Raw genomic sequence first — 71,778 nt, 5'->3', positions numbered from 1 at the left:
GTCGTGCGCCTAACCAACCGCAGAGAAGCGGGCATTGCGGATTCCACATCGGTTACCGGAGCAGCCGTGCATCGGCTACGGGATACCTCGCCAAGGACGTCTTCTTCTTCCTCAAAGGCAGCGACGAAGGTGGTCTTGAGCAGCAGAGCATGGCCTTCGGCTGCGCCCACCGCACCGTGGAATTCAACACGCAGAACGCCCTCGCCGGTGTCCTTGGCCTGGGGATGGGGAAGTCCCTCATGAATCCGCCGACCGCTTTCACGGACCAGCTCAATCAAGGCCAAGGCATTCGCTTCTCCTACTGCCCGTTCACGCCAGGGATATATGAGCGAATATAGCTTCCTCCGGTTCGACGCCAACATCCCTAGCCAACCACCGCCGGGCGTGCACCGCCAGAGCACACACATCCTTACGCCGACTCAGAAGAGCGGTCATTCGTACTATGTCAACCTTGCCGGGGTCAGAGTGGGCAACAGCCGGGTGCCGAGTGTCACGGGGGAGATGTTCCGGCGTCGCAGGAGTGGGGTGGGCGGGTGCATGATCGACATCGGCACGAAGATGACGGCGTTCGTGCATGCAGCGTACACCCACGTCGAGCAGGCGGTGCGGCTCCACCTGCAGCACCGCAGGGCACACTTCGTCCAGCTACAGGGCCACCACTTGTGCGTCCACCAGCCGGCACCGCACCATGACGTCCTCCCGAGCATGACACTACACTTTGAAAATTGCGCGTGGCTCCGGGTCATGCCGGAGCATATGTTCATGAAGATCGTCGACGAGGCCGGCCACCAATACCAGTGCCTCGGCTTGGTCTCGGCTTGGGACATGACGGTCATTGGTGCCATGCAACAGATCAACCATCGCTTCATATTTGACCTCCAAGCCAGCAACCCCACTCTTAGCTTCAATCCGGAGGCCTGCCACCTCGACGCAGGGCCCCCAAGATAAATCTCATCATGTTGTAGTGTCGGTCGTTGCGAATAGATTTATATTGCAATAAACACTGAGGTTTGGACATGACAGTAGACAGTTTTACCTTTTTGGAGCTGATGGATATTGGACCACTCTTCCAACCGGAAGGGTAGGGTTAGGTTTCAGTTTTGGCTAGATGGAAGGGAAGAGGCTAATTCTGTATACCATGTAAGATTGATCTCGTGGAAGCGTTCCAACTCCTCCATAGAGGAGTCGCGTGAGGTTTTATTGATCAGAAGCCCTGTCGTGGCTTACAGCCTTACATGCAATACCAGATCGCTAACGATACAGGCAGTTACAGAAGACAGTACGAGAGGTTTGAAGGAGGAGATAGATCAGGAGTTGAGATTACATGCGTACAGGACTCTAATTCTAACAGAATCCAACTGCAGTTCTACCTACATAAGCAAAGGCCAAGCAGCGCACTGGGGAACTAGCTTGCAACGATCGGAATCAGTCGGATCGACGAGCAGCGCCATATATAGATCAATGGAGCCAGCCAGCAAGCGCTTGAACTCTGACGCCGGCGTAAGTGTCGAGCTGCCGCCGGACGTGGCGTGGGATGTCCTGCTGCGCTTCCCGGCCAGGGCACTCTGCCGCGGCCATGCTGTCTGCCGGTCGTGGCGCTCCTTCCTCTCCGACCGAGTGAATTGCAGAAAACCATCACATTTGGAGCTTCACTTGTAGAAAATCACAGGGTCATTGATTTTTTGCAAAAATCATCGCAGATTCGGTAAACTTGTTGCAAATAGCACTAATCGGACGATTTGCTGTGTTTGATCACTTTCTGACAAGTGGGGCCGGGTTGTAAGGAGCTGACTTGGCAAAAAAAATGCATACCCCCCCTGAATTTCACAAATGCACCCTTATTAGAAAATTTAAGAAGCAATCAGCCCCTCCCCCCCCCCCCCTCTTTCACCACCGTCCTCTGCCTCCTCCCAGGCGGCGGCGGCGAAGCCGGACACCAAATCCGGCGAGGAGCCCACTCCGGCGACCTCGTCGCCGCCACAACACGTCGGCGACCATTGCTGCCCCGCCTACCATCCCTTCCTACTCCCTTTTTCCTTCTCCTCCGGGACGACGCACACCTCGCCTCTACCTGGCCCAACCGCTTGCAACCACGACCATGTCTACAGCGCCGGATTCTGCGGCGGCCCGCAGCCCCGCCATGCACAGGCACACATACCCACACCGCCGCCAGCCAGTCCCCCACGCACACGCCTAGGCAACCTTGCCCCAGGTGGCTGGCCAGTCCCGCGCGCACCTCTCCGTCGAGCTCCTGCTCGCCGGCTGCGCGCTCACCTCAGCTCCGAGCTCCTGGTCGAGGTTGGGAGCGAGGCGATGAGCTGGGTGACGAGGGACCGTGCTCAGGTGCGGGCGACGCAACCAGGGCAGCGACGGGGCGCCGGCGCGGCGCAGGCGGAGGAGAGGGCGACTGGGCGGCAAAGGCGCGCGGCAGCGGCGAGCTGGGCCGAGGGTGAGGCCAAGGGGAAGACAGGGCAGTGCGGTGGCGGTTGGCGGTGGGCGCGCGCGTGGCGCAGGTGGCGCCTGCGGCGGCGAGGGGCAGAAGCCGGACACCAAATCCGGTGAGGAGCCACTCCGGCGAGGGGCCGAAGTCGAGGTCGGGCTGGTCAAGGTCGGGGACAGGTCTGGGAGGAGGGGCGAGGGAGTCGATTGCTTTTTGTTTTTAGATCTAAGGAGGTGTATGTAAATGTTTCGCCAAGTCAGCTCCTTACAGCCCAGCCTCACTTGTTAGAAAGTGATCAAACGCAGGAAATCGCCTGATTAGTGCTATTTGCAACAAATTTACCGAATCCGCGGTGATTTTTGCAAAAAATTAGTGACCCGGTGGTTTTGTGTAAGTGAAGCCCCAAATGTGGTGGTTTTTTGCAATTCACTCTCTCCGATCCGGTCTTCGTCAAGGCGTACGCTTCCAGGCGCCCGGGCCTCATCCTCGCCCTGGCCGTGGACGGCGACCGCTTCGACATGGTGGACCTGTTGTCCGGCGACGTCGTTCAGCGGATAGACGTCCCGGTGGAGGACGTCAGCGCGCCACACGGGTACCCTGGCCCGCCGTACCTTTTCCGGTCCAAGAATGGCGTCATCCGCGTGATCGATCCCGAGACCCGCGCCTTCTCCACCTTGCCCTCCGACGACCTCGATAAAAGCCCACGCTGGCGCCGCGACTACGAGACATGGGCCTGCCACACGGTCGGGGTCGCCGGCTCCGCCGGCAAGCGCAAGGTGCTCCGCGTGGTCACCCGCCGCGATTGCGAGAGCTGGCGCGTCAAGCAGGAGTGCCACGTGTTCACCCTCGGCGACGACCACTACGGGCGCTGGAGGCGGAGGCGGAGGCCGAGCCCGCCAGCCCGCGTCTGGTTCGACTCCGGCATACACGACGTTGTCATCCAGGGGGTCGTTTACTTCTTGGCGGACCAGTACAACCCCAACTCTCCCGATGATCCCGACATGAACCACGTCGCGTCGTTCGACCTGAACACGGAGGAGTGGAGGCCGGCGACGCTTCCAGGCCCGGTTTCGATCGACACCAGCGACGGAGATTGCATCATGATATTGGCGACGCTAAATGGCAGTTTGGTTGTAGCTCATAACGACGGCGATCATCCCGACGTGGACCTGTGGCTCGCGGAGGACCTGGAGAAAGGTGTTTGGGCCAAGCAACCCTCGACGGACTATGGGTATCCCCGAGCCTTTGTGGACGGACACTTGAAGCTCCTGAAGAAGTTGGAGGACGGCAGGGTAGTTTATTCCGCCCCGGTGAGTTGGGGCTGTGGGTGGCAGACAAGGATTTTTGATCCAAAAACAAATCAAAGTGAAGATGTGCCGCAGCTTGGAGCTTGTAATGTCATCGGTATATATGAATGACTATCAAAGTGTAATCATCATAAAGAAAAACTATCAAAGTGCAGAAAACACTGGACAGTATAAATTGTTACGAGAAGTTTATATTTTTAAAGTGTGATCTTTTTTCGAAAGAAGTCCACATCACCCCAGGGTTTCACAAACCGGCTAATTTACCCCCTAAAGTTTAAAACCGGGTACTTAACCCCCTGTCTTTCTCAAAACAATGTGAATTACCCCCTAAACCTGATTATAGTGGTTTTGTGAGGTGGTTTGCTGACGTAGCAACGTTGCGAGGGGCCAGGTCGGCAGAGTTCTTTCTTCCCTATCCCATCTGCCTGCAATCACGTGTATACGGCATCGTTCACATCCTCTCACCTAAACCATCCTTGGTGCCGGCGTGCCAGTTTCACCCCGACATCGAGGTCCCCCGCGAACAGCTCGACGTTGAGGTACTCCATACTCGCTGTACAACATCAAATAGTTTACAGCAGCCGACAAGGAGTCCTAGCATGATGGAGCTCGTCCGGCGTGGTTCACTAAGCACCGCACGCTTTGATTTTTCGTAGGATGTGGTATAGGTGCACCACATCCCTCCCATTCATCCTCTCCTCGAACCCCGGAGTCATGCACTTCTCGACCTTCACCTTGAAGTCTCTGCCCTTATGGAGTTGTGCAGGCGGCCGGGACACACATCTTGCTCCTGAAGGTGGAAAACATGACGGCGCTGTCCGGGATGGAGGAGAGTCACTCTGCCGAAATCTCCTCGACCTCGCTCTGCGGCAGCTCCGGCATGTTCGTGCCGGTGACGAGCACCAGCCTGCCGAGCTGGGAGACGAGTCTTGATCACGAGCGAGGGCCTGACTGGCCTCGAGCCCAGCGAGGAACCGAGGACGCCATGGTAACATGCATGACTCATATTTGTGAACACATAGGTGATTTTGGCAGCCTGGTGGTGAGGGAGGACAAAGGTGATGCTCACGTTTGACGTCCTTGAACTCGCTGATATACACAGGTACACACATCATGTGGAGGAATTCAGTTAGATGTGCTTGGACAGCGGCAAGCCGGATGAGTCAACGCTCCTGGGAGTCCTAGCAGTATTCTCAGATCGGCGATGGGTCAGAGCTGGAGCTTCGATGATGCACTCCGCGCCTGATTGAAGCGATGGCTTTCGATGTGTGACACTTCGTGTAGGCTGCACGGCAACCCGGAGATGATGCGGTTCACCATCAAGAAGCTGACAGAGTTGAAAGAATGGACCAGCAAGCTACATGGTGATGTCGGCATCCAGGCGCTGCACACGACGCCGGCGTGGTGTAGGCGTGCAGCTGAGGATGGACAAGGCCAGGTGCAGTTGGGTGCAGGTCCGAAAGGACAAAACCACCTGCCAAAACCACTCTAATCAGGTTTAGGGGATGATTCACATGGTTTTGAGAAAGGCAGGGGGTTAAATACCCGGTTTTGCACTTCAGGGGATAAATTAGTCGGTTTGTGAAACACTAGGGGGTTATGTGGACTAATTTCTCTTTTTTCGGATGTGAAATCCTTTTTCTGCAAAGTGTGATTGTCGGTGTTTACAATTAATTAGTGTCAATCTGTCTAGGTTAAGTTCTGAATGTTAGCTTCATAACATGTGACATCAGATTAACTTGAGCAAAGGATTAATCAACTATATATGGATGAACAAGAAGCATGCAATATATGATAAGTGTGATTTTATCCCCCTCCCCCTCCTGCATTGCTCCCGTGAGCAACCAGCAGGGCAACGCAAAGTAAAAAATGAAGCGCCAATCAGCTGGCTCTCCCTCCGCGCGTAGTTGTTTTTCGTGGCCTGGCCGTCCGTAAGTGTAGCATCGTTGCACTAAAAATCTAGAGCATGCATGAACTACCCGTGACTCTACTAATATGAGGTGGACAACGCAGTGCTAGGGGCCACTGTGAATCCTTGAATCGTGAGCCGTCGGATGGCTCTATCCAATGGCACCTATGTTGCAACGCAGCTCAATATTTGAAGGCACTAAACGTGGGCTGTCTGATGAGGATGATCTAACGATCTATATGTGTTGCTACTGGTATACTATATAGGAGTATAGATTCATAGTTCACTTTGGATGAGCAACACTGTTACTTTTTTTTTGGAAAAGGATCAGATATATTTATTATAAAAGTTCACCGAAAGTACAATATCTTAGAAATTATAAAAACTAGATGATATCCCGCGCGTTGCTGCGGGAATTTGTAGCATCTTATTTTATTACGTGAGTAGATTGTAAACCACGAAATAAATTAAGGAAATGTATAAATATATGTTTTTAACCTTTAATGGAATGATATGAAAGGTTACAAATTTAGTACATTGTGGTAGATAAATGCATTGGTAATGTGTTGGTCTGCTGCATATTGAAAAAAGAGGGTTGATCATATTAAGCTTAATTAATGACAAATATTCATAGCATTCTTACCTTAGTAGTTCTTTGTTGAGTAACAACCTCCACCAAGAATTTAAGATGCCACCCGTAAATATTTGTTGAATTGTTGTTGGAGAAGCTAATATCACTGGGTGCACTCTGTGGAAAAAAAATTCGGTAAACTTAATGAAGCTTCCACTCCCTCAGACCACTACACATGTGGACTGCAATCTATCCCCCAGTACACATGTAGAATATAACATATATAGATACCAATCATGATCTACATCATTAGGGGAAATAAAATTACCTGATCTAGAACTCTGATATGCATAAATAAAATAAAAAACACCATTAGGGAATGGCTTATAAACATTTGAAAAAACATGCATAAATCATGAACTATCGTTGATATTCGTACTAGGGGGAAACAACATAGATAGAGCAGCCTCTCAGATCTCAATATTGACACTGAGATCTCAATAGTTCCTTTATTTAGACACGTGACAACTTATACAATTAAGTATAGTTTGATCTTTTGTTTCAATGAATGAAAACTGAACACCTTTAGCATGGACTCAGCCTACCAGATACTACATGAAAATTATGCACGCTACTTCACACACGACATACGCTAGGCCGATGGTTACACGATGGCTAATCCAACAGCTTTCTGCAGTTTGGTCATATGCATAGACAGTGAGATATGCAGGATCGTGCGTGTATCGTGTGTGAAGTGTCGTCCATGTAGCAACGTTAAAAAATTATAGGATTTCAGTTCCGGTGGTTAAGTTCCCATTTTTGTTTTACTGTCTTTTGTAATCCTTCACATGTATACCAGAGGAAGGTTATCCTGTAATAGAGTAGGCTAACATAATAAGGGAGTAGCAACTGAGATTTATGCGGGGCAACAAAAGTAATTACCTATATCAACATGTCACTGGAAATCTCATCAAATGCAGTCAACCGGATATAAACTGAAGCAATGTGTCAGATATTGTGCAAATCCAAAGAATTAAATAAAATTGACAAACAACAATCCAATTATATTAACATGTATGGATCAGGTTTGTTTGTCTTTCTCCCCAGCTGCTGGAGCTTAGTTCCCAAAAAAGAAGGCAAGCATCACCTAACAGAGAGTCGCTCTTGGAGGTGTCTTCAACCTAAAGAAGCCGCCTCCCACTGAATCCAAAAGATCGACCACAAAGAAGCATGTCAACAATGGCTAAGCATGTCAATGGTGATCTCGTAAGCGCAACGATGCATGCTCACGTGATCTGCTAGCCCAGAAGGTGTATGGGGAAGACGTCCTCGAAACCGAGAGCGGCCGCTCCAACATCAGGATTTTGGGTGGTTGGCCATGGAACGAAGCCTATCTCACATCCCACTGCCGGAGATATTGGACGGGAGACGGGTGCTCAGAGGATTGCCGGAGGCGGCCCGGAGCACATGACGATTTGACTGCTGCTCGACGATCTGGTTGGGCGGCAACGAACAGCGGCCCTGCTCGCGTGCCAGCGCCCAGAGAGGTGTCAGAGGCGAGGAAGGCCGGCAGTCATGCGGGAGGAGCAGACTCAACGGCAAGATCGCCCGTCGGCCTTCGTACTGCAGGGAAATTGATCTTTCTTTCTTATTATGGGGAGAGAGGGGCGGCCGGATGGGCTTCCACGGCTGCGTGGAGAAGCCTCGCTCTGGGCTGTGTCGTGCGTGGTCTGTTCGATCGGGTTTGATCGAACAGCGAGCGCGAGTCCGGCGCAATCTTGGGCCGGCGTGTCGATCACCAACGTTTTCCTACTTTTTATGAGGGAATCGGTTCGGCTGCTGCTGTTATGAGTGAAACGGAATCATCGTATGAAATAGAGCGCCATGTTGTTTGGTTGTTACGATTAAGAAAAAGCATGAAACAATTGGGTGAAACTGAGCTGACGTGTCACCTGTGCTGACGTGGGATGGCTGCATGTCAAGAGGATTATAGTAGTGGGGGTGAACTATTTAGGTATTACAGATTACACTAGTAGAGTGTCCGTGCGTTGCCACGGGCTTCTGAAATAGTTTGTTAAAATCATATAAAGATAATGCATGCTAAATATCGCAGGTAGAGACAATATAACATGATCACAATTGCATAATAATTAAAGCCCAATTCACTTGTAATGTAAACTCATAACAAATATATCAAATTGAGAACGTATACGTATAAAATAATGATCCAAATAAAAAAATGTTACAGAATATTGAGATCTACTTGATGCGCTCAAGAAATTCTCGCACAATATCAGGCAAGTTGTCCTTAGCTTCATTCGCACGATGTTTGAGCAAGTATAATAAAAACCGCTTCCTCAACTCATACCCATCCTGCAAAAGCAATATACGTAGTTAGCACGAATACTTCACATGAAAGATTTAAAAACATGTGTAACGCACAATACGCACCGCACAAACCGGCTGCGCAAGGTCTTACCATTCCACCAAAGCATAAAATGAACGACATAAAAGCCTAACAAATCCTTGCAATTTACTAAATTGTTATTGTATTAAATATCGTGATAATAAAATTAAAGTTTGTATAATAAATTTATTACATGTCTACGCTCGTTGGAATACCATTAGGAAATAAACGTTGCCATTTTGATATATCAGAATGCCATCCTGGTTGCTTTATTTCGAGTGCTTTTTTGAATTCCCTCGCAAAACTTTTAAATTTCACGAAGTGCCTCAAAATTTTCATCTCCGTCGTTTGTGTATGAATAGGGTCCAGAATAGATACACGACATGCCTCGGACATCTAGTAGAATGCCCGTGCGTTGCTACGGGCTACAACGTATATAAATGAATCAAATAAATGATTAAGATATTTGACAAGCTCGAAGCTCATTTCTTCTTCCTACGTTTGAGCGTGTTCGAATATCAAATGGGCGCCAGTGGGCTCCTCAAAACTCAATAGTGTGGACAGTTCAGGCTTCCTCAAATCAAGCTGCACATCAAGATGCCCTTCACCAATCTTTTCATATAATACATATTATATTACTACAAATGCTTCCACCTCATGATGGCGCGAGTCGGTCTATTGCTTTGTTTAATATGTTCTATATAACACAAAACAAAGAATGAAAATAATACATTTTAATAGCATGATCAACATATTGCGCCATGAATCAAATGCAATCAGTGCATACAAATTGATCTGTTCTCTAGCAAAAATCTACCGGATTTTCAATATCCACCATAAATCTACATATCGACTATTTTTCACATTCTTCTCGGCTAATATTACAACCAGTACTATGGTGTATTGTCCTTCTTGAATCCTCGACAGCTACCATCGTGTCCTCCTCCATGAATTAAACAAATGATTAAGTGGCATGAATAAGTTGGTGGTAAAAGTAAATGGAGTCATTTGCTACATTCTCCCTCCTCTATCCCAAGGATCTCATAGAAGAAGATGAATGGAAGCACTTACACATGACGATGGCTGCATTCGAAACCATCGGCAACTAAAGAGGAGACATGTGTGTGTGGAAGGTGGTGACACATCCGGACCATCCTAGGCCCCGCCCTACATTCTACCTACTTTAGCCACCCAAATAGATCTCTAACATGGTTGCACATATTTCTTCCGTTTCTACAATTGTCCAGGATGAATTATGCAAATGAAATGTTGCAACATGAGGTTGCAATTACCACATAATACTAATGTCTTCCTCCCAATGTTTCCCTCTTCCTCCATTCCACCCTGGCCATCCCTCTATATCCACCACCACTTTTTATGCCGGTGATCTCGAGCACCCTTCGACCCGTCCACCTCCACCTGCCTAATCGTCTGTCGCCGCTGCCCCGTCCCAGCATCTGCCCATCGCCGATTCCTCTAAACCCTCCCACCATCTCTAATGCTGGTGATCACCTATACCTGCCTAATCGTCTCAACACCGCCCACCCAAGACGCCACAAACCCTGGCCATCCCTATAAGCCCCACCAGCATCTCCGATGTTTTGGTGACCTCTCGCGCCCCTCACTCGAACCCAATAACCCCCGCATCTCCACCGTGTGTTTCCAAACTCATCTTGATAAACGCCAATGGCCTCAAGCCTGCTAAGCTGCAACCAGATCTCTGTATATATCATGTTGAACATTGATGGTTTTATTTAGAGAGATGAAAATGATAAACTGAGACACACTTACTCGAGAAGTCTTGAACTGAGCATCGAGCATTCATGTAGCTTCATGAACGTATTGTACATGTATGTTATATAGAAATGCCAAAATCATCCTTGTCAACATTGAGAAGAATGAAACATATTTGATCCTCTTACAGATTGCAAAAGTATATTTCCAAATCTCTACAAATTATCAACCAACTTATGCTTGTACTCTTCCTCGACTACTATATGTTCTAAGCCGCTATAACAAACTGTCCTCCATCACCTCTTGCAAATCTCGCACCGTCCAATCCTTGATGCACTAAATTGACTTTCAGCACGACCATTTCTTTTCCCTCATCACCCCTGCTCGGATGAAGAGGTGACTGAAAAGAAAATGATTTAAGTACATCAAGCAATCAGATCAATGCCATGAGTCATACTGGTATAGATGAATAACTAAATGCCATTTACAATTATCCTGAAGGGGATAAATAGAAAGTTTAAACAAAGTAAATACTACAACATCATATTAGAGGTTAGATATCTTTCACTTCGTTTTACCAAAATGATGAACACTCTTACAGTAAAGGGAGTCAGTGGTGACAACGGGAGGCACATGTGTAGTTGGCGACAAGTGCGCATATGAGATGGGGGCGGGGGGAACTTAGTGTGTGCTCCTGTAGCTGCATGACGGAAGAAGTAAAAAACTCAGTGTGCTTGGTCCATGCAACATTAAAAGTGCATCCCCCCAAAAAAGCAAAAACTCAGCTTGTTCTCATGGTTCTTTACTCTAACACTTGCTTGGCCATGTTGCTCTTTCTCCTATGCCTTTTTGCTGGACATCACAAATACACATGCGAAAAGAAAATCTGGAATATAATGACTATAAAAATTTGGAATATAATGCCACAAGACTTGCGAATTTTCTTTTAACTATGCATCTCTACTCTCCCCCGTTCGCGAAAATATGTTGTACTCTAGCTAGCATATATAGATCATACACGTTCTATTGATTAAGGGGGTCACTAATCAGTGGAGAAATAGGTATAGAGAGAGTTATGGGCGAGAAAGGCGCAGGCACCATTGCATATGTAACGTATTAGTGTAACAAGCATCACTATTATATACCTTGAAATGTACAGGTACAACTCCACATTGCAGACCACCCAAACGTGTCACAATCGCTATATTGAGCTGATAAAGCAAAAGAACAACCAGTTAGAACTTGTAGCAGGGTGCGTTGCAACGGGCTTTTTAAAATTTGTAGTACAAATGTAGTTCTTCTAAAGAACTATATGATCTTGGTATCTATAGAGGTAGAATAAATAAATACAAATAATTAGAGGCATGGCTATCCTGTGTAAAGTTAATACAATAATCCTCATAATATTTTGCTTCTAATAAATTTGCAGTAGGCTTTTAAGCTACTGTTTAAGATCTCCGATAGGAAACACTGAATCTCACCAGCAAAGATCAAATCCATGCTTCCTTGTTGGAGGTATAAATAAGTGTAACTCTAAATTGATGCGCTTTTGAAATCTTCTACCTCATAACATCATAATTCCAGTGATTGTACCACGTATTTTTTAGAACTTATACATAAGCACTTATTCACCCAACAACATTTTGTAGGTGGTCAAATTTAAAATCGAAACATACTCTTACGACAAAAAATGTAAGGTGAATGAGAGTAAATGATGAACCTTTGCTAGGAATCTTCCACCGATCTACTTCAAAAGTTATGGTTTCAGCAACATAATAGTATATGATATACTTGCAGATACTCATGAGTTTTACTCTATATAATATAGCAACAAACACGGCGGAAATTCGATATGGCTCATATTAGCATATAGTACTATTATCTGCACCACTGGTCCACCTCGAGATCCTTGCACACAGGTGTATTCTCTCATGTATTGCGATCAGAGGCGTAAATATCAAACATCGACCGCGATGTTTGTCCGTTGCCATTTAATGCGATCAACAGCGCTGGTCTTATACGGTCTACTCGCAGGCTTGTTTTCCTGGACTGGAACCACAACACAGCTGGACCGCTCGACAGTCCTGGCGAGTCTTACGTCATAATGCACCGCCCCCTTTTATTTACTCCATACTCTCTACTCACCTGCAGGCCCATCTCCCCTCCCCCACACCCCCCGGATCCCCTTTTACTTCGCGTTGTTCTTGCATCTGCATCCATGGCGGAAGTGTTGGAACTAATCTTGTTAGTTAGTATTTTATCATGGTTATTTCTTTGTGTTATTGAGTTAGGCATGCAGATTAGATCAGAGTGTGTGGACGGCAGGTTAGGTCATGCCAAGTTGTGTGTCAGCATGGCGTCGTGCATGTGTTGTAGTGGCACGAATGTGTGTGTCGTTGCATTAGCAAGTAGTACTCTATCTGCATGGATACGTATTAGTCGGTCAGCTGGCTGCATGCGCCCATACACTGCGGAGGTGTGTGTGTATCCATCGATCTCCTGGGCCATGCCAACAGCTTCTGCTTCCTCCAATCCGCTCGCTGTCAACACCACTTCCCCACCTGATCCCCGGCCCTAATTTGCAGCCATGAAGTGCTGAGCGACATACATATCCAGTCCACCGGTGCAAAAAGGCCCGGAAACAGATACTACAAGTGCATCCTATGGAGCGTAACATCTCTGAAGCAGCTAACCCTCGACTTGATTGCGTGTTTGTCAATTTCTTTTGGCTCACCACGTTGCTGAGATTTTTAGTTTTTTATCCATATTTGCTCAGTCTATACGAAGCCACTTCTTCGAATGGTGGCAGGACACCTACCCTGCCATGCTCGATGCTGTTAGAGATCGACAGCTGCTTGAACCTCCTTCACCTGCGTGGTTGCGTCAGTTCGATCCCATTGTGACTACTCGAGCGAGAATGGACACCGCATCCTCCTGAATGACTCACACATCTCCACCTATGGATTCCAGCAAGCACCACAAGGAAGATCCATATCCAACGGCGAATTACACAGGATCTTTCTGATCTTGGCGGCACTCAACTTGGTGGCTCTTTTGTATATGATTGTATCGTCTTGATCCTGGGGTTGGTTTACATAAGGTGAGTCATTTGAGTGGTCTGTCGCACTGTTAGGATTTAGGTGATAAGTGTGTGTCCTAGCGCTAGTTCTGAAGTCCAATAGCACTATTTGTGTGCACTAAGATGAATGATCTTTAATACTACTGTTTTTTGACTGAAAATGTGTTGGAATTAATGGGCTTTATACAAAGATTGGGCCCAAATTAATTTTAGATTTAGAGAGAAGTCAAGGGAGTGGACAGCCATGTGGGAGTTTAGTCCCACATTGCTAAGGGAGCAAGAGTTTTACCTGCTTATAAAGGGGCCTCTCATGGTTTCATTGATTGGGATGACTAAAGATGTAAGTGTACACCACACGCGCACACACGCGCGCGCTCGCTCGTATTTCGCATTTATTCGCGTTTAATTACGCGTGACTTGTGACTGTGCTTTGGCAAGGCGAGCGCGACCGTGGCCTAATAAAATGCATTTTTTGTTATTTTTATCGCGTAGTTTTACTCTTATCCACCCGCGTCTGTCTCACGCACGAACCGAGGATAGACTCGCACGTTTGCATGTGGTTACAGGTTCGCTCGTGATGGAGATATCCCAGGGGGCGGATCCTAGGATATAGGCAGATCGTGCTGCGTGGGGTTTATCCATCCGAGTCTATAAGAGGGAGACATCCTTCTCGCCAGAGACACTCGAACAAAAACACAACCCTAACCCGTTCTCATCTGCGCCGCCGCTGTTGACCTTCGCCGATCCTCTCCCTGCCGTGCAGCAGGGCGAGGAGAGCAGTAGTTTCCGGACTTTTCCCGGCATCGGCGACCTGCATGGGTAGCCGGGCGATAAAGTTTCTGGGAAGTGCATCCGCACGGCTGCTCAATCTTCTTCGACTACGTCTGTCTGCACTGCGATCAGTTCATCATCAACTCTCCATCGACATCCCCGTTTTCACTGCGATCTCATCATCAACCCCGTTGTAAGATATCCTTTATGATCGGTTATATTTACGTGATCTTGTTATGGGACTTCAGTCCATGTCGATTTCATTTACCCTGCTAGATTTCATCTACGTGATTGCATGTATAAATCTGTTAGATCTGTCCTTGTCATCAGTCTCACATAAATTCGGAATTATATTAATTATAATACCTGCTATATTTCCAACAAAATGTCCTAAGATGCATTAGGAAAAAAATCCCGGTAGAAGCTCCGCGCAAGGTCACAGCATCCTCTGTCCATCGCATTTAGACGCTTTGGAGCGGGCATGCATGCCACGCGTAAATACATCAACACGCAGTGAATTTGCCATCAAATCCCGATCCGTTCCTCCTCTCATTTGCCATCCCTCCGCCCGCCTCAGTTGACGAACGGCTCGCTCACACACGGAGTCGCCACTGACTACATCATGTTAGCCCCTGATCCTTTCAGTTGTCCACCGCTATGCACCCCATTTGTGTTGTTTTGCTCCTCATGGATCGTTGATTTTCCTGCATTCTTTTAGCAGATGTCTTGATCCACTAGTTGCGAGGAGGATGAACAAGGGGCCAAGATCAGCCAGCCGGAAAGGAGTCATGAGACGACAACCATCCAGAAAAAAAATTCTGGACCGCGGTCCATGTACAGAGCGTTATCTGTACCAGCGGTCCATGTCGTCAACTGCAACCCAGTAGGCACAGGCCCCAACAGCGTGCCCCCTCCGTACGTCCTGTAGTCGGCCCGTGTATCTAGGCTAGCTGTACAACCCACGCAGAATACAGCATTTTCAGGAGCTCGCAGCTACAACATTGAATGTGCTAGCAGCATGTCAGATAAGGTTGATATGTGGTCTAGATAATAGGACCATATGATAGTATGACCCATACACGGGATAAATTTTCTTACCTTAATATGAATCAAATACTGATAATTTATCCAATATTTTTTAAAAAAATCCAAATTTTCTACATGCAATGTATAAACTAAATTGGTCATGTCAAATTCTGATCGGCAAGAAATATGGGACAAGTTTTCAAACAAGAAACATGGGTATACGCCACGCCGAGGGCACCATACGAATCAGTCGCAAAGCAAGGCGAGCGATAGGGGAGAGGGTGGGTGTGCCATAGGGTGAGGTCGAGTGGGGCAGTTGTGTATGACAAGCGGTAGATGTGGGTATGTTTCAGTCGGCTGGATATAAGAAACGAAAAAACGTTGTTGCTTCCACTGTCGGCTCCCCACCTTTCACTATGGCGAGCATTAGGGGGCGTGGAAGGTCGTCGAGTGGGCGATGCCGTCAGCTCCTCAGCACCCATGAGCTCGGTCTTATCCAAGGCCTTGCTAACGTGTGTTCTCATCCTTCTCTGCGGCCGCCACGCCTGCCTCCCGCACCATCATCTTCAACCCCACCCACGCCCAATCCATACTCTTCGACGTTGCAACCGATCCAATCCAACAACACTGGCGGCGCAGCCAATACCCGCCGTCCTGATTTACCATGCCAGGGGGGCGCCATCGAGATCGGTTGATGGAAGAGAGCATGCACACATAGCTCATTATGCAAGAAAGGGTCTATAGAAGTACAATCCGCAAGCCATTGACCTTAGAAGAGCAGTTACGTGAAAAGCTCAAAACAACATACTCACTTGTATGCCATCTCGCCTATGCCAAATCATAAATCTTGGTATTGAATCTCCCTGCATACAAAATAAAATGAAGTTAGATAAGAAAACTGGTGCAATTTAACATGAGGATTGCATAGCTCACCATGTGAGAACAATCAATTAAGCAAGGTTACATGTCATTTGCATTTCTTTATAAACTTAAGGTGATGGAAGCTTTGCGCACAATAGTAATTACTGTTGCTATGTGTATAATGGTTTTCTTATAAAGAAGCCGCAAATAACTACGATATCATAAATGTAGCGTATTTACTATTTACAGTGATTAGGCACACACACACACCTCCAAAAAGCAGTCACAAGGATCAATAAAAACACCTTATCTTCTTTTATTTCATCAAATTCCATTTCTTTTGGCACAAGCTAGCGAGTTCTTGCAGTTTGAATAACAAGCAGGTAGCTGAAACTCACATCAAACTACTGTTCCAACTATAGAAATAAGCAACTAAAAATGAAAAAATGGAGATGCATATGCTTGTTCAAATAAAAAAATCTCCTAAACTAAATTTTCCTAATAAAACCTCCTTGGATAGCTTATTCTAATTAAAATGTTGAATATCAAGTGAGCAACATGTTCCAGAATAATGATAATTAAATGAAAGCAATTTGCTAGTTAATACTCCCTCCGTAAAGAAATATAAGAGTGTTTAGATCACTACTTTAGTATTCTAAACGCTCTTATATTTCCTTAAAGAGGAAGTACGTACAGTTGCAGGAAGGTAAGTGTGCATCTACAGGACAAAAGAAGAAAATATTTAACGTCAGGGCTATGAGATTAACATACCAGCACCATTTCCTGTTATTTCTAATTCAATAAATTTGGTACAAAGCTTTTATGAAGCTGCCCTTAGGACCTCAAGGTTAATTATCCCTCTATTTATCACTATCCAGGTATTCAAATTCTCTAAAGCCCATCGTCTCTTCCTCTGACAAGTTTCTGAAAAATGTAACTATAACAGAAGAAATGAGAAGATGGGTTATGTAGTGCAGACTGTACTACCAAGCAAGCAAAGAAAACAAAGTTTGAAATTCAGATCGTTTCAGTACCTTCAGGCAAACCTCTTCAGCATGCATAATAAACCTTATTCAGCTTGGTACTCACAAATGCATTGATTTTGAAAGAGCAAACCTTTCTTGCATCGAACTTGAATTTCTTTAAGATGCGATTGGGAACACTTGCTCATGTCCAGCATAGCCTATGTCAGGTCTGCACAAGACACCTAGCCAGACATCGAACTTGAATTGGCAGAATCAGCCTTTTCTCGTCTGATGGGCTGTAGTTTATTCAGATTTTTCTTTTCAAAATGACATCGCTCAGTACAAATTTAGCCTGGCCAAACTGTTAATCTGTGCCATGCATGTCAATTTATCTATAAAAATCCTTTATAAAATCAATATTAACAAAGCACAAGGAAGCAACAATGTGCGCATCTTTGACATGCATGAATGGATAAGAAAGATATTACAGGATCACTAATAATAAAGAACGAGGAAGCATCCACATCATTTTCTTTAGATACATCGATATCAGCGTCAACCTATGTCTTGGGAGGGCAGTCCAAAATCATCCGAAGATGGCGAAAAACATATTTGGCCGCCAAAAATATTTCACAAATCATATTGCACTAAATATATAAAATACTCCCAAATACAAAAGAAGAAAAGGTGCATGACTGACAGCCCCTATTTCAATTACGAAGCATTTTCATCTGCCCCACAATTCAAGTTTCTAAACAGAATATTAACTTCCATATATAAAGTTTATAGCTCCCAAAGTATCTTGACTGTTGAGTAGATAACTCATTAATCACAACTACAGAGAAAAATGAATAATCATGTAATTAGTGTAATAATTATTGCTCCGAAGTGCCTTGACTTCTGAGTGTTAACTACTAAACAAATTTTCCACATGGCCAAAACAATATACAGGATAGAGATATGTGCATTCCTTAAGTATCATCAGATTAAACAAATAATACAAGAAGTGGTTTAGTTTGAAGAGGGGGCACTGGTACCTTACGCTGTTCCAAGAACCACAGAGGACTTGCAACGGCAGTGGAGCACGTTCCCGTCCCCAACTCAATCCAACGCAGTAAATTGTTGTTCCCGGAGGAAGGAACATACATGAGTCAAAGTAACCAGCCTGCTGTTAAAAAAACAGATTCTTACAGGAAAGGACATACAGGAAGGAACGTTCAAAACCTGAACCTGAAGGGCTCGACGATCGGCCTGGGTGCTGGCCTGAATTGTGCGAGACACGGCAGCGTCCAGCGGTGTTGGCGGCAACGCATGGGGAGAAGCCGCTTGCAGCAGGGTGCCGGTGGGGAGGCAGGGAGGCGACGTCTACGACGGCCGGTGATCGGACCATGGGTGGCGGCATGGATCGATGGGGAGGCTAACGAACGAAACTAACGACGACCTACGTACTAACGACCCCCTCGGACGACGGCTGCGGCGGCGGCAACGATCGATGGGAGTGGGCAGCGAAGGATGAGATCGATGGTGTTTTTTGTGGCAGCGGCGGGGAACCCTAGGCAGAAGATCTAGAGGCGGCGGTGAAGGGATGGAGGGGCGCCGGCTTTGATGTGCGAGGGCAGCGGCGAAGGGATGGAGCGGCGGCGGCGGTGAACGAGGGCGGCGGCGAGGGATGGAGCGGCGGCGGCGGCGAACGAGGGCAGAGAGTCGTGCGCGAGAGTGGTTCTCGCTCGATGGCATGAGTCGTCGCTCATACGTGCGGGCGATAGGTTTACGTTTTTTTGTCGCTGGTTAATCATCGTAGGTCTTTTTTTGTTGGTTAACCATCATAGGTCTTTTTTCGTTCGTACGTGCATGGGTGCGGGTTGGGGTCTCAACATGAGGTTTTTTCGGTTTGTGGTGGCTAAGTTAGAGGTGGGAGGAGGTACCAAAAAAAACCATAGGAGGTGGGACTAAAAAGAATCTGGAAACGAGACTACCAACTGCTCCATTAGGAGTAGAGATTAAGATCTCGAGGCCATCCAACCACCACTACTGCCGACAGAAAGCATGGTCTAACACAACTGATAGAGACGCCGACAGTTTACACTTTGTCCATCCATAATTCTTGTACATAATTTAATATCCAAAAAAATTGTGTACATTTTTTATTTAGAATAATTTACTTTTAGTATGTAATAAGGATTAATATAACATAAATAAGGGTTAATGTCTGGTAATGAGGAAATTAAGTCAGGTCGATGATACGTTTCGAAGCGTTTTGCCGAGTTTGCGTGCGCTCTATTAATATTGCCTGGACACTTTGCATTACAGTGTCTCATGTGCTCCTTCTCGGCTTCTCCTGTGGCCTGTATAGTTTGACCAGTTTCACGAACTTACGAAAATTCTAGAGCATGCATGAACTATCCGTGATTCTACTAATATGAGGTGGACAACGCAATGCTAGGGCCCACTGCGAATCCTTGAATCGTGAGCCGTCGGATGGCTCTATCCAATGGCCTCTAAGTTGCCACGCAGCTCAATATTTGAAGGCACTAAACGTGAGCCGTCTGATGAGGATGATCCAACGGTCTATATGTGTTGCTACCGGTATACTAAGTATAGATATAGATATAGAAATAAAAATAGTATTCCACGCATGACCTACCGTGCGCGCCAACGTGGTGTGGGAGGTCCTGCTGCGCGTGCCCACCAGGGCGCTCTGCCGCAGCCGCGTCGTCTGCCGGTCCCGGCGCTCCCTCCTCTCCGATCTGTCCTTCCAAGGGGTTCGCAGAGGAGCTGGACAAAGGTCTTTGGGTCAAGCAATATAGTGCCACACCACAGGAATCCATGGTATGTTATCCCCCGGACTTCGTGGACGAGAACCTCAAGCTCTTGAAGATGTTGGCGGTTTATTCCATCCCGACGAGTTCGGAATGGAAGGGCCCAGACTACTGGCGGACGATTGCTTTTGATGCACAAAACAGTGAAAGTGAAGATGTGCCGCATCTTGGAGCTTGTAGCGTCCTGGGCATACATCTAGAGGAAAACCGTTTGTGCTCAGAGAGTGGATGAAATGGTGACTGGATGCTCGTTAAGCCTTCGTATTGATGTTGCCTGTTAATTGACGAGGTCTATAAAATTTGTGCAGGGAAGGTTACGCGCGATCTGGCCGTATTTACACGGCATGCAGGTTTGTACCGGCAACAGGAAGTCCCTATCTGTCGGGGCTCACTGCAGTACTTGTAGTCGTCATTAAGTGGTTACGACGTGGACATAATTATTATTATTTCTATGTTTTTTGTACTATAGTGGCAAGAGGAATAGATCATAAGTTTTCTCCTAAAAAAAGAATCCAGCAATTAATGTGATGATGTAAACATTAGTGTGTGCTCTCTATAAAAAAAAGTCTCGTTGGAATGTGGCAGCAAGTGAAGACCAAAGGTGCACACTATGCACCTTAGATTTTTTTCCCTTGAATATATTGTGTATAAATTGATGTGATGTTACTTAAAAGGTTGTTTAAAAGTTTTCATTTGTTGTCGCCAATAAACCTATTGAGCAGGAGGCCCGACCAATTAAAACTTGAATCAACAGCCTCAGTTGTTTGATTGCCAGTTCGGTTTTAAAAATTATGGCTAATAATGACAACAATACTCTGGCTTAAACTGTTTGTGTGGCTAATTTTGACGTGAACCTCTGTCCTTATCGGGTTGTACTCAGGCCTTGGCTTATTGGTAGCCCTTTGTGTTGGACCTTGGTATCTATGGCGCCAATGCTACTCTGGGCCAGTTCAATCTCTTGCTAATTAATGTACTTGAAGTGCTGCGTATCTCCGAATGGATTTCTTTAACAATTGAGTTATTAATTGATGGGGATTAGAAGATAGATAGAGTATGCATGTCCAAAAACCAGATTTCCTCCAATAAATTCCACAAACATCAATGGATTTCATCTGTACACATAGCTTCACAATTTCCACCACTCGTGCATCTCACTCCAAACAAGCACTATCGGTCCACTCCGTACTCAATGACGGCCAAATTACTTCTAGCACTAACCCTCCTGGGCACCCTCGTGCCATCCATCCATGGAATTACGGCCTCAACTTTATTACCGCCACTCAACAGCAGTGGCGGTTTCAGCCTCCTGCTCGCCGCCAACCACCAACGGACGCATGACTTGGCGAGCCTCCAGCACGGCAAGGACCATGTAAAGTGCCGGATCACCAACCATCTCCTCCCGCCGGGCATCGCCACCAACATCACCATTAATGCCAGAAGTCCACTCATGTGCCCTCTGGCGGACATGGTGTATGCCGTCCTGGTGGGGGTGGGCACGAAGCATGGGTCCCACAACTACGAGCTTGCGCTGGACTTGGATGCAGTGTGTGCCATGCCACCCCTGTAGGCCACAGTTCAACCCAGTGTTCGACCCAACCAAGTCCTTGACCTTCCACCATGTCCCAGCGAACGATGGTGTCTTGTGTCGTGCGCGGTACAAACCGTGGGAAAGCAGTCATTGCGAGTTCCATATCGGCTACCGAAGCAGCCCCACGTCGGCTTCGGGATACCTCGCCAAGGAGACCTTCTCCTTCCTCAAAGGCAACAACGAAGGTGGGCTTGAGCAGCTGCGGAGCATAGTTTTCGGCTGCGCCCACCACACCGCGGAATTCGACAACCAGAACATCCTCGCCGGTGTCCTCGGCCTTGGGATGTGGAAGTCCCCCATCAATCCACAGACCAGGTCAATAATGGCCAAGGCGTTCGCTTCTCCTACTGCCCGTTCACGCCGGGGATGAGCGCGTACAACTTCCTCCGGTTCGGCGCCGACATCCCTAGCCAGCCACCGCCGAGCGTGCACCGCCATACAATACTCATCCTTACGCGGACTAGGAACAACGATTATTCATACTATGTCAAGCTCGTTGGGGTCAGCGTGGGCGGCAGCCGGGTGCCGGGTGTCACGCCAGAGATGTTCCACCGTCCCTGTCGTGGGGTATGTCAAGGGGTAGGCGGGTGCGTGATCGACATCGGCACGAAGATGGCAGCGTTCGTGCACGCGGCATACATCCACATTGAGCAGGTGGTGCGGCTCCACCTGCAGCACCATGGGGCACACTTCGTCCATCTACAGGGCCACCACATGTGTGTCCACCAGCCGGCGTCACACCATGGCATCCTCCCGAGCATGATGCTGCACTTCGAAAATGGTGCATGGCTCCGGGTCATGCCGGAGCATGTGTTCATGAAGATCGTCGACGAGGCCGGCCATCAATACCAGTGCCTCGGCTTGGTCTCGAATAGGGACATGACGGTCATCGGCGCCATTCAACAGATCAACCATCGCTTCATCTTCGACCTCGAAGCTAAGAAGCCCACTGTCAGCTTCAATCCGGAGGCATGCCACCTCGACGCAGAGCCCCCAAGCTAAATCTCGGCATATGGTAGTGTCTTGTTTCGAATAGATTTATATTGCAATAAACGCTGAGGTTTTCGACATGGCAGTCGACGGTTTTACCTTTTTGGAGCTGATGGATTTTGGACCACTAAATAACGATTCGTTGACCCAGATTAACCTTCTCCCATTTAGGCTGGTCATAGTGGGGAGTAACTTAAACTAAACTAGTAACATACATATGTTACTAGTTCATGTTGCTACCTTTATAGTGGGAAGTGTCATAGGTGTAGTAACATACATGTCTTCATTTATTATTTTGTAGACTTATATTGTATTGGAAATCGCTATGTGATGGTAACATATTATGTTATTCTATTTGTCTCTCTCCTCTTTAATTACATGACACATTATCTTTTTTGCTTATGTGGCATCTATGTTACTATTTATGTTACTTCCACTATGACTAGCCTTATATAACACATCCTCCCCTGCTTTAACCCTAGGTATCAATCAGATCACTTTAGTGGCTTTGGCTATCATTTAACCCACGCAAACAACATTTTTGTCAGGCAGCTATATATGATGGAAGGAGTGGCCATTTTACATGAGACCATTCGTGAGCTGCACACTAAAAAAATAGATGGGTGACTTTAAAAAAAATCATTGTCGACGTCCATTTGACAAGGTAAATAGGCAATTTTCTTAGTATCATTTCGCAAGCTTCAGCAATGGTCTCATGTAAAATGACCACTCCTTCCATCATATCGGAAATAGATACCCATCAATCCAAGATACACAGTTGATGGATCTATCTTGTGCACACCAGTGGCACACTGGCATAGCATATTTTAGGCCAAGTGTCTAAGCAAGCAAGTATGATCGTTACCCAGCTTAACAAATTACAGCTAGCTGCAAATAAACAGTGTTACGAGTGCGTTTTCAAATCCTCTCGTTCATGCAGAGCTCCATGCTATTAGCATCACATTACCATTTTTTGCAGGAAAAACAAGAACATTAGTGAAGGAAAATAGTAAAATTCTCACGTGCAGGCTCCCCTACTTTCATCGGATAGCTCCCTAGCCAAGATGCAGTGGATGCGGCTAGCAAAGTGTTAGAATAAATATAATCCGAGGCGCATAGTCGACCATCTGATGACCAAGCAATCAAACGAGACACAATATCAAGATTTATTAACGAGGTTCATCGATATTGCTACATCTCCGGGGCCTGACTATAGCGCTCCTCCCTGTGACAATGTCACAATACCGCACCCCGATCGCCCGGGTGCCGGCACACGCCGCCGGCTCCCCCTGCCTGCTTGTGCTATGATGTTGGCAGAGATTACATTGTGTGTCTACCTCACATTATATAAGAGGCATTGGATACAAGTATCCTTTTAATTAGGACATGAGTCCGTATCCTATCTACACACCGTACGACTCAGAGTCCAACTATAACCTACCTTATATAAAATATTGGACACAACTCAAACACAAAGTCATCTCGGAGATTAGGTAAGGCCTTCACGTGTCCGAGCTGTAATCGCTATCTGTGTCCCAAAAGTCGTCAGAACACCAACAATTATTAGGATCAGAATGGCAATCTTGGTTGTTGTAGGAGAACATTGGTTCAAGATAAGCGGAAACCCAACGACTATCATAGTACGGTTTAAGCTTTAGAGTCTTGATCCTGGCCCACTTTGCGAGTAGCGCATCGTCGACGGTGATGTTGTGGCAATTATACATGCAAAGATGCTCGAGGTAAGGATAGCTATCAATGATGATCACCATTTTCTTGTTGGTGATGTCGATGCAGTTAAGACTAAGGTGTCACCGCTGTTTCATCGTAGCGATCCCAACCACATCCCTTCTCTTGTAGTAGTTGTCATCTTTATCGAGAACGCACCACCTCGTAGTTGCGGGTATGCTCCGCCAATTGTCTTGTACACATCACGGCTTTCCTCATCATCATCACATACCTCTTTGCACTCAATAAGCACTACTTCTTCTAGCCGAGGGAATTTGATAATCAGGTCCATGAATCCTTTCATGGAGATCTCCAAGCATCTTATCAGGGCAAAGCTCTTAAGGGAGGGCGACCTGCAACCAAGGTGAAATTTATAGTATTACTTTGTGGTGCTCTTTCTATGTCAAGATTTCATTGGAAAACGAATATACATGGCAACAACTGTGTAGTTCAATGCTCCGCATGACAATTGGTCACAGACAGAGAGGTATAGCAACATGGGTTGATCAAATGAACTGATGACAGTGCAACAACCAATCTGTAATGAAAAGTGGACTGCTGGCGCTCCTAGCAAGAAACCAATGGGCCATATTTTGGACGATGATGTCAATCAGGTATCCAACTTCTTAGCTGTTGATACTGGTCAGTGGAATGAACATATCATTTGCAACGTATTTATTCCTCCGGACGCAAATGGTATATTAAACATGCCATAGCAGAGGCCTGGTGGTGAGGATATTTCTAGGCTTGGTCCACAGAAAAGAACGATGAATTATTCAGTTATAAGTATTCTGGTGGCTGAATGACTGAATGTGTTGCCGAAAATCAGAGTATTCTGGTGGCGAAAAATCAGAGAATTTGGTGGCGAGTCCTAAACTCCTAATATATGCAGTATACTACCATGCATTGCCTCCTTGGCATGCCTACACAATTATCAGCAACAGCACATGTGAAATGACGAGACAATGTTCTATGTTGTCTTAAGAGTGTGACCATGCACAACTTCTCGGGGATACACTCAGACTCCTCATCTATACCATACCAGCTCTTTGACTACATATATTTGGTTGGTTCAGAATATAAAATTACCGGATAAATCTAGCAAGAATGCAGGGCTTTCACCTAGATTTAAATATTCTGAAACTGAATTAGGCTCAGTCACTCAGATCTAGTGATGTACTCCCTCTGTCTCAAAATATAAGAACGTTTTTAACACTACACTAGTGTCAAAAACGTTCTTATATTATGGGACGGAGGGAGTAGTGTCGAACAAGAGTACCTGTCCGCTATGTATTGCAGGAGCTCATCGGTGACGAATTTCCTCCCCACGAATCACGAACTTCTCGAGCAGCCTGCCAGAGCGGTCAACGGCCTCCTTGGCCATGGCGCACAAGGAGGCACCTCTGTCCACCACATTGTGGGGCTGGCACATCATCACCACGGCTCGCCATAGTTCCGGCGCCTTGGCGGCCTCAAGCCATGAGCGGCACACGAGCTCGGCGCCCATGAGGAGCTCAACGGCGGCGAGCTTGGCGAAGACAGAGGTGAGCGCGTCGAAGGGCATCTCCGACCAGTCCCTGGCGGATGGCCCCGGGGCGCCCATTTCCTCGAACACCTGCCTAGTACTGTGTGCGATGAGTGACTTCCTTCAGATATTAGGGACCTGGTGAGTGAGGGCTGAGGGGCACCATCGGGTGGAAGAAGACGGGGAAATGCAGAAGAAGAAACGGAATGGAGAGGGACCGGGATGTGAACCGTGGCTGCGGGATGCTTACCTCACCGGCGGCAGGCGGCAGTGGAGGAGAAGCAGCCGTTGTGCGCCGCTCTCGCAAGCGTCAGTGCACCGTCTGTAATCCTGGACAGAGTGAAGTGAAGAACAGTTCTATATATAACCCCAGCACATGGGGGAAATACACTTTGGTACCTGGTTGTATATGCACCCTATATGGGGATTTTTTTAATATTTTAATAAAAAGTCAAAATAGGTAAGAACTTTTTTGATAAAACACTTCTTACTTTTGCACTGATATATAAATGTCGACGAAAAAAAAACAAAAATTGACCTCACAGCAAAAAAGATAAAATTTATTTGCTATTATAGGTCAATATTCACACTATTTTAGCTAAAAATTTGTCTTTTTTGAAAAGAAGTCAAAAGGATATATTTTTTTGTGGATTTTATTTCTCACGAGTACAATAGAAGATCAAGTTTATTTCAAAAATATTTTTAGGAATTTTCAACTTTTTGTTGAATTACTAAATTTTTTTCCCATATAGGGTGCATATGTCCCCATAGACCAAAAATTCCCCTCCCAGCACATCGAATCTTCGTCCCAGGCCAGCCCACCACGTACTCCTCCATCACCTAAAGCTATCGCTGATCTGAGCATTGAAGTATCCCTAAAATAAACTGAGCATTGCACTATATGATAAGTGATTCTTTTTTTCTATCTTCAACTTGTTCCATAAAATGTATTTAATCCTCCTTTTTTAGTACTCCCTCCGTCCCAAAATTCTTGTCTTAGATTTGTCTAAATATAGATGTATCAAGTCACATTTTAGTATTAGATACATCCGTATCTAGACAAATTTAAGACAAGAATTTCGGGACGGAGGGAGTAAAAAATAATCATATAATTATAATGCATGTATTGCTTTGTGTGCAATGCAAGCTGCCGATTTGCCGAATATGAAGTGTGAATTCAGACTTTTGTCATCTCTCAACGGTAGATTTTTAACATTCTCGTTATTAATATAAACATGACGAAGATAACCATGTTATAGTAGCATGCCATCTTTATTATTATTATTATTGAGGAAAGGCTATCATGGCTAGCTTTATTGATCAAACGACATGGATACATCATCTACGAGCTTACTCACCAGACAAGTTGGAGGCTCGTCAGTCCAACTAATAGACACTTCATTATAGTAACTATAGTTAGCAAGCACATGCGCCGCTTGATTTGCAGAACGTAAACAATGCTTAAAATTGATCTTCCCAATCAAAGTAGTGATATCCACACAATCTGCAAAAATTGCTATTGTTGCATCCCACTAAGAGTTCTGCCGTTACAGAAGTTGATCACATCTAGAGAATCATATTCTGCTTCTACCCGATGGAACCCCAGATTATTTGCCAAGTTTAACCCGTCCCGCATTGCCATTTCCTCAGTAGTCATGACATCTGCTGCATAAGGAATGAACTTACATTGAGCTGCAAGGAATATGCCCTTTTCGTCTCTAATGATCGTCGTTGTCGCTCCAACTCCTTCCTCAATGAAAAAAGTTGCATCAATGTTGAGTTTAACAAATTGTGGATCTGGTTTCGATCACTTTGATTCTTCCGTTGTAACATTCGCCGCCGAGGCCTTCTGGTAATTGCTCGTGATCGCTAGGACAGATAGAGGCCATCTCACCACAGGCGGGCAAGTCTCATTATGTGTTATGCGCCGGCGAGTCCACCGGAGATACCAGCACCCCACTACTATCAACTGTTTCATCTCTAGCGACGGCATTAGTGGTAATGGTATATGATTGATAGGTAGAATATACTGCATAATAACTAATCCGGATGGGTCAACATTGGCTGCAGTATTTATGAAGTCCGTTAACCCTAGCCCATTCCACATCTCCCTCGAATGAATGCACTTGAAGAAAAGGTGGTGTATGTCTTTTGTGACACAAAGGGCATCCTCCAATTGCACCAATATGCCTATTAGCGAGTATACCTTTCAAGGACAGAATTCCATGTAATAAACGTCAGCAAAATATTGAAAATTTACGTGGAATCATAAGTTTCCAGAGTGTAGACCAAACAGCCGGGGTAGCAGACCCACTTGGCCGCTCTAGGGTATTTGCATGGGCCCCAAATTTATGTAGCGATTGAACTCTGTATGCTGTTCGCACAGGGAATGTACCCTTCCTGTCAGGGTGCCATGCAATAAAATTGTCAAAAGAATGGATACTTAAAGGAATTTTCAGAATCCTTCGAGAGCACCCACTGTGTTAAAGACCGTGTTAATTAGCTCTTCATCTCTTTCTTGTCTATTTTACTATATCATTAAGCATTGTGCCTCTACAACTGACAACAACCATAGCCAGGGATTTGGCATGAACCTCTGTTTCATTGGACTGTAGTCAGTCCTGAGCCCATTAGTAGCCTGTTATGTCGGGCCGTGATGCTATGTATGGTGCTTTTTCTCAACAAAAAAAAAAACTATGATGTTTGGGCATTTTCGATCTCTTATACCATGGACACTACAGATAGCATCCGATGGGCAATGTGAAGTGAGCAGTGTGTTCTCAGTCTGATCTGCTTATGCGGCAAATTTTTTTGCTCTTGTTACTCGAGAGGTGGAGCCATATGCATAGCTTGCATGGGATCGAGGGCACCACGACAGTGCCGATTTTTTGCTTGACGATGAGAACCCGTTGTTGGACTTCCGACAGATTGCAGCGAAGAGGGTTTCCGCACCAGCCGGCGTGCCTGTTTTTTGACCAGGAGGATGAGACTATCGTCCATCTCATGGTTGGATGTATCTTTGCACAGATGATATGGGTAATCATGTGGATGGTCATGGGCACATCAGAGTGGACACCCACTGCCAAGGACCGAATCATTAAATTACATGTGGATCGAATTTAGAGAGCCAAGACGGGAAAAGGAACCGTGAGCAATAATGACACTTGTCATGTGGGAGTTGTGCAAACATCACCATGCGATCGTCTTTGACGGGGCGATGCCATCGGTAAGGAATGTCCTAACCAAGGTAGAAGTGGAACGACATTTGTGGCAGCGGGCTGGTCTCCTTAGGGGTGAGTATGATACAGTGTGGGGAGCGATCGCTAGGTGGGTCAATAGTGAGTACTAGTTGACTTGTGTTGACAGTGAATATGTCGTGGGCATGTTTGTAACATAATCATTGTACGTGGACTTCAGGTGCTTCCACCCTTTTCTGTATGGTAATATGTGTCTCATTTATATCATAAGAATCGTAGTACAAGTCACGTACACACCGACCTGATAAAACTAAAAAGACAACAAAACGCTAGTCTTTGCACACAGGAACATCAGCCAAGAAGGAAAAATACAAACAAAACCAACGGATCCTCTAAACTTGACACCAACACTCGTCACTTGCCTCTGGCGCCACCACAACAATTAGCAAAGGAGAAAAATGACGGATCACCTCTCCACCCGAGCTTAGCGCGGCTCTATCGCTGATATGCAGTTTTGCGGACCTCCAAGGTGGCTCACCAAAAGTGAAACCATTACCGTTGAACAAATTAGACCGGGGCAACACCCCGGACACGCCATCGGGCTCCAGATCTGGCACCCCCGCACGACTAAGACGTCGGGGAGAAAACCATACCTACCATCCACAAATTAGGAACCCAGTTGACGATCCACCATCTTCCATATGTCATCGATGCAGACTAATATATGCATCCGCTCTTGGACTACCTCCCAAGCTCCACGCCGGCGTTGGAGCAAATGCCGTCTCAACGGCAAAGCCCGAGGACACAGGTCCACCACGAGAATGACGCCACCGCCACACCATCCTTACTTGAACAAACTGGTTTTCAAATATATCCCCAACCATAGGACTGATCGCCATGTCGGGGAAGGTTTTGAAGAATCTTTATTCAGCGCCGCCATCACCGCCGCCGAAGCCAAGAGGATGAACAACCTAAAAAACCTAAACTACGAGGGCCTAAAAACGATCCACTCGTGTGCCCCCCCCCCCTTACCACCGATGACCGAGGTCGTCGGCGGAGGGGAGCCGCCGGAGGATGACGTTGGAAGATTTGCTTCTGCTGGCGGCGGCTAGGGTTGCAGCCACCAGGCACTAGAGGAAAGAACGACCCAAACTAATACAGGTGCATCCACCCTTTCTCACTCTCTTTAATGCATAGTAAGTACACTCGTGCATATTCTACTTCCTCCGTCACAGTTTAGAAGGCACAGTTAAGTTTGCGTGCGTTTCCATAATAGACAAGGTTTAAGGCGCATTGCATTTATTTCTAGTAGCTATTTAGTACTCCGATATACTATTTTTATATGCATGCGTAGTGTGAATGCTATTTTTTAGCCCATCTCACTACCAATAGATAACCACATAGGTCCGAGAGAATTTCCAAGCGCGCCTTTTAAACCGTGACGGAGGGAGTAGAAAAAAATCGCTTGTACTATTAATATGCTTGGAGTATCTCGGAATGGATTTCTCATGCACCTTCATTTACTAATCATTTAATCACCGGCGAACTAATACTCAAAGATGTGTAAAGCGGATATGCAAATCCTAAAACTTGATTCCCTCTGGCAAATTCATTAAACACCAATGAATTCATCGGTATATATAGCTTCCCAGTACCACAACTCGGGAGCATCTCATTTCAGACAAGCACCAGCAATCCATCCATTCTCCATGCCGCCCAAATCACTTCTAGCACTAGCCCTCCTGGCCATCCTCATGCTATTCTCCCATGGTGTCACGACCTTGGGATCGCCACAGCCGCTCAACGGCACCGGCGGAAGTTTCAGCCTCAAGCTCATCGTCAACCACCAGCCGGCACACTATGACTTGGCGAGCCTCCAGCGTGCCAAGGACCAAGTAAAATGCAGGATCAAGCACCAGATCCTGCCAACGAGCAATGAGATACGGCCGTTCATGTGCCCACCGGCGGACATGGTGTACGCCGTCATGGTGGGCGTCGGAACGCAGACCGGGTTCCAGAACTACCAACTGGCGCTGGACATGGCGGTTGGACTGTCCTGGATACAGTGCTGGCCGTGCCGGCCATGTCGGCCGCAGCTAAGCCCGGTGTTCGACCCAACAAAGTCCCCGACCTTCCAATACATCTCGGGGAACAATGGCGTCTGGTGTCGTGCGCCCTACCGAGCTTTGCCAAACGGGGCTTGCGGGTTCCGCATTGCCTACCGGCACACCCCCGAGGTTTCGGGGTACCTCGCCAGGGACACCTTCTCCTTCCCCACCAGGAACAATGACTTCGTGCCACTGGAGGGCATCTTCTTCGGCTGCGCCCACCAGACTGAGGGCTTCGACACCCACGGCGCCCTCGCGGGTCTCCTCGGCTTGGGAATAGGAGTGGTGGGCAGGCCTCCGACCGCCTTCACGAAGCAGGTCCTTCCAGGCCATGGAGGTCGATTCTCCTACTGCCCGTTCGTGCCCGGGATGAGCACGTACAGCTACTTTCGGTTTGGCAACGACATCCCAAGCAATCCACCGCCAAATGTGTCACGCCAGAGCACGCCAGTCCTTGCGCCGCTCCAGAACAGCGAGGCGTACTACATCCAGCTCGTCGGGGTCAGCGTCGGCGGCAGCCGAGTGACTCGCGTCACGCACCATTTCTTTCGGCGCAACGCGCACGGGACGGGCGGGTGCGCGATCGACATCGGCACACAGATGACTGCGTTTGTGCACTCAGCGTACGTCTACATCGAGGAGGCGGTGCTGCAACACCTGCGGCGCCACGGAGCACACATCGTGCAGGTGGAAGGCCACACGTGTGTCCGGCAGCCGGCGCCGCACCAAGATGTTCTCCCGAGCATGACACTGCATTTTGTGAACAGATCGTGGCTCCGGATCATGCCAGACCAGGTATTCGTGAAGCTTGTCCATGGCGGCCACCAGTACCGGTGCCTTGGCTTTGTCTCGGACAGCGACAGGACGATCATCGGCGCCATGCAACAGATCAACCATCGCTTCATCTTCGACCTCCGTGATACCACACCCATCATGAGCTTTAATCCGGAGGACTGTCACCTCGATGCCGCCGGTAGCTAAACCTCGACATCATGTAGATCTCTGCTGAGTCTCGATATGTCCAGCAGCAGGAAATTGTGACGGGGAGAACTTATTTAATAATTAATGCAGACATAATCTTTGATATTGAAAGAAAACAACAATGATGGCAACAAAATATTCTCACAAGAATAATCTTGTGCAGTAGCAGGTGATGTTGTATACTTGATACTGTTATATGGTAAAAACACCAGGACTGCCTAAATTCATCTACACAGCATGCCAACACAGTTTGATTCACTATAATGTGCATGCTTACAACTCAGAACTAATTTACTTTCATGAAGGCATATATCGATTTTACTAGAGATTTTGATCAATAAGGATCCATGTTATGTGTAGTAATAATTTTTATATTTCAGTTTTTATGGGACGTGATGTCCTGGTACAGGGCCTCATCCGTCATATTGGAGACGGTCAATCAACACAAATTTGGCAGCATGACTGGCTCCCTAGGCCATCGAACATGCGTCCCATTGTATCCTGAGTGCCTAATCCACCAAAGTATGTTGGGGAGCTGATCTTACCAGGGGCGGAATGGGATCGTGCAACCATTGCGGATGTTTTTCTCCCCAGTGTTGGAGCAGCAATTTTGAATACACCTTTATGTACGCGACATATTGAAGATTTTTGGTCCTGGATTCATGAGAAGAATGGAGTTTTCTCAGTTCGTTCAGCTTATCATATGCTCATAAGATGAGGCGGGAAGCCTGGCTTGAGGGCCGCTCTGATTCGTCGAATACGTAGAAGGAGCAAAAAGCTTGGACGAAACTTTGGAAAATAGATGGTCCTTCTAAGGTTAAAATCTTCTTATGGAGGCTCGCACAACGGTCTATCCCTACCTCTGATCTATTGCACGACCGTAACATGTCAACAACGACGAGTTGCAGGCTGTGTGGAGCCGAGGATTCGTGGCAGCATTCACTACTCCATTGTACCGTGGCACGTTGTGTTTGGGCACTCCAAGATCCTGAACTGGTGGAAGCTTTGAACAATACCAAGGAACCTAACGCGAGAGGTGGATCTTTATCTCCGGATGAATTCACGCTACTAGTGACACTATGGTCAATCTGGTATGCGAAAAGGCAGGCCTTGCATGAACATGTTTTCCAAAGCCCCCCAAGCGACACACAACTTTATCATGAAGTACGTGAGGGAGCTAAAGGATTGTAAGCCAAAGAAGACCACGGTGGCCCTTGAGCCACGACGCCAAGGGCGGCCAAGGTGGATCCCTCCACCTCTTGGGATGGCGAAAATTAGAGTGGATGGTGCAGTTGCACGTGATCTCAATGAAGGTACATTTAGTGCAGTTTTCAGGGATTCAGCCGGAACATATATGGGATCTTCAGTCATCCGGACTAGGGGAATTTCTGACCCAGCCACTCTGGAGGCAGTAGCATGTCGTGAAGCTCTGGCGCTAGCCACGGATCTTGCGCTATCACATGTCCTGGTGGCCTCGGACTGCCAAGGTGTGATTCATGATATCAAGAACAATACTGGAGGAGTTTATGCAAGCATTATAAAAGAGATTTTGGAAACATCTAGGAATTTTCAGCATTGTTCCTTCATCTTCGAAGGACGAGAATCTAATTTTGAGGCACATAGCCTCGCTAAACATACTTTTGGTCTGTAGTTCGGGCGCTATGTGTGGCTCTTAAACCCGCCGGACTTACATTGTATCCCCATGAACTTGTGTACTCATTACTCAATCAATAAAGTAAAGTATGTTTGGACTCAAAAAATAAAAATCCAGCCCAGGCGTCGCCGGTATAGATGAGAATGTGTGTACGCGGGGATACAGGAGAGAGGAAACACCCGATCTCTGTGGATGGAGCCGAGGTGATGGATGGCATGAATCTAAGGCTCGCGAGGGATTCAACCGCCAGTTGCGCAAGGGGATCCAGTGTAGGCGCGGGATGTGGGTCGGGCCGAGGCACCCGAGGGACGAAGGGGATCGAGCGGAGGCGCGGGATGAAGGTCAATCGACTATGAGAGGCAACGGCAACGACGAGGCGAGAGAGTTTTTCAAGTGTTTCTTGCCCTCCTCCTTCCCGCTCAGTCCGCATCCTGGCAGGGGGCCGCACAACCCTCGCCTATATCCCTCTCTCTCCGCCGCCTCCATGCCTCTATATTCTCATGCAGCCCCTGTTTCGCTCCTCTGTTCCAATTGAAGGCGAGTGGAGGATGGAGGATGAACACCAGACGTTTGGAGGGCAAGACGGCGGCCACCTCGACTGGTAAACTCGCACAGCGGCCGGCTGGTTGAACCGACATCCTTGGCACGCTGATATCCAAGACGTCCACGGTGGCCATGCCTTCTCATGCAAGTGTATTTCCAAAAGAAGGATCATTTATATAAAGCATTGAACATGTAGTCTCTATTATCAGATGAGTTTCTTTGTTCTAAGTAAAGGCAATGTGCTCAATACATTGGATTTAAGTTTGGTAGATTAATTTTCCAGGTAGGCATGGATGTCATAGTTTCATCATTTATTCGGTATGGCGGTTATAGTTTCTAGATATTTATACCAGACTTATATAAAGAAGTATCTCTGTTTTTAGAATATCAAATTACACGTATATGTTAGCAGTTCACAATTGTGTACTTGCCACTTGGCCACTTGGCTCTCTGTGTGCATTTATACCGGGAACAAATGGACGGCGCAATGTATCTGTGCACACATCTTGTCACCAACTGCCTGGCCTTTCGCAGCACGAAAAGGAGCGTCATCATGCCCACCGTTAAAAGTTTTCGGGAGCAGTGTTTCCATCACCTGTCAACTCGCACAGCCAATGGCATGCATCGCCTAAGCATGGGCAACGCTCCCCTCCCCCAACGCCCCCATGCCATCCATGAGAACAGGCCATCTAGCCGAGCAAGGCACAGGCACAACACAACAATCAGTGACTCACCCCAAAAAAAATTGGTCAACTTTTTTATCTATTGTTCCAGATAAAACAAATAATCGCGCGCGGAGCAAATATCCATCTCTGGCGATTTTCTTTTTTCTAACGGAAAACATAGCTTGATGCCACGGCCAACCAAATTTCATCTCATGCCATACTTGTTCTTGTAGTTACCAATTCGCCAATCGAGAGAGGGCGCGGCCATTCAATGCATGTACCATTCGCCAGGCACATCTGTCTCCGTCAGACCAGGCGTGCTCACCCGTGAGGTAGTGAATGGGCCTAGTTAAAGGTATGATCGTGGCCTTGTCAACTCGTCGTTCACCGTCGCACGTCCCTTTGCCTACCTGTCAGGATTCATCGTCATGTACACATGGGAGCCATAGATTTGCGAGATCAGAGTTCTTGGATTTGCTTTTTTTAGGCCAGGCTGGACCGTTTGACACACCTTTGATGCAACGGTCACAATCGAAGCCAACGAAAATGCAAGCTCATCTAAACATCATCCTGGTGAACGATCCAACACAGTCCCCAGCACACCCATGCAAACAAAACACTGTCTCGGATGAAACCAACACAAACACGATAAAAAATCAGTGCCTCGAATGAAACAAACCTTTGAAGCATTAAAAAAAATTCTAAATTGTCAACAGGATGTCAACGATCCCATCACAAATTTATAATAAGTCATCCCTGATAATGAAAACAGTTTCCACACAGCCAACATATTAAGTTCCTCAGAGAAACTTGGGTTCAAAAGGTCCAGACTTCTTCGTGCCACAAGCATTGCGACGATGCCCAAGCACACCACAATTTGTACACTTCGGCGATTTCCTTGGCATTTTCGGCACGTCGCCTCTCTCAGGGCAAGTGGTGCACTTGTGCCCTTGCCCCCTGCAGATAGTACAAAACCTTGATCTCTTCAACTGTTGCTCATACAGAGCTTTGTCTCGGCTAGTTGTCGGTCTCCCTCTCGGGCGTTTATTCTGCTGCCCAATGATCCCTGAACAATTTGTTTCACCATCACAAGCAGGCCTTGTGCTGCCACCTTCTACCTGAAGCTCCCCTGGGTGCTCCTCAACTAAAACCTGATTTTGGTGCTCCCTTTCTGCTAGCCCCATCCCGTCCTTTTCGGCGCTCAATGGTAACAGAGTGGCTTGGACCTCCTTCATCATGGTCATAAAAACATCATAACACTTAACATTGCTATCGCCAAGCAGCACACACTCTAGTGCCTTCGTGTACATTGTGTGATGTCCGAATGTATCGCTGGAAGGAGACCCTCTGTCTTTCTGGTATCAGACCAAATGTGCAGGGAGAACATCATTTGCATCTCTTGTCCAGCGTTTCATTATATGCTTCTCTGGTATCTTCGACAGGCGGAAGTGGACCATAACCTGCATAGCAAACAGCAAATTATTTTCATTCCCCTATCATCTGTTCATCATGAACAAACCGAGTACGAATCAGGTGAAAATGTTGACCTGCAATGCATGGCAACAAACCAACCCAGCGTGTTCAAACATGCCGCACTCACAACTGAAAAAACTCTCTTCATCATCCACTTCGATTGTGAACTCAACCTTACTCCATTTCTCTCTTGCTGCTGCATCTACATGTGTTGATCTGTAAACCTTTCTTGGTACAATCTCATCCAATACATGTGCACCACACTTATACAGCTCTTCACCGAACTTCTCAAACATAGCTCTCGTGTACACCTTGCTAGCATGCCTCTCTAATGACAGGTTATTTTTAAGCGACACACCACTCTGCAAAACAAACACACCACATATTAGTAATTGGCAAAATCTTTATCATGAGCCAGAACATGCACAAAATCTGTAGCATCTGCAAATGGAACAATTACCAGCAGTGTTCTCTTCTCCTGGAAGCTCTGCTCCGACTCCCTGTCAAACTGGAGTTTCTCAAATTGTTTCAAAAATAGGTGCATAGGACACCCTGGCGGCACGTAACCTTTCAACATGTGATTTGCACTCTCACTCCGCTGTGTGCTAGTCATTTTCGCACAAAACACTCCTCTAAAATATGGCTTTGCCCACTTATGGCGCACCTCATATATCTGCGTCAAGAATGGATGCTTCTTCAGGGAGTACCTTTCCAGCATCTGCTGCCAACCAGCTTCAAATTCTTCCTCTGTAATCATGTGATGGACTAGCTTGTGGAACTCCATCTTGAAGTCACTGTTCTTGCTCCACAGCACACCCATCGACTCCTTTGCTTTCTTCAGAACATGCCACTTGCACCAACGGTGTACTGTGTTTGGTAGTTCAGCCTCGATAGCCAGCTCCATCGCACGTGCTTGATATGCATTGTTATAGTCGAACCCACAATCAGTTGGTTAGAACTCTTCTATCTGTACAACAAAAACAGCTGCATGTATCCAGTGGCAAAAAAACAGAGCTCGAGAGGGATACTAACCAGTTAGGATTGTCTATGGGTGTTTCCCGCCCACCATACGGATGAACTCTTTAAAAATCCACTTGAACGTGTCCTCCATCTCATTCCTCATCATGGCACCACCAAAAATTATGCTTTGGAAGTGGTTGTTTACACCAACAAACAACCCAAACGGCATGTCATAAAGATTAGTACGGTAAGTTGTATCAAATGTGATTGCATCTCCAAAACACCTGTACTGGTCAAAACCTCTGCTTGTTACCCACATTAGTGTCTTTACCCTGCTCTCCCCATCCACTTGCACCGTGTAATTGAAGTCAGGATCGTTAGCTTTCATTTCAGCTAGAATCGCCATCGTCTTGACTGCATCCATGTCAGACTGTTCTCTATTCAACTTTCGGCACAGAGTCTTCAAAGACCTCTTGGTAAATGGTACTTTATCCACTGTCCCGAAAAAACTTCCAACAATGCTGAACACTTTCCCCAGCCCCACATTGTTGTCTCTCAGCTGTTTGACTAGATCTTTTGCGTATCTGTCTATATGCTTATGCGACTTCCAATGCATTTTCTGGCCACAGGTCAACGTCAACGGGTGGTTATGATCATCCTTGTGTTCTGCTATATACCAGCCCTTGTCGTTCGACCGCAGTAGCCTAATCATGGCATTGCATCCGCACCTGGTCGAGCGGCTGTTTTCCCTCAACGGTTTCCCCTGCAAAGATAAAACGACAAGAAGAAATGCCGTCAGTCGCACAGGATCCACAATGACAGAACAATCAGACAGCTTAGGATGCGAATAAATTTGCCAATTGTTCAATTAACATACCGCACACGCGCACACAATCTCTTGCATGCATCTCTTCCTTTCAACATTCAATCTGCTCTTGGCAAGTCTAACACCAAACCCGCACTCCCACGAATATAGATTATAGAATTCATAAGCTTCATCCAACGAGTCAAAACTTGTCCCGGTGCTTGGGTACACAACCGTTCCATCCCTCTTCTCTGCATAAGCACGGACAGACAATTCCAGAGCTGAGATCCTGTTTGGATTCATCTCCCTCTCCTCGGGAGCTTTTCCAACCCTGACCCTGCATAAGAATCTCAGGATGAGACGACACAAACGAAACAATTAATGAGTACCTTGTTATTTTTGAAAGTTCACTAATAGTCACACAAAGAGCCGGCGGGACACGACACACATTAACAAACGTGCATATCATATCCGGCACGGGCAGTTCATAGTTTCTCAAAAATCAACAAAAACAGCTCCCGGCATCATGTAGACTAATCAACTGGCATCCACATAAATATAATCAACTATGCAATCCAACCTAGAAAAAATGCATTGAGAACACATCAGCAGCACAGACTCTCTCAAACTAAACAACCCGTCCAGGACAGCCTGAATTAAATTCTAATGCTTCATGAACTTCAGCAACAGTAAACCCCATAGCTCACTGCCAAAATTTTAAGTGCCTGGGAACCTAACAAATATGGAAATAAACTGCTTTGCCGCTACATCCGAATATAATGTGCCTCGTTAGTGAACCCAAACAACAACATATACCACGCATACACCAATCAGCACGTTTCTATGCCTAATAACATAGAAATGGTCCAGATTTAAGATTGCAGAACAACAGACAAAAAAGAAACAGAGGCGATTGATTTTGACTGACCTGCACGTCCAGCCGCTGGTGGCTTCAGAGCACACCTCGCCCACCCCTGCATCCACAGGCGGCCGCGCACAGCCGGCGGCACAGACAGCGCCGTTTGGGACGCTCATGGAATCCTGTGACTCCACTGGGAAGAAAGAACTGCTCATCGCCCCGGGCGCAGCACACATCCTGTGAATCGACGGAGCGGCAAATCAGTTAGGAATACCTAAAATCAGTGCCAGTTTCTACCAATGGCTGTTTGCTGGAGAGGGGAACAAAACGTACCCGTTAATCTCGACGCCATTGGTAGACATCCGGCCGGCGAGAGAGCAGCACCGCCGCTGCTACTCGACGAACCGATGCAGATTGGAACGGGAGAGACGACCCGCTGTGTGGCTCTCGTTTATCCAACGCAGCCCAGGCGTGCGAGAGGGTGTGTTGGAGGAGATTCTCTCACATGTGCTGTTTCAAACGACTGGTCATGGGCCCTGACCTTGGTCCAAGCAAATGACACGGGGGCACAGTTAGTTTCGATGGGCCGTACACAATACGCCTAGAATCCGCTAGCCGTATCGTGGGCTGTATTTCACTCAATAGGCCTGCCACACACTGACGGGGGTGCATATCCCAAGGTCCAAACCAACGTCCACGATACCGGCCTGCTTGTGGCTTGGCCTCTGAAAATCCGCACTCCTTCTCAACTCACCCTATGTAAGCTACTTTATCATTCTTAGGAAGCCGTGAAAAATGCCGATAGTGAAAAATAATGAAAAAATAGCGGCTTGGAAAAATAACGACCTAGTTAGCGAAAAATGCCAATAGCGGCCGCGCTGCAGGCAGGCCGCTATCTGTGGCCGTCACTTTGCCATATGGATCCGCGCGGCCATTGTATACACCACGTATTTGATTTTTTTGGCCCGTATTGACCTAGACATGGCCCACGCACATGGAAAAGGGCCCTAGCCCTCTGACGCAAAGGCTGGCATGTACTTGATGGACGTCCTCCGTTTGGAACTTGTTCGGGCCGTGGAGACATGCATGCCGTGCATGCAAGCGTTGGTCATGGACTACCACAGGCTTAGCAATTGAGGACGTGGACCACTGCCGTCCAGCAAACGTTCAGGTTCGCCCACATTTTTTTCTCACAGGTCAATGAGGTTGTTTGACACATTGACAGTATTAGATTACCATATAATTATGTATTCACAAAAATTACCTGCCATCATGGCACGACATTTTTCATGTACCTATCAAGTTAGATAAAGTGGAACAAGTTTTGCAAGGCTTGTCGTAGTCAGGATTAATTAGCGAGACGTCGTAGTTCAGGTTCGCCCACATTAGTCAGGATTTATCAGTGTTTTTTATGCACATAGAAAAATGATCGGCATCACGCTGATATGTTTACTTTAACCCAAATAACTCAATTAGCGAGACGGATAAACGCGAGGTGCATGTTTCGTGGAACAACACCCATCCGTCCAGGCCGGGTCGCTTTCCCCCGAGACGTCCCGTCACGCAAATTTACTACGCCTTTTCACCCCTCCTCACTGTCATCTACCTCGCCCCACCCACCTCAGGCAGAGTCAAGGCAGACCTGTGTCTCTGTTCTTCGCCGCCCAAGGAGAATCCACCAGACGGAGCAAAGGCGGACGAACAGCCCCCTCGCCGTGGAGCTGGTCGACGGCGGCTAGGCTTACCCTCCTCCGTCAGTCAGCCGGGGCAGGCCTAAGCAAGAGGTACTCACCACAACCACACCTCCAGCATTTACATGTTCGGTCGTAATGCTCACTCCTCACTGTTCTTAGATCTTGCTCTCATACTATAGGATATCTAATCAAGGGGCCTTAGTTCTAGACGGTGAAGATGTCCGATTTATTTAGTGGGATTCAAGCAGCTATGGTTATCAATCGAGTAGAGAACAGTGAGCAGTCACCTGAAGATTGGAATAGCGACTGTGATGGATCCGGTGGTTCATCAGGTTTGCCAGGCACGCCGTGCTTTACGTCCAGGCTATCTTTGCTCAAAGTTGGTTCGGTCATAGGCCAGTTTAGTGATTTTAAGCGACATTTAATCAAGGAAACCGGATTCGATGGAATGCTAGAGCTCAAATCATGGCAGAAGATCAGCCTTAAGTACAGCGCTTACCTAATGGATAGGGTTGATGTAGATTCCAGCATAATAAATTTAGAGGGCCAAGGTTTGCTTGAATTACGTGACCAACACTTTAATTATGTTTTTGGCATCCCATGTGGTAATACAGTCATAGAAGGTGAAGGCGTGGAGCCGTCAGAAGCATGTATTGAGTACACGCGTGTGGCTGCATCATTTAGCGAAAGAGGCACGCACAGTCTTAAAGCGGCTGAGGCGTACTTAAATCGAGCCATCACAGAATCATCCACACAGATAGAGAAGGACTGTTTCAAGACTGTTCCAAACTGTGAGGAAGTTCAAAGCAGATGTGTCCAAGAGAAACCCAACTGTCCACATAGTTGGCTGTCATCTGTTCCTGCAGGTATTTTTCACTCTGTTTCAGGGATCTTCATGAATAATTTTTTCCCCATACTTTTTGATGTTATTCAGATTCATATGATCATTTGTTTTGGCTAATGGGCTTTTTATCATAGCTTTACGTACTAGATAGTCTTGATCTAGGCGTTCTAAACATGTTGCGAGGTGTAACACCGCGGATAGGTCTGTACAACTATGATGCGATGAAGAAGATGGTGGAAAAAAATTACAGTCAATGTTGGTGCGGGTGAAGTTTCCTTCCACGGTGCAACGGTACCCCCGCCCCCCAGTGCTAAAATATATTACTGATTGGTAATGCAATCATTTTCATTCATGACATGCAATGACCATATTCGCAACTCAACAGGTACGGACCGAGCTGTCAGTGAGCAATCTAATTGGCTTCCCTTCTAAGGAATGTCCCACAGCAAAGCCAGCAAAGCCGGCACCGGCTCCCAAGAGGGGAAACGCCACATGCACGCCGATGTTGCGAAGTAGTTATGCCAAAACTGGTCCGCAGGAGTTTTCAAATTACATACGAACACGCTACCCAAGTATAGTAAGTCACTTATATTCAGTCAAGGAGGCATTCAAACATTTTTTTCAGCATCATATTGTTTTCCCTCGCAACTAACCCAATTTTTATATTTGATTATCCAGTCAGCGCAGAAGCTTGGTATACTTCTACGGGAGCAGAATGCTCGCGGCCTAGCAAACATATCAAAAATGCGTCAAGCATTCCAGTCCAATATGTTTAATTTCACAGACAAGCTTATGTCATGCTTAGCAGAGAGTTGCACTTGTTGTAAGGCACATGGCAACAAAAAATGCATCTTGGAAAACGAAGGAACAAATACTTGCGACCCCCCCCTCATGTATCAACAGATCAAACTCAATTCTGCACGCCGTTAGCCAGCAAGATTGGACCCCGACTACCAGCACCAAGCAACCCTGGAGGTAAACGATCCATCGTGTTTACGTTATGAAATTTGAATGCATATACACGATGACCCAATCTGACACTACCCATTATCTATTTTTGCAGGTTGCCTGTATGTCAATAGTTCCGTGTCTAGGAAAAGGGATGGCAGTTTATCATCAAGCATACAGTCGGGCACAGCAAAGAAAACATGTTCACGAGAGACAGAGACCGCCCTCGCCGCAACACCAACATGTGGGCAAGAACCACTCAATCAAATCCCCATATCCCAGGATGCAACTGTCAAGGAATTTGCGAGCAAAATTGCTGCTTTTTATGATGACCTTACAGCCATCTTGGTTACTTACTATGCTGAGATACGTCCAGCACCCGGATTCATATTGTTTGGATCAACCACCGATGGAGCACATTTGAAGATCGATCTCCCTCAATGCAAATTTGGAAGAGATCCTTGGGTCGCCAGATCAGTCCCAGTGCCACCAAACCCAACTGTACTCAGGGCCATAAAAGACTGGATGAGTGCAACCTGGATGTTAAACCTTGAGAGGCAAGATCGCCCCCCCCCCCCCCCCCGTGCAATAATTTTTTTACTGAATACTCACCATCATTTTTCATCTTCCCACTTAGTAACTGCATTTCCCCAATGAACCCACTGCAGGAAATGGATCGTGCATCCTAAGCCAAGACTCGTAACATTAGAGGGTGTTGAAATCCAGCGTCAGCTTGCATCTAACGATGCAATGACCCGTGAGATGGCTACAACTATTTTTCGTAGGCTTGGGCAAGTTGATTTGTTTTTCTCAAAGGACAGTATTGGACAGATATGGAGGAAATTCGTCAAGCCCGACTTTGCTGTGAGTGTTCCCAGCATCCCCATATAATTCACCCATTTGGTTGCTTTGATGAAAACCCCCCTGAACCGCATTTTTGTAGACAACTGTTTTATCGAACGCCGACCCAATGACTGTACAATCAATCAGGGCCAGCTTCCAAGAAGGAACAGCATCCTGCAACCCAGCTTCGTGCCGAATGGTAGGTCGTGTTATTAGAAGTATTGTTTAAGTTTGCAATGCCAATCACTGAGATGCCTATCCATATGCAGTGGTACATCCCGACGATACTGCCTGATGGTTGGACTGTCTATGCTTTTGATATGTTGCGCAAAAGAATAATTGTATTAGACCCAGCAGTTGGCCCGTTTGGCTATAGCAACCGCCGAGTCAGCATGCATGAATTTGTTAGCAACAAACTCCATGCCGCATTGTTCACATGCCTCCAGAATTTCTTCAGCTCTTGGCATTGTGAATCAAGCCACTGGGGGCGCACTTTTCCGATCATAATGAGGGAAAATATTGAGAAGTATGCTTTTGGCCCATCGACCACTCGCCCTTTGTAATTAGTTCACATATTACTCGCATTGTTTTAACTTGTCCCTTTGGCTTTTTTGAATCCACCCAAATGCAGAGATCAGACTGGGTTGTGTGCCACCTTCTTTGCATGGAATTACGATGGCGACAAGCTACAGATACCACTAAACGAAGTATGTTGGTCTAGCATCATACTCCCATGGAAAATGCGTTTTTTTGCTAATCCACACCATCTTTTGCTGCAGGACACACTTGCATCACACAGCAGCCTAATGATCTACGAACTAATGAGGATGCAAGGCAACCAAACTCCAGTAGCAAACGACACCCTTGAAGCAGTCAAAGTATTATTCACTGCTCTTTAGAATACCGTTCTAACTACCGGAAATTTCTTCCCAACTGGATTGTAATATAACTAGAGATTACAACCATTTCACGGGCCACCTGGCACGAAACTATGTCTGACGATCGGTTACTACTTATGTGTGTCGAGTGCAAATTTCTAGCACATCTGATAGAAACCAAATTTCATATGCAACTAGTTCACATTAGTTTACCACATACATTCGGAGGTACAAGTTCAACTGCTAGGACACAAACAAAGGCAAGTACTCAACAACAGCTGATGGACTGCTAGGGTTACAACTATCACATCTAGAACACAAGCTTTTTTTGTGGATGCAGTTAAAAGTTCACTGCTCCTAACCGAAGAAGCACTTGCAACAGAATGCTGCCAGCAGCATGAACAGTGCAAACCCCTTGACATAGCCAGGTCCTTGATTCATAGCTAAATTGTCTATAGGAGCAGGAGGTAGTTCTAGCTGGGTAGAGCGATGTTGTGCCACCACACTTGCTGCATCTCGTAACTCTGAGTTGATCCTCTCTAAGTGACGCACCATGTCGCGGAGATCAATGAGGAGTTGTTTGAGGAACGGATCCTCAATACGATCGTCATGCCACACGTACATTTCACAGCCTCCAGTCTGACGGGATTTGACCACAAAATAACGTCAGAATGTAGGAATCATAGATCAGCCAACTAGTTTTAGTAGAACACATACCCGCGACTTGGCGCATGTCTTGTATCTTCTTCCACGGTTATCATCGCTTCAGGAGATCCACATGACCGCCTTGGGTCTCTCCTTGCACCAGCATGGCATCGCTGGTTTGTAGTCAAGAGGACCTACCCTGTACGGCACCGGCGACCTGCTTGTGGCAGCCCAGCGCCTCTGGGATGAACAAGCAGACCTTGAGCTTGAAGAGAAAGAGGACGACATGTGTTTGGGAAGTTTTGATGCTGCTGGAGTGAAGCCCAACGCAGTTTAGCCGACGTGGTGTATATATAGCCAAGGGCTCCCACCAACGGTCACCTTTCGGAAGCAGTGGTGGGCAACGGCTCCCACAGGTCACAAGTGTGTTTGAATTCACCTGCATGGCAGACCCGTCACGTGCCAAGGGAGCTGCTTCCAGAGCCATCCACGGTGATTTCATGGGAGTAAACTTAACACTTGAAAACAGCACAAGTTCAACCATGATAAGTTCCAGCATACACCATTCATAGAAACAAACATTGATTGGTCATAGGTTTCAATGGCTGGTACAGTTCCATGCCAAAATACTTAGACAAGCACCACATAGGTTCAACACATAGCACATTGCAAAGCCCATCACACAATGGGCTTACAGAACTGTCGACTACAAAAAAAGGTACAACTTCCATCCTCACCGGATGTAATCAAACATGTCCTTGCACGCAGCAGCTCCAAAAGGGTGACATGTCGACAACATGGAGTCCAGTGTTCTACTCCTCCACCTCCACTTCCTCCATGAATCCTGGGTGAGGAGCAGTGTTGCCCGAGCAGGCAATTGTCTCATAGAGCATCCTTTTCCGACGCAGGGGAAGACCAACCTTTTTCCAACACACATGAACAAAACGTTAAGTTGATCATTACTTTCATTGTGAGTACTAATTCATGGAGGAACCAAGATCATGTAGGTTGGTGCTTACTTCAGGAACGGCTTCCTCCAGCTCGTAAGCATTGAAGTTGTCCGCATAGTGCGCAATGTAGCCAGGCAATTCACCGCTGCAGATCACAATATAAGGGGAAGATTTAAAGCAGCCCACTTAGCAATATAAGAGCGCGGAATGATGTATACTTGCACACACCTGCCACAAGCTATGTGCATATCAATGTTGTACCGAACAGTCCATTTGGAGATATCCATCTCCCAACCGTCAACCAGGATGGTCCCCGGGATTTTGAGCCCTTTAAGCAGCATGCGCACGGTCGCCCCATGCTTCCTCTTGTACACTGGTGACCCCACCTGCGTGTACAATGGGTCCATCACCGTGACCCTGGTCAGCTCCATGTCGAAGGCGTACAGGGACCAGTCGTTAGCAAGCCACAGAGGGAACAAGAGCTGCAATCAAATGCATGTAGTTTTCAGTGTCCCAGCCATAAAGAAGAAATGCAGCTACTAGTAGTATTGAACGTACCAGACGACACATGCAGAGTGGGAAACCAAGCTTGGGCGTCGAAAGCATCGCAATGAGCACAACACGGGCGTTGTCAGTATCAATATTTTCAATGTGGAGCTGCAAACAAAATACACGCACGCAGATCTATCAGTTTGAATCACCATTCACACCCTTTTTCAAAATCATTTTCCTGCACATGATGAACTTACCACAACATCAGGTGGTAGCAATCCTCTCCAGTTTGGGAGATCAACTCTCTGCATCATGCTCCTCTCCCTGTCGTTCCAGCCACGCACCCAGGCGTCAAGGCCATTGTACATCAACACACCATGCAAACTGAATTGGTACTTCATCTTATGCCCATCTATCCGTAGCACCGTGGGGGTGTGATGCTCGAACCAAGTCCTGTTTATGGATAACAATTAATTCCACTGTTAGCATGAGTCAAATCCGCTCTCTCCACATGCACATGTGCAAGCATTGGAAACAAACCCACCTGCTGAGCTCAGAAGCCTGACTGAGAAGTTCAACGCTCTCGTACAAATCCAGGCATACGTGGTTAGGGTAGAAAAAATGTTGTAGATCCAACTCAAATGGAGAGTAGCCGTAATCACGTGCAGGTGGCAAAGCAGGAACAACCGCTGCAAGCACGTCAGCGGGGACATGATTAGCTACCTGACTTGCATTCTGCTTGAATAAGTGAACCATGTCTTTTTGTACTAACCAAGAGGGACCGGGTTGGTTTGTTCCCCATTACCAGGCAGTGCCAACCTCCTGTTCCCTATTGGTGTGGTCGTGGCAATTCCTGCAAGCCCATCATTTTGCATCTGCAAAGCATCCGGCACAACTGCTGCACAGAACAAAAAATGACCAAGTTCTCATTATAAGAACAATGTAATTTTGCGAGCGACATTCATTTAACTCATCAATTTAACATCATTACCTTCAGTCATATCAGTGTCTACGGACGCAACCACCGGATGATGGACAGGCACATGATCTCTAGAGGAAGAACCTGCCACGCCAAGCACCTCATGCATGGTTGTCTGTCTATTGCACCTGCGGTAGACCACTGTTTTGCAAGGTTTGGCAAGGCAATCATGTGAGCACATGCAAACTGTATATCATTGATTCATTTTTGTATCCATGTGAAGGATAGCGTCACTTACCGTCAATAGTCGGCCCCTTGCCTTTGCGATCCACAATCATAGGCTTGTCCTCTGGTTCATCAACAAGCTCCTGGACAGCAGTTTCTACATAAAAAAACAAGGCATGCTCGAATTAGTCTAACATATAACCACCTCACATAACCAAGTCAACTTCAAAATCGTTAGTCGCCATTATTACCTTTGCCAAGCAAACCCACAAGCACCCCAGGGCATGCATTCAGGTAAGGTCCTTGCACCCCTCTGGTTGCAGCAGCCAGACCATGAGATTCTGCTAAACACATGCAACAAAACGGTGATCAGCTTTTTTGGTGGCCCACGAACAATTTTCTGAACAATTTTTTTGGTTCTTTTCTTTTAAAGTGGTAGTAGGCACCTGGTTGGACACGTGTCTCCTCGTTATCAACAACCACTGACATCAGAGACCTCGCAGCTTCGCGTGAAGTTTCAGCCAGATCTTGGGCAACAACTAAGAAATAAACGAGATCCAAATCAACTTTGTTCGGGCCATGGTAATCAAGGGCCACATCAAGACACCCGAACACGCCCACGCTTCCATGCCCCACGCATCGCATGCATGTATGGCCCATGCATTGCATGCATGCAGGATCAAACAAACCGGTGCCTAGCGCTCGCGCATGCATGCATGCTCTCCCCCACACACACGTACACAAAAGGTAATTACTTTTCTGGATCCATAGAGATAGAAGATTACCTGTCATCGTCCTAGGACGATGCGAGGTCTTGCTCACGTTAGGAAATGCTGCCGCCATTGGAGCTTGTTTCTTCACACGCTCCATGAAATCACCAAGAGTGTCCTCGAGGTCTCTGTGCCGTTTAGCATCCACCTTGTTCCTGATTTCTTCAAACACTTTGGCCTGTGTCTCCTCAACCATCTCGAGGAATTCATCCTCACGTTGCTTCAGGCAATGTTGCATTGCTTCCTTCATGGCGTCAAGAACCTACAACATGAGACAACAAGAAGACAACACAAGTAGTTAATAGTTGAGGACAAAACAGCAAGTTCGACCACAAAGGGAACAAGTGTAGATGGCTAACCTCTTGACTTATCGCTAGCTCATGGGCCACACCAAATCCAGGGGTAGCGTCATGCACACTAGGACTCGGCGTGGTCTAGGCTTGGGCTTGAGCCGGGCTAGCAGAAGCGACATTAAATGCCGGTGATCTGGGAACATCCGCAGCCTGCAAGGGAACAATCGAACTGGATCTTAGCAACTATACTGTATTTATTGAACTTGCATTAAAGAAGAAGAAATGTACCTCAAACCCAGCATCCACACCATTCCTTGTTGCATGCTTTTTGATCTACAGTTTCAACATCATATCCGAGTACGATGCTAGCCGAGGGAATGGCAGCAGCTCGCGTCCCTCCATCCCGTGCTCATGATAATCGTAAAAAATGATCTACATTCATTTGAAAACAAAAAACAAAAATTGCAGTCAGAAGCTTGATTGCACAACACACTGATTTTGGAAGTGGTAAACCAATAAGCATTATTGCTAACCTGTGGGACAACAAGGCACCCCTGCAGACTAAGCTGAGCTGGCTCATGTAGTAGATCTTCCCTTAGCTTGGCCGCACCCTCTCTTAGACCCTCCACGACGTAGTCGCAGAAATCATAGTAGGAGATTTGATTTGGCTCAGGTAGAACGGGCAGCAGTTCATTGGAAATTTTTGGGTGTGCTCCCCTAGGTAGGAGAAACGAGGACGCGGCCATGATTGTACACGCCACCATCATCTTTTCTTTCTCTGCTCCTACTATGGCCACCTTGCTTGCGTTCTGGATGATTTTCTTAACTCTAACCACAAGAATCTTACAAGTGCGAGCCATGTTTGTCTCTAAGATCGCATGCAAGTTCTCTAGCAACCGTTCTCGGTCTGCTAAGCAAGCGCCGCCCGGGATATCTATCTTCCTACCACATGGATTCAACCCTAAGCACTTTGCTACCTCCCTAGAGTTCACCTCAATGTAATTTCCATCTCCCATGTCCATCTTCATGGTTTTGGGATCGATCCTCGCTAAGAGGGAGATGCTAAAGATACGGTTGTTGTTCCCCATATCCTTTATCTTGCACATTTCTTCCATCCCTACCCCGGAAAACACACCTTTGATGTTTGGATTCCATTCTCCGGCGATGGAATGGAGCAGCCCGGCATTGTACGCCGTGTTCAGTGTGGGCACCTTCTTGGCGGCCTGCATGGTCGAGGAAGAAGCTCCGTCTGGCACAGCAGGAGGCGAGGAGAGCTTGGCCCGACGCCCCATCTCCAGCAGCAAACTGCATAATCTCACACAACGAAGAAAGTGGAGCAAGTGAGAAACTTGAGAGAATGGATCCGCGGAAGGAAGAAGAAAACTGAGAAGCCATGGAAGGACTATTACAAACCTTTGGTTCCTCTCCTCCCGTCCGAACGCCAGATGGAGTGGTGCCTTGTCTGTGTGCTGCAGTCTTGGGCACAGGGAGCACGTTATATACACATGCGCCGGTACAGGGCGACAGTGTGCTCACCTCCACACCCTGGACAAGTGGTTATAAAATGGTCCACGTACGCCTATGATAGGCATCACACCTCCCTCGCTCTTTTATCTCGTTTTGGTTAGCAAGTCGCATAGCACCACTCAATTCGTTTAATTCAGGGTAACATACACATCTACGAATAAACAAAACATTTTGCACGCAAATGTTCCAGCCTGCAAGTTTAACCAGTAACTCACATGCAAATTTAAATAATACTCAATGGCCAGACTTTTTCCATTTTAGCGACACACACACAGTGAGAATGAAACTGAAAAATGCACGTGGCGAACAACACCACTAACACCTTGAAGTACGTTTAGTTGACATTCTAAGCAACACGCACGGCCTCAAACACTAGCATGCATCAACCTAATACATTATGTCGTTGAAAATATCATATCCTTGGACACTTGCATGGAGGTCTCTCAGCGTCATCTTCCTCACACCCAGCTTCAGCATCCCACGTCCCTGACATGTAATCCCCATCCAACAGCTTGCATGCACCCACCGCCCCCGCATGTGCCATGCAAGGGTCGAAATCCGCTGTCTCTTCCTCCAACCACCACTGCGGGATCTCCGTGTCCGGATCAGCCTGTGAAAAAAATGTTTTGATCCTCATGGATTAGAACACATGCACATGTTTGCACAATACCGGTACGAAAAGCTAATCAAAACTCACATTTTCAAATGATGCACCACCGGAAACAACCTCTTCTTCGGCCCCTGCGCCTTGCGCCATCACACTAGCCTACGTGTGTCAATGTAAAAATTTTGTTTTTAGTCAGGTGAAAACAATGCTAAATCACTCGAAATTATGGTAGAAGCAAAGACCTCATCGACCAGACTGTCAACTACAGATGAAGGATCAGGGAAAACGAGAGCATCCAGCCCTACAGCTTCAGTAACCACCTGCGCGGCATGCATGATCAAATGTAAGCTTTGCGCAGTAGATGACTCGATGGACATGGTTAACTCCCAAGTGAAGTTACTAACCTGCACCCCGCCTAGTGTCAAGGTGGAGCCAGATGTTTCGGTCAGCTCTGAAGCTGGCGAAACTGTGCTGCTTGCCGCCATCTCTACTCTCGTTTGGATCTATTTCCACTCCCCCGCGCCACGTCCATATATAGACAGCAAAAAATTTCGTTTTCCCTCCCGAGCAAGCACATTCAAAATTCAAACCAACATGGTGGGATGGTAGCCGAGGTTGGAAATTTGAATTATGTGGATGGGAAGCGCACAGGCGACGCCTAGCCTTTCTCTCACCTATCGCCCATGGCTCTCTGTGCGCATTTATACCGGGAACAGATGGACGGCGCAATGTATATGTGCACACATCTTGTCACCAACTGCCCGGCCTTTCGCAGCACGAAAAGGAGCGTCATCATGCCCACCGTTAAAAGTTTTCGGGAGCAGTGTTTCCATCACCTGTCAACTCGCACAGCCAATGGCATGCATCGCCTAAGCATGGGCAATGCTCCCCTCCCCCAACGCCCCCATGCCATCCATGAGAACAGGCCATCTAGCCGAGCAAGGCACAGGCACAACACAACAATCAGTGACTCACCCCCAAAAAAATTGGTCAACTTTTTTATCTATTGTTCCGGATAAAACAAATAATCGCGTGCGGAGCAAATATCCATCTCTGGTGATTTTCTTTTTTCTAACGGAGAACATAGCCTGATGCCACGGCCAACCAAATTTCATCTCATGCCATACCTGTTCTTGTAGTTACCAATTCGCCAATCGAGAGAGGGCGCGGCCATTCAATGCATGTACCATTCTCCAGGCACATCTTTCTCCGTCAGACCAGGCGTGCTCACCCGTGAGGTAGTGAATGGGCCTAGTTAAAGGTATGATCGTGGCCTTGTCAACTCGTCGTTCACCGTCATACGTCCCTTTGCCTACCTGTCAGGATTCATCATCATGTACACATGGGAGCCATAGATTTGCGAGATCAGAGTTCTTGGATTTGCTTTTTTTAGGCCAGGCTGGACCGTTTGACACACCTTTGATGCAATGGTCACAATTGAAGCCAACGAAAATGCAAGCTCATCTAAACATCATCCTGGTGAACGATCCAACACAGTCCCCAGCACACCCATGCAAACAAAACACTGTCTCGGATGAAACCAACACAAACACGAAAAAAAATCAGTGCCTCGAATGAAACAAACCTTTGAAGCATTAAAACAAATTCTAAATTGTCAACAGGATGTAAACGATCCCATCACAAATTTATAATAAGTCATCCCTGATAATGAAAACAGTTTCCACACAGCCAACATATTAAGTTCCTCAGAGAAACTTGGGTTCAAAAGGTCCAGACTTCTTCGTGCCACAAGCATTGCGACGATGCCCAAGCACACCACAATTTGTACACTTCGGCGATTTCCTTGGCATTTTCGGCACGTCGCCTCTCTCAGGGCAAGTGGTGCACTTGTGCCCTTGCCCCCTGCAGATAGTACAAAACCTTGATCTCTTCAACTGTTGCTCATACGGAGCTTTGTCTCGGCTAGTTGTCGGTCTCCCTCTCGGGCATTTATTCTGCTGCCCAATGATCCCTGAACAACTTGTTTCACCATCACAAGCAGGCCTTGTGCTGCCACCTTCTACCTAAAGCTCCCCTGGGTGCTCCTCAACTAAAACCTGATTTTGGTGCTCCCTTTCTGCTAGCCCCATCCCGTCCTTTTCGGCGCTCAATGGTAACAGAGTGGCTTGGACCTCCTTCATCATGGTCATAAAAACATCATAACACTTAACATTGCTATCGCCAAGCAGCACACACTCTAGTGCCTTCGTGTACATTGTGTGATGTCTGAATGTATCGCTGGAAGGAGGCCCTCTGTCTTTCTGGTATCGGACCAAATGTGCAGGGAGAACATCATTTGCATCTCTTGTCCAGCGTTTCATTATATGCTTCTTTGGTATCTTCGACAGGCGGAAGTGGACCATAACCTGCATAGCAAATAGCAAATTATTTTCATTCCCCTATCATCTGTTCATCGTGAACAAACCGAGTATGAATCAGGTGAAAATGTTGACCTGCAATGCATGGCAACAAACCAACCCAGCGTGTTCAAACATGCCGCACTCACAACTGAAAAAACTCTCTTCATCATCCACTTCGATTGTGAACTCAACCTTACTCCATTTCTCTCTTGCTGCTGCATCTACATGTGTTGATCTGTAAACCTTCCTTGGTATAATCTCATCCAATACATGTGCACCACACTTATACAGCTCTTCACCGAACTTCTCAAACATAGCTCTCGTGTACACCTTGCTAGCATGCCTCTCTAATGACAGGTTATTTTTAAGCGACACACCACTCTGCAAAACAAACACACCACATATTAGTAATTGGCAAAATCTTTATCATGAGCCAGAACATGCACAAAATCTGTAGCATCTGCAAATGGAACAATTACCAGCAGTGTTCTCTTCTCCTGGAAGCTCTGCTCCGACTCCCTGTCAAACTGGAGTTTCTCAAATTGTTTCAAAAATAGGTGCATAGGACACCCTGGCGGCACGTAACCTTTCAACATGTGATTTGCACTCTCACTCCGCTGTGTGCTAGTCATTTCGCACAAAACACTCCTCTAAAATATGGCTTTGCCCACTTATGGCGCACCTCATATATCTGCGTCAAGAATGGATGCTTCTTCAGGGAGTACCTTTCCAGCATCTGCTGCCAACCAGCTTCAAATTCTTCCTCTGTAATCATGTGATGGACTAGCTTGTGGAACTCCATCTTGAAGTCACTGTTCTTGCTCCACAGCACACCCATCGACTCCTTTGCTTTCTTCAGAACATGCCACTTGCACCAACGGTGTACTGTGTTTGGTAGTTCAGCCTCGATAGCCAGCTCCATCGCACGTGCTTGATATGCATTGTTATAGTCGAACCCACAATCAGTTGGTTAGAACTCTTCTATCTGTACAACAAAAACAGCTGCATGTATCCAGTGGCAAAAAAACAGAGCTCGAGAGGGATACTAACCAGTTAGGATTGTCTATGGGTGTTTCCCGCCCACCATACGGATGAACTCTTTAAAAATCCACTTGAACGTGTCCTCCATCTCATTCCTCATCATGGCACCACCAAAAATTATGCTTTGGAAGTGGTTGTTTACACCAACAAACAACCCAAACGGCATGTCATAAAGATTAGTACGGTAAGTTGTATCAAATGTGATTGCATCTCCAAAACACCTGTACTGGTCAAAACCTCTGCTTGTTACCCACATTAGTGTCTTTACCCTGCTCTCCCCATCCACTTGCACCGTGTAATTGAAGTCAGGATCGTTAGCTTTCATTTCAGCTAGAATCGCCATCGTCTTGACTGCATCCATGTCAGACTGTTCTCTATTCAACTTTCGGCACAGAGTCTTCAAAGACCTCTTGGTAAATGGTACTTTATCCACTGTCCCGAAAAAACTTCCAACAATGCTGAACACTTTCCCCAGCCCCACATTGTTGTCTCTCAGCTGTTTGACTAGATCTTTTGCGTATCTGTCTATATGCTTATGCGACTTCCAATGCATTTTCTGGCCACAGGTCAACGTCAACGGGTGGTTATGATCATCCTTGTGTTCTGCTATATACCAGCCCTTGTCGTTCGACCGCAGTAGCCTAATCATGGCATTGCATCCGCACCTGGTCGAACGGCTGTTTTCCCTCAACGGTTTCCCCTGCAAAGATAAAACGACAAGAAGAAATGCCGTCAGTCGCACAGGATCCACAATGACAGAACAATCAGACAGCTTAGGATGCGATTAAATTTGCCAATTGTTCAATTAACATACCGCACATGCGCACACAATCTCTTGCATGCATATCTTCCTTTCAACATTCAATCTGCTCTTGGCAAGTCTAACACCAAACCCGCACTCCCACGAATACAGATTATAGAATTCATAAGCTTCATCCAACGAGTCAAAACTTGTCCCAATGCTTGGGTTCACAACCATTCCATCCCTCTTCTCTGCATAAGCACGGACAGACAATTCCAGAGCTGAGATCCTGTTTGGATTCATCTCCCTCTCCTCAGGAGCTTTTCCAACCCTGAGCCTGCATAAGCATCTCAGGATGAGACGACACAAACGAAACAATTAATGAGTACCTTATTATTTTTGAAAGTACACTAATAGTCACACAAAGAGCCGGCGGGACACGACACACATTAACAAACGTGCATATCATATCCGGCACGGGCAGTTCATAGTTTCTCAAAAATCAACAAAAACAGCTCCCGGCATCATGTAGACTAATCAACTGGCATCCACATAAATATAATCAACTATGCAATCCAACCTAGAAAAAATGCATTGAGAACACATCAGCAGCACAGACTCTCTCAAACTAAACAACCCGTCCAGGACAGCCTGAATTAAATTCTAATGCTTCATGAACTTCAGCAACAGTAAACCCCATAGCTCACTGCCAAAATTTTAAGTGCCTGGGAACCTAACAAATATGGAAATAAACTGCTTTGCCGCTACATCCGAATATAATGTGCCTCGTTAGTGAACCCAAACAACAACATATACCACGCATACACCAATCAGCACGTTTCTATGCCTAATAACATAGAAATGGTCCAGATTTAAGATTGCAGAACAACAGACAAAAAAGAAACAGAGGCGATTGATTTTGACTGACCTGCGCATCCAGCCGCTGGTGGCTTCAGAGCACACCTCGCCCACCCCTGCATCCACAGGCGGCCGCGCACAGCCGGCGGCACAGACAGCGCCGTTTGGGACGCTCATGGAATCCTGTGACTCCACTGGGAAGAAAGAACTGGTCATCGCCCCGGGCGCAGCACACATCCTGTGAATCGACGGAACGGCAAATCAGTTAGGAATACCTAAAATCAGTGCCAGTTTCTACCAATGGCTGTTTGCCGGAGAGGGGAACAAAACGTACCCGTTAATCTCGACGCCATTGGTAGACATCCGGCCGGCGAGAGAACAGCACCGCCGCCGCTGCTCGACGAACCGATGCAGATTGGAACGGGAGAGACGACCCACTGTGTGGCTTTCGTTTATCCAACGCAGCCCAGGCATGCGAGAGGGTGTGTTGGAGGAGATTCTCTCACATGTGCTGTTTCAAACGACTGGTCATGGGCCCTGACCTTGGTCCAAGCAAATGACACGGGGGCACAGTTAGTTTCGATGGGCCGTACACAATACGCCTAGAATCCGCTAGCCGTATCGTGGGCTGTATTTCACTCAATAGGCCGGCCACACACTGACGGGGGTGCATATCCCAAGGTCCAAACCAACGTCCACGATACCGGCCTGCCTGTGGCTCGGCCTCTGAAAATCCGCACTCCTTCTCAACTCACCCTATGTAAGCTACTTTATCATTCTTAGGAAGCCGTGAAAGGTGTCACGGAAAGAGCACCCCAGATGAAAGAGTTGATAGATATGTCGTTGCTGCAAAACAGTAAGAAGAGAAGCTGCAAAGGGTTGCCTACTCTTCCAGAAAACGTACCCAATTCAGTAAAGTGGTTTACTGGTAAAACTTCTCTCTTAAGTTTTGCCTTCTTATTACACTGATGCTCTAGACATCATAACATTTATGAGTCAGTTTGGCCATTTGAGTAATTGAGCTTCTGAAAATTTTGTTGCCACAGAAACAGTATGATTATCATCTACCTTAGTTATGACATAACCATCAATAGTTAACTTATTCCCAAGAATAGTATTTTTGTTTCATGTAACAATATGTATCTGGTTCTATTAAGCCTGACCATAGAACATTTTATCTGGCAATATGCCCATATGTCTGTATGGGTGTCCCAACTCCCAAGTAGATACATTTAATAATTGGTTGCACTTTATCGAAGTTATAAAATGGTTGATACTATGTAACTTGAAAGTTGGCTAAGCACATATGCTTAATGTTCTGTTTTGCAACCTTCACTTATTTCACATTAATAAGTAACTATGACCATGTTTATCTATAAGACTGAATTACAAAGAAATCATGTGTTCATCCCTTATTCTGCTTGTAGTTTACATTCCAAGTCTTCATCATTTGAGCAATGCTCGAATAGTACCTTTTTAACATTATTCTAAATGCCTATGCGAGTACTCTATTTAAAATTGGTATTCTTAATAAAATCGAAACAGAGGTGTAACTGGTGTTGTGGTGCCCGGTGCCCCACATCTCTGATCGAGTATGCATGATGCTGAAATATCAAGTTTCTCATCTGTTATTAAAACAATGAAGGAAATCTACGGATGGTTTGTTTATCTACGTTGCTGTTCTGTTAGCAATTTAATCTTATATAATACTCCCTCTCTAACTTTTTATAAGACGTTTTTAGAGTCCATGACAATGTCAAAAAACATACTATATTAAGTTACAGAGGAAGTACTAAGTTTTTTTATCAAAATATGTTTTGCTGCTTATGGATGCCAAGTAATTTCAAAATGACATTCCACAACAAAAATTCTTCTAGAGCTCGACATTTCAGTTCTTGAAGAATTGGATTCTTTGGAAGACTAGAAGGTGCTAGCCTCTAGAATATAGAATGTTCTAAATTTCTGCTGGGTCCATTTTTTTGCATGTTGCCTTCTCATGTATGGGATTGATGCCACAACAACATCTCTTCTCTATTTTGCTTCTTAGCTAGCATTCCAACTATTTTGTAGTAGTGCTATCGTTTCATTCCCTGCCATGAGAATGAGATGCAACCTTTACTGATTTTTAGCCTTCCATTAATCATCAATAATATTTCCCTTCCATTCTAGGTTTTTCAAATGAATCATGTGATCTTACCTAATGGTTTTTCTTTTATTTTTTATCGATGCTGCGGTGCTGCCTCATCATGGAAAAGGTCCATGGTCACAGCGGACCTCTCTGATTTAGATGCTAATTAATCAAACTTTGCCTTCTGCGGATGGAAGCATTCATGTGTGATCACTCTGGAACATAGGTAACACATTCTTAGCTCGATACCTTTTTCCTGGTATTATTTGATGTGGTACTACATGTATCCCCCCCCCCAAACACATGAATCTTCACAGTTATGTGTGTATGGGGTAGGTGAATTTGCATGAAGTTATACACTAACCCCTCTTAGAATCATATCACAATTCTACCACTTTCTCAAGCATTGTTAGTCCATTTAAGGTTTAATAGATATATGGTAACTACAAACATGCCAAATGTATGGTTTTAACTCTTATTGGACTCAATGATCATGTAACATGCATTTCCTGAAGGTGATATTGATTGGCATCTGCATGCTTTTAGTTGTTCGTTTGCTGTTTTTGGCCCATTTCAGGCAATTGAGGAGCTCCAAGACTTGTTAAAAAGACTAAACTCAATCTTTCTTATGTATATTATTATTATTATTACCTCACATGAGAAAATGACTTAACTATCAACTATGAAGAAGAGGTTTAGACTAATATCTCTAGTAAATCCTTGCCTTCGAATTGCCTATGATGCAGTGTGTACTACCTCTGTACCAAAATGTAAGACGTTTTTGTAATTCAATTTGAATGGCAAAACTTCCTATATTTTTATAGAAAGGAGTACCTACTATTAGGAATCACCCCAAGAGGGATAAGCTGGCTTATTTCCTGGAAACTGCTACTTTGACTAGAAAAAATAGTTGCCGTAATATCATTATATAGTTAGGCTTACCTTAAAAGGATATACACTTGCAAGTGTTCCTTTCTCATTTTAAATATTGTCGTTAGTTTGTTATCTGTGTTTCCCATTGCATTTTTCCAGTTAGGAAACTATCACATGGTAAATCTTGCATTGTTCGTGTCCTTTTGCAGTTCAATTATATTTAACTTAATCTGCACTTAACAATCTTAATGTTGTTTCTGACTGAGACTTTATCCTGGAGATTTCTAATCCTGATGCTTATGAATGAATAACAAAAGAAGAAAGACTTGCTTCTGTATGTTCTTGAATGAAAAACAAGGTATCAACTTGGGATAGACAACATAGATGGAGAAACAATGAACGATTCTGATTGAGATGGCGTTGATGTAGGGAGAGATGATGATGCCAGTGGTGGTACGTGTAGGGTGACAAAAGGCTGCATGAAATTTTTGGAGGCATGTAACACACTAATTTCAATTTGTTTCATATTATGTGCTTTGCTAAAGCTTGTATCAAATGACTACACCATGTTTTGCAAATGTGTTTCTTCAGATTTGATTCACAACCACCATCTGAATGCATCAAGTTTGCATTGTTCATATTCTATTACAGATATTACCATATAGCTATTTTCAAATATTTATACCGTTCTTTCTAAATGAAATGAGCTGGGTGCATTGTTATCCATATTTATACATAATTTAATAAATGCCTATCATTTTATTGATAAAATGGATGGGCGCGGCAACGCGCACCATCAATGATCTAGTAAAGTATTACTATCTCGGTCGTCTACCATCTTCTTATAATGGGGCATGCAAATTATGAGCAGTGTCCATTATCGATAGTGGGATTCACAAGTGAGTATGAGCTACTAATTTGGTATGCTTTTACTACATACAAAGATTTTTACGTAGTTGTGTGGTGAAAGTGTCAAGCTCCGGCAATCTTCGAAAGTATCACTTCGTGTTGTAAGCTAAAACTGCACATAATTTATCACTACATGTTGTATTTGTTTTATAGCTTCCCGATTATGGTTATCCTTCTCAAGTTCTACTGGTATTCATATTATTTGGTTTATTTGAGTTGAAGCAGAAAGAAGCTGATGGGTCATGTTCATTCTTGATTATGATGTTTTACTATTGAGCCAATGAGCCAACACCAGATAGGAAAGACACGATTTAGGGCCAGTAATTTTATGTAAGGACTTGGTTCACATATATTTCAGGCCTATTTGATCATTATAGATCCAACTATTAATTTGAGATTTGGAAATTACTAAATTTATCTATAGTTCAGGAGCTATACTTTTGTTTTGGTTGCACAAGCTAGCAACCTACTCAAATGTGTCAAAATAATCTTATTCAGACTTGGACACAGCAACACATCCCATAACAACGTCCCGCAGCAACGCACAGGGTATCATCTAGTATACTTAAACACAGCAACACATTGCTTCCTGAATTACCTTGACCATGTATATTTGAGATAAATTAAATTGTACGTGCAAGTGCAACGGCAAGAGAACTGAGGAGGAGATTTAAGGAACGTGTGCTGAGTAGTGAGGGCAGGAGCGACATGCAAATAACAGGAACGGTTTCGAGGACACGAGGAGTACTCGGACGTGAGCCCATGCCACATTTGTTGTATTTCGGTTGCTCGGCATCCATGCTGATGGAGGCATCATACTTAATTGCTTCAAATTAACTGCCACGGGTACGCCTCCTTAACCACCATAGAACAGGTTCATCTATGGGACAAAAGATTGATGCTAGTTTGTAGCATGACCAGAACATGATAGATAAGAATATTAGGGTGAGTAAGACGCACATCCTCAATTCAGTCGTACCTTTTCTTAGATTGATGCTAGTTTGTAGCACGATCAGAAGGAACGGCCAACATTGAGTAGTGTAAGTTTGTTAGTTGTGTTTGACTTTTGTGAGAAAATGATTTGGTAGGATGATGATATGTAATGTTTAATCTAGTGTATTGACTGACTTGGAGTGCATGAATGAATTTTGGAATGAATGACACAGTGATTTTAGATTCTTTCAACGTGTTATGTTGCTGAAATTTTTGGGGAACGTAGTAATTTCAAAAAAAATTCTACGCACACGCAAGATCATGGTGATGCATAGCAACGAGAGGGGAGAGTGTTGTCTACGTACCCTCGTAGACCGTTCGCGGAAGCGTTATATCAATGCGGTTGATGTAGTCGTACGTCTTCACGTCCGACCGATCCAAGTACCGAAAGCACGGCACCTCCGAGTTCTGCACACGTTCGGCTCGGTGATGTCCTCGCCTTCTCGATCCAGCAAGAGGGGCGAAGTAGTAGATGAGTTCCGGCAGCACGATGGCGTGGTGATGGTGTTGGTGAAGAACAATCTCCGCAGGGCCTCGCCTAAGCACTACGAAAACTATGACGGAGGATAAACTAGAGGGGACGGGGTTGCCGGCACACGGCTTGGTGTTTCTTGATGTGTCTTTGGTGCTAGCCCTACCCCTCTATTTATATGTTGAGCCCTGGGGTCGAAACTTGGAGTAAAAGCCTCCTCAAAGTCGGTTTCACCCGAAAGGCAAGAGTCCTTCTCGGACTCCAGGGCTAGACGCCAGGGTTCCCGGCGTCTACCCCCTAGACGCCAGGGTTCCTGGCGTCTAGCCTCTGGTCTCCTCAAAACTTCCTTTTGCACTTTCCAAAAGCCTCGTGGGCTTTCCCCTTTGGCCCAGATAAAGTGTTCTCGTGCCCAAACATTTCGGGAAACATCCGGAACCCCTTCCGGTGAATTCTGGAACCCTTTCGGAGATCAAACACTACTATCCCATATATCAAACTTTATCTCCGGACCATTTCGGAGTTCCTCATCATGTCCGTGATCTCATCCCGGACTCCGAACAACATTCGGTCATCAACATACATAACTCATATAGTACTATATCGTCAACGAACGTTAAGCGTGCGGACCCTACGGGTTCGAGAACTATGTAGACATGAACAAGACACCTCTCTGGTCAATAACCAATAGCGGGACCTGGATGCCCATATTGGCTCCTACATATTCTACGAAGATCCTTATCGGTCAGACCGCATAACAACATACGTTGTTCCCTTTGTCATCGGTATGTTACTTGCCCGAGATTCGATCGTCGGTATCTCAATACCTAGTTCAATCTCGTTACCGGCAAGTCTCTTTACTCGTTCCGTAGTACATCATCCCGCAACTAACTCATTAGTTGCAAGGCTTGCAAGGCTTATAGTGATGTGCATTACCGAGTGGGCCCAAAGATACCTCTCCGACAATCGGAGTGACAAATCCTAATCTCGAAATACGCCAACCCAACAAGTACCTTTGGAGACACCTATAGAGCACCTTTATAATCACCCAGTTACGTTGTGACATTTGGTGGCACACAAAGTGTTCCTCCGGTAGACGGGAGTTGCGTAATCTCATAGTCATAGGAACATATATAAGTCATGAAGAAAGCAATAGCAACAAACTAAACGATCAAGTGCTAAGCTAATGGAATGGGTCAAGTCAATCACATCATTCTCCTAATGATGTGATCCCGTTAATCAAATGACAACTCATGTATATGGTTAGGAAACTTAACCATCTTTGGTCAACGAGCTAGTCAAGTAGAGGCATACTAGTGACACTCTGTTTATCTATGTATTCACACATGTATTATGTTTCCGGTTAATACAATTCTAGCATGAATAATAAAAATTTATCATGAAATAAGGAAATAAATAATAACTTTATTATTGCCTCTAGGGCATATTTCCTTCAATCTCCCACTTACACTAGAGTCAATAATCTAGATTACACGGTAATGATTCTAACACCCATGGAGCCTTGGTGCTGATCATGTTTTGCTCGTGGAAGAGGCTTAGTCAACGGGTCTGCAACATTCAGATCCGTATGTATCTTGCAAATTTCTATGTCTCCCACCTGGACTAAATCCCGGATGGAATTGAAGCGTCTCTTGATGTGCTTGGTTCTCTTGTGAAATCTGGATTCCTTTGCCAAGGCAATTTCACCAGTATTGTCACAAAAGATTTTCATTGGACCCGATGCACTTGGTATGACACCTAGATCGGATATGAACTCCTTCATCCAGACTCCTTCATTTGCTGCTTCCGAAGCAGCTATGTACTCCGCTTTACACATAGATCCCGCCACGACGCTTTGTTTAGAACTGCACCAACTGACAGCTCCACCGTTTAATATAAACACATATCCGGTTTGCGATTTAGAATCATTCGGATCAGTGTCAAAGCTTGTGTCAACATAACCATTTACGATGAGCTCTTTGTCACCTCCATAAACGAGAACATATCCTTAGTCCTTTTCAGGTATTTCAGGATGTTCTTGACCGATGTCCAGTGATCCACTCCTGGATTACTTTGGTACCTCCCTGCTAGACTTATAGCAAGGCACACATCAAGTCTGGTACACAGCATTGCATACATGATAGAGCCTATGGCTGAAGCATAGGGAACATCTTTCATCTTCTCTCTATCTTCTGCAGTGGTCGGGCATTGAGTCTTACTCAACTTCACACCTTGTAACACAGGCAAGAACCCTTTCTTTGCTTGATCCATTTTGAACCTTTTCAAAACTTTGTCAATGTATGTGCTTTGTGAAAGTCCAATTAAGCGCCTTGATCTATCTCTATAGATCTTTATGCCTAATATGTAAGCAGCTTCACCGAGGTCTTTCATTGAAAAACTCTTATTCAAGTATCCCTTTATGCTATCCAGAAATTCTATATCATTTCCAATCAGTAATATGTCATCCACATATAATATCAGAAATGCCACAGAGCTCCCACTCACTTTCTTGTAAATACAGGCTTCTCCGAAAGTCTGTATAAAACCAAATGCTTTGATCACACTATCAAAGCGTTTATTCCAACTCCGAGAGGCTTGCACCAGTCCATAAATGGATCGCTCGAGCTTGCATACTTTATTAGCTCCCTTTGGATCGACAAAACCTTCCGGTTGCATCATATACAACTCTTCTTCCAGAAATCCATTCAGGAATGCAGTTTTGACATCCATCTGCCAAATTTCATAATCATGAAATGCCGCAATCGCTAACATGATTCGGACAGACTTAAGCATCGCTACGGGTGAGAAGGTCTCATCGTAGTCAATCCCTTGAACTTGTCGAAAACCTTCTGCAACAACTCGAGCTTTGTAGACAATAACATTACCGTCAGCGTCGGTCTTCTTCTTGAAGATCCATTTATTCTCAATTGCTTGCCGATCAACGGGCAAGTCAACCAAAGTCCACACTTTGTTCTCATACATGGATCCCATCTCAGATTTCATGGCTTCTAGCCATTTTGCGGAATCTGGGCTCACCATCGCTTCTTCATAGTTCGTAGGTTCATCATGATCTAGTAGCATGACTTCCAGAACAGGATTACCGTACCACTCTGGTGCGGATCTTACTCTGGTTGATCTACGAGGTTTAGTAATGACTTGTTCTGAAGTTCCATGATCATCATCATTAACTTCCTCACTAATTGGTGTAGGTGTCACAAAAACCGGTTTCTGTGATGAACTACTTTCCAATAAGGGAGCACGTACAGTTACCTCATCAAGTTCTACTTTCCTCCCACTCACTTCTTTCGAGGGAAACTCCTTCTCTAGAAAGGATCCATTCTTGGCAACCAATGTCTTGCCTTTGGATCTGTGATAGAAGGTGTACCCAACAGTCTCCTTTGGGTATCCTATGCAGACACATTTCTCCGATTTGGGTTCGAGCTTATTAGGTTGAAGCTTTTTCACATAAGCATCGCAGCCCCAAACTTTAAGAAACGACAACTTTGGTTTCTTTCCAAATCACAGTTCATAAGGCGTCGTCTCAACGGATTTCTATGGTGCCCTATTTAACGTGAATGCGGCCGTCTCTAAAGCATAACCCCAAAACGATAGCGGTAAATCAGTAAGAGACATCATAGACCGCACCATATCTAGTAAGGTACGATTACGACGTTCGGACACACCATTACGCTGTGGTGTTCCAGGTGGCGTGAGTTGCGAAACTATTCCGCTTTGTTTCAAATGTAGACCAAACTCGTAACTCAAATATTCTCCTCCACGATCAGATCATAGAAATTTTATTTTCTTGTTACGATGATTTTCAACTTCACTCTGAAATTCTTTGAACTTTTCAAATGTTTCAGATTTATGTTTCATTAAGTAGATATCCCCATATCTGCTTAAATCATCTGTGAAGGTGAGAAAATAACGATATCCGACATGAGCCTCAACATTCATCGGACCACATACATCTGTATGTATGATTTCCAACAAATCTGTTTCTCTCTCCATAGTACCGGAGAACGGCGTTTTGGTCATCTTGCCCATGAGGCACGGTTCGCAAGTACCAAGTGATTCATAATCAAGTGATTCCAAAAGTCCATCAGTATGGAGTTTCTTCATGCGCTTTACACCGATATGACCTAAACGGCAGTGCCACAAATAAGTTGCACTATCATTATCAACTCTGCATCTTTTGGCTTCAACATTATGAATATGTGTATCACTAATATCAAGATTCATCAAAAATAGACCACTCTTCAAGGGTGCATGGCCATAAAAGATATTACTCATATAAATAGAACAACCATTATTCTCTGATTTAAATGAATAACCGTCTCGCATCAAACAAGATCCAGATATAATGTTCATGCTCAACGCTGGCACCAAATAACAATTATTTAGGTCTAAAACTAATCCCGAAGGTAGATGTAGAGGTAGCGTGCCGACCGCGATCACATCGACTTTGGAACCATTTCCCACGCGCATCGTCACCTCATCCTTTGCCAGTGTTCGCTTAATCCGTAGTCCCTGTTTCGAGTTGCAAATATTAGCAACAGAACCAGTATCAAATACCCAGGTGCTACTGCGAGCTCTAGTAAGGTACACATCAGTAACATGTATATCACATATACCTTTGTTCACCTTGCCATCCTTCTTATCCGCCAAATACTTGGGGCAGTTCCGCTTCCAGTGACCAGTCTGCTTGCAGTAGAAGCACTCAGTTTAAGGCTTAGGTCCAGATTTGGGTTTCTTCTCCTGAGCAGCAACTTGTTTGCTGTTCTTCTTGAAGTTCCCCTTCTTCTTCCCTTTGCCCTTTTTCTTGAAACTGGTGGTCTTATTAACCATCAACACTTGATGCTCCTTCTTGATTTCTACCTCCGCAGCTTGCAGCATCGCGAAGAGCTCGGGAATAGTCTTATCCATCCCTTGCATGTTATAGTTCATCACGAAGCTCTTGTAGCTTGGTGGCAGTGATTGAAGAACTCTGTCAATGACACTATCAACAGGAAGATTAACTCCCAATTGAATCAAGTGATTATTATATCCAGACATTTTGAGTATATGTTCACTGACAGAACTATTCTCCTCCATCTTGCAGCTATAGAACTTATTGGAGACTTCATATCTCTCAATCCGGGCATTTGCTTGAAATATTAACTTCAACTCCTGAAACATCTCATATGCTCCATGACGTTCAAAACGTCGTTGAAGACCCGGTTCTAAGCCATAAAGCATGGCACACTGAACTATCGAGTAGTCATCAGCTTTGCTCTGCCCGTTCATAACATCTGGTGTTGCTCCTGCAGCAGGCTTGGCACTTAGCGGTGCTTCCAGGACGTAATTCTTCTGTGCAGCAATGAGGATAATCCTCAAGTTACAGACCCAGTCTGTGTAATTGCTACCATCATCTTTCAACTTTGCTTTCTCAAGGAACGCATTAAAATTCAACGGAACAACAGCACGGGCCATCTATCTACAATCAACATAGACAAGCAAAATACTATCAGGTACTAAGTTCATGATAAATTTGAGTTCAATTAATCATATTACTTAAAACTCCCACTTAGAAAGACATCCCTCTAATCTTCTAAGTGATCACGTGATCCAAATCAACTAAACCATAACCGATCATCACGTGAAATGGAGTAGTTTTCAATGGTGAACATCAATATGTTGATCATATCTACTATATGATTCACGCTCGACCTTTCGGTCTCAGTGTTCCGAGGTCATATCTGCATATGCTAGGCTCATCAAGTTTAACCTGAGTATTCTGCGTGTGCAAAAACTGGCTTGCACCCGTTGTAGATGGACGTAGAGCTTATCACACCCGATCATCACGTGGTGTCTGGGCACGACGAAATTTGGCAACGGTGCATACTCAGGGAGAACACTTTTATCTTGAAATTTAGTGAGAGATCATCTTATAATGCTACCGTCAATCAAAGCAAGATAAGATGCATAAAAGATAAACATCACATGCAATCAATATAAGTGATATGATATGGCCATCATCATCTTGTGCTTGTGATCTCCATCTCCGAAGCACCGTCATGATCACCATCGTCACCGGCGTGACACATTGATCTCCATCGTAGCATCGTTGTTGTCTCGCCAATCTTATGCTTCCACGACTATCGCTACCGCTTAGTGATAAAGTAAAGCATTACAGCGCAATTGCATTGCATACAATAAAGCGACAACCATATGGCTCCTGCCAGTTGCCGATAACTCGGTTACAAAACATGATCATCTCATACAATAAAATTTAGCATCATGTCTTGACCATATCACATCACAACATGCCCTGCAAAAACAAGTTAGACGTCCTCTACTTTGTTGTTGCAAGTTTTACGTGGCTGCTACGGGCTTAAGCAAGAACCGTTCTTACGTACGCATCAAAACCACAACGATAGTTTGTCAAGTTGGTGCTGTTTTAACCTTCGCAAGGACCGGGCGTAGCCACACTTGGTTCAACTAAAGTTGGAGAAACTGACACCCGCCAGCCACCTGTGTGCAAAGCACGTCGGTAGAACCAGTCTCGCGTAAGCGTACGCGTAATGTCGATCCGGGCCGCTTCATCCAACAATACCGCCGAACCAAAGTATGACATGCTGGTAAGCAGTATGACTTATATCGCCCACAACTCACTTGTGTTCTACTCGTGCACAACATCAACGCATAAAACCTAGGCTCGGATGCCACTGTTGGGGAACGTAGTAATTTCAAAAAATTTCCTACGCATACGCAAGATCATGGTGATGCATAGCAACGAGAGGGGAGAGTGTTGTCTATGTACCCTCGTAGACCGTTCGCGGAAGCGTTATATCAATGCGGTTGATGTAGTCGTACGCCTTCACGTCCGACCGATCCAAGTACCGAAAGCACGGCACCTCCGAGTTCTGCACACGTTCGGCTCGATGACGTCCTCGCCTTCTCAATCCAGCAAGAGGGGCGAAGTAGTAGATGAGCTCCGGCAGCACGACGGCGTGGTGACGGTGTTGGTGAAGAACAATCTCCGCAGGGCCTCGCCTAAGCACTACGAAAACTATGATGGAGGATAAACTAGAGGGGACGGGGTTGCCGGCACACGGCTTGGTGTTTCTTGATGTGTCTTTGGTGCTAGCCCTACCCCTCTATTCATATGTTGAGCCCTGGGGTCGAAACTTAGAGTAAAAGCCTCCTCAAAGTCGGTTTCACCTGAAAGGCAAGAGTCCTTCTCGGACTCCAGGGCTAGACGCCAGGGTTCCCGGCGTCTAGCCTCTGGTCTCCGCAAAACTTCCTTTTTCACTTTCCAAAAGCATCGTGGGTTTTTCCCTTTGGCCCAGATAAAGTGTTCTCGTGCCCAAACATTTCGGGAAACATCCGGAACCCCTTCCGGTGAATTCCGGAACCCTTTCGGAGATCAAACACTACTTTCCCATATATCAAACTTTATCTCCGGACCATTCCGGAGTTCCCCGTCATGTCCGTGATCTCATCCTGGACTCCGAACAACATTCGGTCATCAACATACATAACTCATATAGTACTATATCATCAACGAACGTTAAGCGTGCGGACCCTACGAGTTCGAGAACTATGTAGACATGACCGAGACACCTCTCTGGTCAATAACCAATAGCGGGACCTGGATGCCCATATTGGCTCCTACATATTCTACGAAGATCTTTATCGGTCAGACCGCATAACAACATACGTTGTTCCCTTTGTCATCGGTATGTTACTTGCCCGAGATTCGACCGTCAGTATCTCAATACCTAGTTCAATCTCGTTACCGGCAAGTCTCTTTACTCGTTCCGTAAAACATCATCCCACAACTAACTCATTAGTTGCAATGCTTGCAAGGCTTATAGTGATGTGCATTACCGAGTGCGCCCAGAGATACCTCTCCGAAAATCGGAGTGACAAATCCTAATCTCGAAATACGCCAACCCAACAAGTTGTTGGAAATATGCCCTAGAGGCAATAATAAAATAGTTATTATTATATTTCTTTGTTCATGATAATTGTCTATTGTTCATGCTATAATTGTGTTATCCGGGAAATCGTAATACATGTGTGAATACATAGACCACAACACGTCCCTAGTGAGCCTCTAGTTGACTAGCTCGTTGATCAAAAGATAGTCATGGTTTCCTGACTATGGACATTAGATGTCATTGATAACGGGATCACATCATTAGGAGAATGATGTGATGGACAAGACCCAATCGCTTAGCTCAAAGACCGTGTAGTTCGTTTGTTGTAGCTTTTCTGAATGTCAAGTATCATTTCCTTAGACCATGAGATTGTGCAACTCCCGGATACCGTAGGAGTACCTTGGGTGTGCCAAACGTCAAAACGTAACTGGGTGACTATAAAGGTCCATTATAGGTATCTCCGAAAGTGTCTGTTGGGTTGGCACGAATCGAGACTGGGATTTGTCACTCCGTATGACGGAGAGGTATCTCTGGGCCCACTCGGTAATGCATCATCATAATGAGCTCAATGTGATCAAGTGGTTGATTGCGGGATCATGCATTATGGTACGAGTAAGGTGACTTGCCGGTAACGAGACTGAACAAGGTATTGGGATACCGACGATCGAGTCTTGGACAAGTAACGTACCGATTGACAAAGGGAATTGTATACGGGATTGATTAAGTCCTCGACATCGTGGTTCATCCGACGAGATCATCGAGGAGCATGTGGGAGCCAACATGGGTATCTAGATCCCGTTGTTGGTTATTGACCGGAGAGGCGTCTCGGTCATGTCTGCGTGTCTCCCGAACCCGTAGGGTCTACACACTTAAGGTTCGATGACGCTAGGGTTGTAGAGATATTAGTATGCAGTAACCCGAAAGTTGTTCGGAGTCCCGGATGAGATCCCGGACGTCACGGGGAGTTTCGGAATGGTCCGGAGGTAAAGATTTATATATAGGAAGTCCAGTTTCGGCCAGCGGGAAGGTTTCGGGGGTTACCGGTATTGTACCGGGACCACCGGAAGGGTCCTGGGGGTCCACCGGATGGGGCCACCTATCCCGGAGGGCCCCATGGGCTGAAGTGGCGTGGGAACCAGCCCCTGATGGGCTGGTGCGCCCCACACAAGGGCCCAAGGCGCCTAGGGTTGGAAACCCTAGGGGGCCGTTGCCCCCCCCCCCCCCCCGAGGGGGCATGCGCCCCCCTGGTTGGAAACCCTAAGGGGGCCGTTGCCCCCAGCCCCCCCCCTTTAGATGGGATCTCCAAGGGGGCATGCGCCCCCCTAGCCCCTATATATAGTGGAAGGGAGGGAGGGCAGCCGCACCTTGCTCTTGGCGCCTCCCTCTCCCTCCGTAACACCTCTCCTCCCCGCTTGTGCTTGGCGAAGCCCTGCCGGGATCCTGCTGCATCCACCACCACGCCATCATGCTGCTGGATCTTCATCAACCTCTCCTTCCCCCTTGCTGGATCAAGAAGGAGGAGACGTCTTCCCAACCGTACGTGTGTTGAACGCGGAGGTGTTGTCCGTTCGGCACTTGGTCATCGGTGATTTGGATCACGGCGAGTACGACTCCATCATCCCCGTTCACTTGAACGCTTCCGCTCGCGATCTACAAGGGTATGTAGATGCACTCCTATTCCCCTCGTTTCTAGAATACTCCACAGATTGATCTTGGTGATGCGTAGAAAATTTTTAATTTCTGCTACGATCCCCAACAGTGGCATCATGAGCTAGGTCTATGCGTAGTTACTATGCACGAGTAGAACACAAAGTAGTTGTGGGCGTCGATATTGTCAATTTGCTTGCCGTTACTAGTGTTATCTTCATTTGGCGGCATCGTGGGATGAAGCGGCCCGGACCAACCTTGCACGTACGCTTACGTGAGACCGGTTCCACCGACTGACATGCACTAGTTGCATAAGGTGGCTGGCGGGTGTCTGTCTCTCCCACTTTAGTCGGATCGGATTCGATGAACAGGGTCCTTATGAAGGGTAAATAGAAATTGGAAATTCACGTTGTTGTTTTGGCGTAGGTAAGAAACATTCTTGCTAGAAACCTATAGCAGCCACGTAAAAACTTGCAACAACAATTAGAGAACGTCTAACTTGTTTTTGCAGCAAGTGTTTTGTGATGTGATATGGCCAAAGGTTGTGATGAATGATGAATGATATATGTGATGTATGAGATTGATCATGTTCTTGTAATAGGAATCACGACTTGCATGTCGATGAGTATGACAACCGGCAGGAGCCATAGGAGTTGTCTTTATTTATTTATGACCTGCATGTCAACATAAACGTCATGTAATTACTTTACTTTATTGCTAAAGCGTTAGCCATAGTAGTAGAAGTAATAGATGACGAGACAACGTCAAGAAGACACGATGATGGAGATCATGATGATGGAGATCATGGTGTCATGCCGGTGACAGTGATGATCATGGAGCCCCGAAGATGGAGATCAAAGGAGCAAATGATATTGGCCATATCATGTCACTATTTGATTGCATGTGATGTTTATCATGTTTTACATCTTATTTGCTTAGAACGACAGTAGCTTAAATAAGATGATCCCTCGTAATAATTTCAAGAAAGTGTTCCCCCTAACTGTGCACCGTTGCGAAGGTTCGTTGTTTCAAGCACCACGTGATGATCGGGTGTGATAGATTCTAACATTCGAATACAACGGGTGTAAGACAGATTTACACACACAATACACTTAGATTGACTTGACGAGCCTAGCATGTACATACATGGCCTCGGAACACAGAAGACCGAAAGGTCGAGCATGAGTCGTATAGAAGATACGATCAACATGAAGATGTTCACCGATGTTGACTAGT

The 71,778-nt window shown here is 45.9% G+C and overlaps 5 protein-coding genes and 3 pseudogenes across 5 annotated transcripts; 4 read left to right on the top strand and 4 right to left on the bottom strand.

Moving 5' to 3' along the window:
• Positions 1-1,127, top strand: part of LOC125523854 (aspartic proteinase nepenthesin-2-like) — a 1,621-nt pseudogene extending 494 nt beyond the window's left edge.
• Positions 1,128-21,078: 19,951 nt separating this feature from the next.
• Positions 21,079-22,479, top strand: LOC125519318 (aspartic proteinase nepenthesin-2-like; annotated as a pseudogene).
• An 8,123-nt stretch (positions 22,480-30,602) lies between these two features.
• On the top strand, positions 30,603-32,200 carry LOC125519317 (aspartic proteinase nepenthesin-2-like). The gene has a single exon (XM_048684163.2). The coding sequence runs from the start codon at positions 30,624-30,626 to the stop codon at positions 32,001-32,003; it is 1,380 nt and encodes a 459-aa protein (XP_048540120.1). The 5' UTR covers positions 30,603-30,623; the 3' UTR covers positions 32,004-32,200.
• A 3,465-nt stretch (positions 32,201-35,665) lies between these two features.
• On the bottom strand, positions 35,666-39,324 carry LOC147961397 (protein FAR1-RELATED SEQUENCE 5-like; annotated as a pseudogene).
• Positions 39,325-41,890: 2,566 nt separating this feature from the next.
• Positions 41,891-44,276, top strand: LOC125523045 (uncharacterized). The gene is made up of 8 exons (XM_087535429.1): positions 41,891-42,077; positions 42,179-42,475; positions 42,564-43,005; positions 43,117-43,312; positions 43,392-43,490; positions 43,561-43,817; positions 43,923-43,998; positions 44,071-44,276. The coding sequence occupies exons 2-8, from the start codon at positions 42,346-42,348 to the stop codon at positions 44,188-44,190; spliced, it is 1,320 nt and encodes a 439-aa protein (XP_087391555.1). The 5' UTR covers positions 41,891-42,077; positions 42,179-42,345; the 3' UTR covers positions 44,191-44,276.
• Positions 44,277-45,916: 1,640 nt separating this feature from the next.
• Positions 45,917-48,420, bottom strand: LOC125523849 (uncharacterized). Its single transcript, XM_087533790.1, has 10 exons — positions 48,186-48,420; positions 47,847-47,939; positions 47,652-47,741; positions 47,474-47,557; positions 47,248-47,376; positions 47,029-47,154; positions 46,801-46,945; positions 46,514-46,709; positions 46,323-46,421; positions 45,917-46,246 (listed from the first exon to the last, which is right to left on the bottom strand). Exons 1-10 carry the CDS (start codon positions 48,418-48,420, stop codon positions 45,917-45,919), a joined length of 1,527 nt encoding a protein of 508 aa, XP_087389916.1.
• Positions 48,421-50,402: 1,982 nt separating this feature from the next.
• Positions 50,403-51,082, bottom strand: LOC147961396 (uncharacterized). Its single transcript, XM_087534574.1, has 4 exons — positions 51,002-51,082; positions 50,840-50,917; positions 50,688-50,756; positions 50,403-50,600 (listed from the first exon to the last, which is right to left on the bottom strand). Exons 1-4 carry the CDS (start codon positions 51,080-51,082, stop codon positions 50,403-50,405), a joined length of 426 nt encoding a protein of 141 aa, XP_087390700.1.
• A 1,539-nt stretch (positions 51,083-52,621) lies between these two features.
• LOC125523814 (protein FAR1-RELATED SEQUENCE 5) lies at positions 52,622-55,961 on the bottom strand. Its single transcript, XM_087533789.1, is given in 8 exon segments — positions 52,622-52,963; positions 53,051-53,338; positions 53,437-53,591; positions 53,594-53,893; positions 54,008-54,698; positions 54,813-55,077; positions 55,669-55,836; positions 55,933-55,961. Coding segments are annotated over 8 exon segments (2,238 nt in total).
• Positions 55,962-71,778: the final 15,817 nt, after the last annotated feature.

The sequence above is a fragment of the Triticum urartu genome, chromosome 7A, assembly GCF_056163025.1.
Source record: "Triticum urartu cultivar PI428250 chromosome 7A, HENAU_Tu73, whole genome shotgun sequence".
Classification (NCBI taxonomy): Eukaryota; Viridiplantae; Streptophyta; class Magnoliopsida; order Poales; family Poaceae; genus Triticum; species Triticum urartu.
The sequence above is the reverse complement of the archived record's forward strand: the minus strand, read 5'-3'. Positions and strand labels throughout refer to the sequence as shown.

What these genes read in the sequence shown, in the direction of transcription:
- LOC125519317 (XM_048684163.2), top strand. Translation starts at nt 30,624, where the DNA reads ATGCCGCCCAAATCACTTCTAGCACTAGCCCTCCTGGCCATCCTCATG.
- LOC125523045 (XM_087535429.1), top strand. Translation starts at nt 42,346, where the DNA reads ATGCATCTTGGAAAACGAAGGAACAAATACTTGCGACCCCCCCCTCAT. An exon ending in TGGATGTTAAACCTTGAGAG is followed by an intron (nt 43,006 to 43,116) that starts GCAAGATCGCCC and finishes AACCCACTGCAG; the next exon opens with GAAATGGATCGTGCATCCTA. An exon ending in TCGTCAAGCCCGACTTTGCT is followed by an intron (nt 43,313 to 43,391) that starts GTGAGTGTTCCC and finishes GCATTTTTGTAG; the next exon opens with ACAACTGTTTTATCGAACGC.
- LOC125523849 (XM_087533790.1), bottom strand. Translation starts at nt 48,420, where the DNA reads ATGAAGGAAGCAATGCAACATTGCCTGAAGCAACGTGAGGATGAATTC. An exon ending in TCGTCCTAGGACGATGACAG is followed by an intron (nt 47,940 to 48,185) that starts GTAATCTTCTAT and finishes TTTATTTCTTAG; the next exon opens with TTGTTGCCCAAGATCTGGCT. An exon ending in CAGGCTTCTGAGCTCAGCAG is followed by an intron (nt 46,710 to 46,800) that starts GTGGGTTTGTTT and finishes ATCCATAAACAG; the next exon opens with GACTTGGTTCGAGCATCACA.
- LOC147961396 (XM_087534574.1), bottom strand. Translation starts at nt 51,082, where the DNA reads ATGGCGGCAAGCAGCACAGTTTCGCCAGCTTCAGAGCTGACCGAAACA. An exon ending in TTGACAGTCTGGTCGATGAG is followed by an intron (nt 50,757 to 50,839) that starts GTCTTTGCTTCT and finishes TGACACACGTAG; the next exon opens with GCTAGTGTGATGGCGCAAGG. An exon ending in GTGGTGCATCATTTGAAAAT is followed by an intron (nt 50,601 to 50,687) that starts GTGAGTTTTGAT and finishes TTTTTTTCACAG; the next exon opens with GCTGATCCGGACACGGAGAT.